This window comes from Zingiber officinale, chromosome 10A (assembly GCF_018446385.1).
Source record: "Zingiber officinale cultivar Zhangliang chromosome 10A, Zo_v1.1, whole genome shotgun sequence".
NCBI classification, from domain to species: domain Eukaryota; kingdom Viridiplantae; phylum Streptophyta; class Magnoliopsida; order Zingiberales; family Zingiberaceae; genus Zingiber; species Zingiber officinale.
Genome location: NC_056004.1, coordinates 87783714 through 87855802, shown reverse-complemented (window position 1 = coordinate 87855802; position 72089 = coordinate 87783714). Strand labels below are relative to the sequence as shown.

The 72089-nt window shown below is 38.2% G+C and overlaps 3 protein-coding genes across 4 annotated transcripts in view; 1 reads left to right on the top strand and 2 right to left on the bottom strand.

Annotated features, from left to right (window-relative positions):
• Nucleotides 1-86, bottom strand: part of LOC122027504 (V-type proton ATPase 16 kDa proteolipid subunit-like) — a 585-nt gene extending 499 nt beyond the window's left edge. Inside the window, exon 1 of the mRNA XM_042586496.1 lies at nt 1-86. This exon is cut by the window's left edge and continues 64 nt beyond it. Coding sequence (XP_042442430.1) covers nt 1-12 — 12 coding nt within the window. The 5' untranslated portion in view covers nt 13-86.
• Nucleotides 87-29642: 29556 nt separating this feature from the next.
• On the top strand, nt 29643-30984 carry LOC122027527 (GDSL esterase/lipase At2g42990-like). Its single transcript, XM_042586516.1, has 3 exons — nt 29643-30045; nt 30126-30618; nt 30693-30984. Exons 1-3 carry the CDS (start codon nt 29680-29682, stop codon nt 30884-30886), a joined length of 1053 nt encoding a protein of 350 aa, XP_042442450.1. The 5' UTR covers nt 29643-29679; the 3' UTR covers nt 30887-30984.
• A 1149-nt stretch (nt 30985-32133) lies between these two features.
• LOC122027447 (zinc finger CCCH domain-containing protein ZFN-like) lies at nt 32134-37327 on the bottom strand. 2 transcript variants are annotated; one of them, XM_042586414.1, is made up of 7 exons: nt 37007-37327; nt 36610-36879; nt 36472-36525; nt 33602-33718; nt 33241-33522; nt 32935-33150; nt 32134-32848 (listed from the first exon to the last, which is right to left on the bottom strand). In XM_042586414.1, exons 2-7 carry the CDS (start codon nt 36769-36771, stop codon nt 32510-32512), a joined length of 1170 nt encoding a protein of 389 aa, XP_042442348.1. In that variant the 5' UTR covers nt 36772-36879; nt 37007-37327; the 3' UTR covers nt 32134-32509. The 2 variants fall into 2 exon arrangements, with proteins under 2 accessions (XP_042442348.1, XP_042442347.1); XM_042586413.1 differs by having other exon boundaries at nt 36610-36776.
• Nucleotides 37328-72089: the final 34762 nt, after the last annotated feature.

Here is a 72089-nt window from a genome sequence, read left to right as displayed (position 1 = left end):
GAAGCTAGACATCGTGGCGGAGGAGTCTCGACGAAACCCTAGATCCTGCGAAGGAGGAAGAAGAGGCAGGCGTGCAAAGGTCAGATCCGAAGAAAAAATGTGATCGAGATTTTGTTCCGTTGCCACAAACAAAGATAATAGCCCTAAAATCCAGCCAAAAAAGCTCGAAAAAATGTTCCCTTTGATGAGGAACAGCGCGAAGGGGAGTGGAGAAAAGCGAAGACGCGAGGAATTGGACATAAAGCAAACTATACAGTTGCACAAGCCTATGATGGATTCCTCGGTGTTGATGCTGTAGAGGATGCCCTCGTATCTGATCTCGCTCTTGGATGGAGAAGGCTGCGCGAGATGAGGAGTACTTGGGAGAAGGGTTCGGGACTTGAAAATGATCGGAAGATAGAAGTTGGGAGAAGGGTTTGTGTAACGCCCAAAAATTCTCAAAACTATTTTAGAATTATTCTATGATTTTTCTGGAATTTTTAGATATTTTTCCGGAAAAATCGGAGTATCGGAAGTAGCAAAAATAATTAGAACCGTAAAATAGCTTAGGCGGGAATCGAACCCGAGACCTATGGTTTACGGATAAGATTAGTAACCGGTGAACCCAGCAGGGCCGTGCTGAAAGAAAGGAGAACCAAATATATTTATATTAGAGTTGGGTTCATTAAACCACTTAATATAAATAATAAACTTAAGTTGGAGTTGGGTTATTTTTATTTCTGGTTCGGCACCTTCTCTTCTCAAACCCTCACGCCGGCGCCCCTCTTCTTCTCCTCTTCCTCACGCACGGCACACCAAGCCCAAGGTCCATCGGTTCACCTTCCGACGACGACTCCAACACGAAAGAGGTTCTTCTCCGGGAGAGGAACGCGAAGACGTGATCGGATCGTCGAGAGGATCACCTCCACCAGAACTCTAGCGAATAGAATCGTAAGAAATTACGATCAAGAGGTAAGAAACCCCTCACCTGCAGTATAATAGCTCCGTTTGGATTTTCTATGCATTAGATTAGTAATATGCAGATTTTGTTGACCTATAGGGTGTTTTAACCCTCCTCTTAGATTTAGGGATTCTAGTTGAGCACCTTTAGATGGGCCGGACACGCTTACCCTCTTCAGTTGGGGTTGTAGACGTTGTCGGGTGCCTAAAGGTGATCTCCCTAATAAAGAGGAGAGTTGGGGCACACTAAGTGCTCGACAAAATAACTAGATCAGTAAAAATGCAACTTAGGCATTTTAATAGTACAGTTAAATGCATTAGAAGCGTTTAAAACAGTAAATCAGTTTATTTTAGCTATATGGGACTACGGTCCAATGGGTGGGCTCCCACAGTCGCCTCTAGGTTTAGATAACCTAGCTCTAGGTTCAGATAACCTAGAAACAGCATGTTATATCAGTTAGCTATAGATATCAGTATTTTATTTTCAGTGGCACTGTACTGGATTAGATATCCATTAGGTTGGACTCCCACAGTCGTCCCTAGGTTCAGATAGCCTAGACAACCCTGCTAAATTCGGGACTTGCAACCCCGGGTCTAGTAGGGATGCGCGCCCAAACAGCATGATTATGTATTTTCACTTATTATGTATTAGATTTCAAAACTCAAATCCATTATGCTAGTTGAGTTTGTTTCCAGTTACAGATTTAGTTTCAGTTAGTTTAGCCTATATTCAGTTCAGTGTTTATTTGGTTGCTTTGCCATGATTCAGTGCTTATGCCATGCTTATATGTTATGCCTTACGATTTCAGTATGCCATGTCTTAGCAAGTTCAGCGCATATTTTCAAATAGCATGATTTAAAAACATATTGCATCGAATGCATGATTTTGTGAGGTAGATGGTTTCTTACTAAGCTTGTTAGCTTACAGATACTACTTTTCTTATACTGCAGATAAAGGTAAAGGAAAAGTGGACTAGCAGTGGAGGTTGGAGGTCAATGCAGATGAGGAAGTGTGTGTATGGAACTGGAATCAAAGGTCCTTAGGGGACGTAGCAAATTGAGCATTAGACTCTTTAGCATTTACTTTAGCATTTTATTTATTGGGGTTGGTTTTTCATGTTCTAAGCACTTTTAGTTGTGTGTTGCCATGAATTCCTAAACTATGCCTATATTAAGTCAGATTACTAGTTTATGTCGTTGGAATGTTATTATATGTTGTTAGAATAGTTGTGATGCATTAGTTAGGTGTTAAGTGGGGTTTTGGCACGCCAAAGTGCTGAAATCCGAGTCCCCGGGTGAAATCAGGCTCTGATCGGTCTCCCGACCGATCAGGGCCTGGCCGTGTCACTGGATCGGTCAGCCGACCGATCCAGCGCGATACAGTAGCGATCCCAACGTCTCCAGGTGCCTGGATCGGTCTGCAGACCGATCCAGACCCACCTGGATCGGTCTTGCCGACCGATCCAGCCTCTGCTGGATCGGTCAGTCGACCGATCCAGTTGGGAGCAGGAGCTTCCCCAGCTTTGATCGATCCGTAGATCGATCAGCAGGCCGGCAGGTAGTTGGGAAGTTAGTTTCTAGCCCCTAGCTCAGTTGGGGCATTCAGGTTCCCCTCCGTAGCATATGTGCACCAGCAGAGAAGGTCTTTGGACCTTTCTTATTAGTTGTATCGGTCATTAGTAGAGTAAAGTTTTAATTAGCCCAGCTTTCCGCACAGTATAGTTTAGCATTATTGTGACGATTCGCCTTACAGCCTAGTAGTAGAAGGTGGATCGTTACAGTTTGGGTTTTCTACTCCTTACCTAGATCCAACGGTTTGTATTAATCAAGATTTAGATCCAACGGTTTGTATTAATCAAGAATTAGATGAGATTTTAAACATAGACAACACTTTTTAAAAAGCGTTGTCGTAGACACTAAAAATCAGTCTAATAGACAACGCTTTTTACAAAGCGTTGTCTTTGACCCGTAAAAATCACTAATAGACAACGGTTTTTAGAAAAGCGTTGTCTATTAATAAGAAAATAATGAAATAGACAACGCTTTTCACTTGTTTTAACAACGCTTTTTATAAAAAGCGTTGTCGTTTAAGTGTTGTAGAATCCCAATTTTCTTGTAGTGCGCCAACTGAAGCACTACGATCAAGACGATGGCCGGAGCGAACATCCATCCCCCGAAGTTCGACGGAGACTTCGCCACCTGGAAGCGCAAAATGGAGGTATTTTTTAAAACCGATTTTGATATTCTTATTACAATGAAATATGGTTTTGCAGCGCCGAAAGACAAAGAAGAAAACACATGGAGCAAGAAGGAGCAAGCCGATTTCGTCGCCAACGGAAAGGCAGAGTTTCACCTGCTCAGTGTGTTGCCGCCGCAGGAGGTAAATCGGATCGGAAGCTACGACTCAGCGAAAGATCTCTGGGAGAAATTCCTGGAGCTTCACGAAGATACTTCCGAAGCGAAGCTAGCGAAGCGCGACATCCTCCGGAACCAGTTAACGAACCTCCGGATGAACCAAGGCGAGAAGGTAGCGCAACTCCAAGCGAGAATCAAGGAGCTGATAACGCAACTAACCAACCGGGATTCTATTCGATACGCGCTCAATGCCTTCCCGAGAACTCCAGAGTGGGCCTCCTTAGTAGATGCATACTACATCTCTAAGGACCTCGAGGTAAGAACGTTAGAACAATTATTTTCGACTTTTGAACTTCACGAATCTCGAGTTTCAGAACCCAACGGAGCAGAGAAGACAAGTCAGAACATTGCCTTAAAGTCAAAGATGAACAATTCTGACTCCGAAGCCTCAGTCGACGAATCCGAAGCGGCACTACTGGTAAGACGCTTCAATAAGTTTTTCAGTTCTAATAAATTTAAATCGCAGAGGCATCATCGAAAGAAGAGGACGGTTCGTTGCTACAACTGCAACGAAGAAGGACACATCAAGGAGGACTGCCCAAAATTGAAGAAAAAGGAGAAAGAAAAGGAAAAGCCAAAATACAAGAAACCAGAACCCTCCAAGTACAAGAATCTGAAGGCTACTTGGTCAGATTCGTCAACCTCTGAGTCGGACATAGAAGAATTCTCAGGGTTAGCGCTATTGGCGAACCATCAACCGGAAGAAGACTCAAGCTCAGAGATGAGCATCGATGAAGGGGGAGGAACATCAGAAGAAGAAAGCAGCAGTGAAGGGGGAGCGTCACCAGACCAGGTAAGTAAGGTACGCAATCTAACCCCAACTCAATCTTTTAAATTTATCAAGTCTCTTTCTAAAGAGTTAGATCAATTAGAAAAAGAGAATGTTGAACTAAAGTTGAACCTAGCAAGAGCATGCCCGTTAGAAATGTATGATCATCTAAAATCAGAAAATGAAAATTTGAAATTAGAAATTGAAAAACTGAAATCTGATGCATGCTTAAATCAATTTCCAAATTCAAAATTAAGAATTTATGGTAAATTAAATTGGTATATAAGGAAGCATCAAGGTCAACTTAGGAAAATACCAAGAAACTATGTACCCCCTAGATTTTTGAATAATCCTGTAGGAAGGAACCTCTATTGGGTTTCAAAATCTGTGCTTAATTAATTTTTCAAAAATTAAAAAAGGCTTACAGTGAGAAAATTAAACATTGAAATTTTTTATGAAAGCTTTATCTAAGGAAGTGTTTGTTGCTCCAATAACCAAGAAGGCCTTGTGCCTCGCCACGACCTGGAAGCTAAAATATTGAAAGAAAATGTTTAATTAACTTTCTGAAAAAGTATTAAACAAGAATTAAATAATGCTTTGAAAGTTTATCAAATATTTGTTAAAATAAAAATTTTTCAAAAACTTCAATCTTACTTGAAATTTTTTAAGACCCCATTTTTTGCTGTGATCAAAGGGGGAGAGAAAAGTACAAGTTTAGGGGGAGTTAGAAAAACTTAAAAAAAAATTTGTGTTGCAATTTTACTAATTGCACAAATTATTCTTAACTTGTTAGTTTAGTAATTTTTCTTTAAAATTACTATTTATGTCTATTTTTAACCCTAACTTGAACTTGCGTTGATGCACATCAAAAAGGGGGAGATTGTTGGACCCCGTGGTAGTTTTGATGTGATCTACCAAGTTGGTTAGGTACTGCTGTATTTGATCCCTGTGTCTGAGTGTGCAGGAGCTTAGGAACACAGGAAGTCGAGCGGAAGACGCAGCTAGCGAGAAGGACGGCACGGGAAGGGAGCCGACGGGCTCGGTGTGTCCGAAGGACGAGAGAGCTGCGGAAGAGTACTCCGGTGGGCGTGAAGAGCGTGCGCGGCGTTCGAGGGACGTGAAGCCGGGACGGAAGGCTACTCGAGGAGAAGGCCGAAAATTGGGTTCGGGTGAGCCCTATTTCGGTTGGCCAAAATCACCCAAACAAACGGAGCTTCGGAAGACAAAGTGAAGAAGAAAAGGAGTCAAAAGAGGCTGGAAATTACTGTAGCAGGAACCTTGAAGGCGCCTTAAACACATTGAAGGCGCCTTAAACACATTGAAGGCGCCTTGAATGGATTATTTAAGGCGCCTTGAGCAGGCCAGTTTGACCGTTTGCGTTGCGGATAAAGTTTTATCCGCAGATTGAGTTGGAGCGCCTTAAATCCTGTTGGAGGCGCCTTGGACTCTCGTGATAAGATTTCCAGGGCCTATATAAAGGCCCCTGGAGCTAGGAATTCAACAACAACTCAAGCAATCAATCTGTAAGCAATTCCTAAGCAACTAGTGAGCTTCAAAAGTGTAAAAGGCTTCTCCGCCTTCAGAGAAGGAGATTTTTCTTACTGCGCTCTTTTCTACTGTCCTGGATTAACAACCTCCTTGGTTGTAACCAGGTTAAATCCCTGAGTCTTTTCTGTTCCTATTTCTTTTTCTGTTTCATTAATTTAGTTGTTTTTATTTTTATTGCTGATTTAATTCTGAGTTGAAATCCGAGGAGGGTAGTTTTTATTTTCTTTTTTTCAGCAATTCACCCCCCTCTTGCCGGTCTTCGCTGCACCAACACATGTCACTTTTGCATCCGCCTCGATTTGCCTCTTTGTTGGCGTGTCCCACTTGTCGGAGGGGATGAGTATTCCATCTTCGGTGGAAAATGTGAATTTGGTTTAGATTATGATCTATATTTCCACTTGCATCTTCAAGTGGTACTCTATCCATCCTTTCCAATATCTGAAGTCCTTGCCAGAGAAAAGGTTTCTTGATGGGACAGTTTAGTGAAGATCTTGCAATAACAAAAACAATGAAACTTATTCCAAGACTTAGTCTTGGATTAGTAGTGTCATATAAAAGAGAAAAGATGAAAAAAAAGTGGCTCGACTAGTGTTACACCAATTTTGAGAAAAAATTTAATGAATCAACAAATTTGTCAGGAGAGATTATTAAACCAATTCTGACTTATGGAAAAAATTAGAAAAATGAAAAAAAGGCATAAGAATTTATTTTTACCAAAAATGAACGAAAAAGCAACGATAAAGAATGCTCGAATGGCAGTTGTATTGATTCAGGGTGGCCCCATTCTGATACCAATTGTAGGATCATTGCGCTAGAGGGGGTGATTAGTGTTCGTGACTTTCACATTCGTTTAAAACACGATCGAGTAAAACACAATAGAATATAAGTTAAGTGAAAACAAGCAATTGCTAACACTTTGATTTACTTGATTTGAAACCTATGACGACTCCTACTCCAAGGCCCGCACTCGTTGAGTGCTTTCGATGGGTAATCTACTAGTAGTTCGAAGAAAGGATACAAGTATTATGTATAAGAACTACAATGATAAAACTATAGACAAAACTATACCAACAACTTGTAGAGATCTGAATTTGCGAGCCTTTGGTTGTTGGAGCGGCGTTTGCGTGTCGTGAAAGCGTTTTCTGAGCAACGTGCAAGAGAGAAACTTTTTTGAATTATCGTGTTGAAGATGCTAGTCAAAATCTCCTTTTATAGCCCCATTTGGGTGCCTTGATCCCCTCTCGGGCGCTTAGACAGTGCTGACATGGCAAGCTCTCGTCGAAACTTCATCCCTGAAGTTTATCCACATCCAGGCGCCCAGACTCTCTTTGGGAGCCTAGATCACTGACGTGGACCGGCCACTCGTCGCGCTCCAGCTCAGCAAGAAGATGAAGTTTTGGTCGTCCAGGCGCCTGGAGAAACTCTGAGCACTCGGACCGTAAGGGTGCCTGGCCAGGCACCCTCCCGGGGGCGTCTCTTCGTTGAAGCCTTCCCAGGCGCCCGGAGGGCGCCCGAACTAGCTTTTTGCTGAAACCTCCTTTTTGTAAAATAAAGTTAGTCCAGACAATAAATAATATATAAAGTATAATTTTGATAGCTTTCAGACTATCCAGTCTTAACTTTAAGTTTCACTGAAATTCTAGGTCAGACCGATGCCTACTGTTCCCTCTTCGAGGAACACATCCTCACCTACTCCTCTTAGGAGAGTTTACCTTTTTTCAGACCGGTCCTCTAGACCTTCTGAACTTTTGCTCAGTATTTGAGACTTCAAGACTTCATGCTGGATTTCTAATCCATGACCCGTCCAGTCTTCCACCTGGTGTTCGCAACCATAGGATTTTCACTTAACATCTTTGACCCTAGGATTTTGTCCAAAGTGCTCGACCTACCAAGACTTTGCCTAGCCCCCTAGACCAGGACTTCGTTGCCTAACAATAGCTAAGACTTTCTATCTGCCTAGCCTCAATTAGGACTTTTCTTTTTTCTAAGATCACTTAGGACTTTCCTGCACACTTAGTTCAACTTGTTAGACAATATGAAACATTAACTTTGAATCATTTATCATAATCAAAACTTAGATTTTATCATCTAGTACTTCCTACACCAACAAATCTTGTGAGTACCATGTGTATTTTATTTTTTTTTATTTTTTTATTGCTTCAAGTTTAGTCTTTAGGGTTTGGGTTATAGTATTAAAGCTATTTTAAAAAAAAATACACATGGTGCTCACAAGGTATGCACCATTGGGTGTGTATGCTAACATTCCCCTCTCTCTCTTACCCTGCACACTTTGTGCACACCTAAAAAAATTCAATTTAATTTTTTTTGTACTTAATACTATAATACAACCCCTAAAAGCAAAACCCTAAATTGCTTCATCACAAGATAAAAAAAAAAAAAAAAAAAAATTGGTGTTGTGAGAGTCACCCACCACCGATGGTCGCTCACCATGGGTGTAGGCCAGACCCCCGAATAGGTCCGAACCGGACGAAGCCTGGACCCAGAACTAGGTTAACGGGTCGACTACCCATTGACTCAGTTCCGGTTAAAAAACTATAACTGTTATGGTTCAACCCCCTCAAAAACCCGCCATTCGATGGTTCAGTTGGTTTTTTTTATGTGGGACATTGGAACCAGCAGTTCTGACCGTTGAAACCGTTGATTCTAGCTGTTGGGATGAAGTTTATATATTTTTTTCAACATTTGAGATCATTTGACCATTTTTTTTATCAAAGATTATGATTTAGTGTTAGTTACTCTCCAAACTCTATAAATAAATAGCTCATTTCATTATTTTTACTCACATCTTCTCTACACTCATAATCTCATTTCAATTCTGCAATCTCTACATACGTTCGACTCTAATTCTACATACTTTCGACTTCCTCTTCTGATTTCTAACTACAATAGAAGGAGACCGAGGGCAAGAAGGAGGTTCATCATCATCTCAATCATGGAAGAGCAACTTTTGAATCTGATTGTGACACCCGAAACACAAGAAAGTACTGATGCAATTATTTCTAAGGTTTGGAAAGTTCCTCCTTCAAAATCTTCTATTTTTACTTAATATTTTGATAAAGTCACTCTTATGTCAAGAGAATTGCATGCCAAATATAAGCACTACAATGCTTCCTACAAATTCCAAGCTGACGGTGGTTATGGGTCATTGAAACGACACATAGAAGTGAAGCACCTAACATAATTTGAAATTGACCATGCTCAAGCATAATTATCTAAATTTTCCACTAACAGAAGTAATGATTCTAGTTTATTTTTTATATTCTGATAATAAATTAAGAGAATTATTAGCTAGATTTGTTTCCATAAAATATATTTCATTTAGTTTTGAATCTAAATGTACTTTTGAATATTTTTTAAAGAATCTCTTAATCCATCTGCTAAACTTGTTCCTACAAATACACTTATTCATATAATTACAAAATTAGTAAAACAAGGGGAAACAATTTAATCGAAGAATTTAGTAAATTAAATAATAAAATTTCTTTATGTTATGATATTTAGAGCGATTATTGGCAAACACATTCATATATGAGTGTGACTTATCATTGGATTGATAACTTTTGGAATATCTAAAAAAGATTGTTAGCTTATAAAGTTTTTGATAAATCACATAATGCTCACAACATGTCACAATTATTATGTCTAATTTAGGTCCATTTCGAAAACTTAAAATGAGACCTTGACTAGATTCTGGTCTTAGGTAGACAGAATCTAATTACTACTCCTTATTATTACTGTACTAACACTATCTTATAGGTTATTATTTAGTTTATTGGACTAATACATTTTGCAGGGAAAGAGGAGTACAAAAGGCCTCTAGTAAACAGTACTCGAGGCGCCTTCCATGCTATGGAAGGCGCCTTTCGCACTATTCATAGAAGGCGCCTTTAGTGCCATGGAAGGCGCCTTCCAATGGATAAAATTTAGATCTCATCGTAGATAAGGAGCAGTGAGTTCGGGATAGGATTTCTCCTATAGAAGGCGCTTTCAAGGCTATGGAAGATGTCTTCCATAGCCTTTATAAGGGTGTCTCAACCAAGCTTTTACATCAACTTCTACACGAACTCCTACACGCCTGATTTGGCTTTCCGACTGCTCCAACTTCCTGTTACTGCCCTGCTGTGACTCTACTATGACTGACTGCTACTGAGAAGCCATCCAAATACCGAGCTCAATTAGACCGTCTACGAAAGTATTTGATCACATAATTTAATTTCTACCAACGGAAAGTGTAGTCTGTTACACTTTTTCGATTCTTTTATACTTGATCCCCTCTTTCAGCGGTTCCGGAAGAGGCTTTTAGTGAATTACCCATAGATAAATCCGCGGGACTTGAGTTTTGGAGTAGGAGTCAACGAAGCCTTCAAACCAAGTAAAACCGCTTGTGTTCGTGTCTATTACTTTCTATTTCTTGTCTGTTTTTGTTTCCCTTGCGCACTTTGTTTTTCAAAATTGATAAAAGTCAAAAGTTTGAAAACCACGTGATTCACCCCCCCCTTCTCACGTGCGTCTTGATCCAACAAATAGTATCAAAGCTAAGTTCTACTTTAAATTGGCGTAACCACCAATCAAGTCAAGGGAACCATTTTTTTTATTTTTTTATTTTTCATATCTTATTTGAATTAGTAGAACTTACTCTCTCATATAACTATTTCTCATTTAGTTCTTACTCAAAATCAGTGCAACACCACTCGAGTCATAGATATTTTTTTCCTTAAACACTACTAATCCAAGATCAAGTCTTGGTACCTCCTTATAGCTTTCTTTTTAGCAATCAAATGGCTCAACTAGAGAGATTCAGCACCACTCATCCTCCTCTCTTCAACAAAAATGTCTTTCCATACTGGAAGAAGAGAATGGAAGTTTACTTGAAAACGAACATCAAGTAATGGTTCATCATCTGACGAGGGTACCGGGCAACTGTAGACGAAGCAAAAAAAGTACCACTCGATCCAGAAAGATGGAGTCTAGAAGATAAAAAAGAAAGCCCAAATCGACTCCAAAACATTGAACACGATCCAGTACGGACTAACAAAAGAAGAACTCAACCGAGTCGGCATGCACGAGAACGCAAAGGAGGTTTTTAAGGAATAGTTCCCCCTCAAAACATGCTCTAATTTTCTATCATTGCACCAAAAATGATTTGAAGCTCCTATACATTTAGGAAACCCAAAATTTAAAGTTTCGAGGTTCAAAATTTAACTTTGAAACTAAACCTCATCCTAAACTCCAACTTAGTCTTCTTTTAACCAATCCTTTCTTGTTTCAACAAGAAAACTTCTCTTAAATGCTCATAAGTGAATTTCTTAGGATTAAGGATGGTTAACATGACTAAACATGGTTTAATCAACTTAAATAAACTTATTTAAGCTGAAATTAGAGTCTTAAACGCTTAAACAAGGCTCATAATTGTTTAAGACCAACCTTAATCGATTAAAGTAGGGATTTAATCGATTACCATGTGTTAATTGATTGTTGAAATCGATTAAGACATTTAATTAACTACATTAATTGATTTTGTGAGCCACTGTGCTCATGGGAATCACCTTAATTGATTGACCTAATCGATTAAGATGGGTTAATAGATTTCCCTAATCAATTAACATTTCTAAAATTCTGAAATCAATTTTGTCTAAATTTCAGAAATGCCCCTAATAATTCTATAAAATTTTAAAAATCATGAAAATTCATGTAAAGATTATTTAAGGCATATTCTATCTTGAAAAAAAAATTCTAAGAAAATACATCTCATTTTCAAAGATTGACACAAATTTAGAAACTTTTGAAAACTTCAATGTTTTTTCCAAGTTTATGTTTGACTATACAATGGTGATTCCTATCAAAAGATAGTCTTCACCAAGGTTTTCCAAAGTATATTTAAAATCATTTTCAAAATCAAATTTCCAACCATGATCTTTGGGCTAAATGAACATGACTTGTATATTTACTTTCCCCATGATTGGATGACATATAAACTATGTATTTTGATGAAACTAAAACTCAAATAGATATACCAAATTAACATTTTTGAGTTTTGTTCATCATCCTAACATCTCACTTGTATCTAATGTGTACTAAACCATATATAAGCTATGTATCTAATGTGCACTAAACCATATATAAGCTAACTTATAGTCCTTGTGAGATATAGATATTAGTTTGCCCTAAACTAAGGGATCATGCATTTCTATCTAGACATTTTAAAATTAATCATCCACTTAGGATGTCACTTGTTGATTAATGCCATTGTCCTTGACAAGATTAAAATAATGCATGATGATTTATGACATACATCAATAAGAGTATTTCTAAAAATAAAATATATTATACATATATGATGTATGTATGACATGACATAGTATTCTTTATTTTTCATAACAAATATGAATGTAAAATATGATGTCATAGCATATGATGGATAAATAATCATGGAAATTTAGCATAAAAATATACCTAAATTATCTATCTAAGTATATTTAATTAATTTCTAAGCCAAAACATAATCCTAAGTTGCCCCCTTTTTTACTCTTCCTATTTGTACCAATTTTAATTAAGTTCAATTCCTCAAATTTTTGGCACATTTTACTCTTCTTGTAACGACCCAATTTTCCCTATTTTGAATTCTGAATATCTTTAAAGAATATTTGAAAATGCTTTTAAAATATTCTAGAGATTTTTAGAAATTTTTAGAGTATTTTTATGCAATTTTTGGAGTCCGTTTGGTATTATTACCGAGTGGAGAAAGTTTAAAAAAAAAAAAAGTGCAAGAGCTAGGATTCGAACCCAGCTTCTCGGGCCCAAGTTGTAATCGGCCCAACCAACCAACTGAGCTACACGATTTTTGTTAACCTTATATGGAGCGAATAATATCTAAGCAGTAGTAAATGAATAGAGAATAAATAGGAAGAAAAATAGTTGCAGCTGAGACTCGAACCCGCGAGCCGCGTATTAAGCAGAACGCAGCCAACCAATTGTGCCAGCGGCTATTGTTAATTAAGGAGAGAACGGACAATATTTAAGGGTTAACAGAGAACAAATTACCTAGGTTATAAAGAGAGGACTTTAGTGATTTTCGGACAAAAAAAACCTAAACTCCTCTTCTCTCTCGCGACGGCGCCGACTCTTTCGGGCGATTTTCTTTCTCGGGCGAAAAAGGGGCGACGGCGCTAGGGCTCGTCTCCGGCGGCCGGCGAGGACTTCTTTCCGGGAGTTGTTCGCGGATTCGTGGTCTCCTCGTCAAGGAGAACACGCGGATAGGAAGGGATCGCCGAGACCTCCACTTCATCCAAACCGTAGAGCACTTCCCCTTCGGTTGTAAGTTCAAGAACACAAGGTGAGTTGCTTCTCACCTGCAGTAGGAGTAGTTCCGATTTGTTTTTGTTTTCTGGTTGTTTGAGTTTCCTGTGAAGCATGCTAGGGTTGCTGTTTTACTGCCGTGTACTCTAAGAAGTTAGACAAAATCCTTTTGTGAAGTTTGATCTGTAAAGAATTCTTCGATTAGACTTAACAAAGGCTTAATACAAGATTTTTGATCTCTAATCTATGAAGAACCAACTATAGTTTCTGTGGTTTCGGGTTGGTTTATAATGGTTGCTGCCATAATTGTTAAATCCGAATATGCTAGGTGGATTATGGGATCATTTTATGGTTGAGTAAGTCAGATTTGAGTTTGTGCCATGCAATGGGTGTAGATCAACCCTATTTGAGAGAGTCCTGTTGGTTTCTTTTAATGGCTTAATTTATTTCCTTAAGTTTAGAACCATGTTAGAACAGTTTGAAGTTAGAAGAGTAGTTAAGGAAATATTTTGCAATGAGCTAGGTTTTGGTTCCTTATATGCTTAATGTGCATGATTAAAAGTATGATAACAGCAGCATTCTTTTAGTTGATAACTACATTAAAGTCTTAATCAGAATGCTCATATTCCTTTACAAGTTTTATTAGTTTTGGCTTGATTTTAATAAGCAATGAATATGAGATAGATTGATTAAATTTTGAGTTTGTAGTTAGTTTTCCGTATTGCTGTTAGAAGGTTAAAAAAAAGAAAAGAGACCAAAGTTTTTTAATAGAATCCCTAATCTTTTAAGAATTGGGATTAGTAGCATATCAAGTGCTCAAAGATATGCCAAGGCATTTTATCAGAAGAAGTATTTAAAGTAAGATATAAAGAAAAGTATTTTATTTTTAAAAAGGGCATGTACCGGACACAAGGTCCAAGGGATGGGCTCCAAGTTGCCCCTAGACATAAAGTCTAGAAGTGTCTTAATGGTTTTGGGATTAGCTACCTCAATTCTCATTAAGAAAGGCGCGCAAAGTGGTACAATGCCGGGCCCAAGTAAAGTTGAGTATTATTTTAAAGTATAAAAGTATTAAATTTTGGAAACAAATAGAACAAGTTTCTTTTATCTAAATTGAAAGATTCTAACAAGATAAATTGTTGTTTCCTTTAGAGATGCATGATGTAGTTTCACTTCTATTTCATGTTGAGCATGTACCTCCTGTTTTCTTTTACGTATATGCATTTCTTATCGGATTTTGTGAGTAGAAAGCACTCACTAAGCTTTTAGCTTATAGATGCTACTTTTCCTCCTACTGCAGATATGGATAAAAATAAAGGAAAGGCTAAAATGGCATAGAAGAAGGCGACAAGGAGACACTGGTGATGTGTGTGTGGATGGCGGTGATGGAAGATTTGGGGACCTTGTTTTTAAATTTCTGCAAGTTAAATTATTTAGGTTTCTTCTTAAATAACTAGGAGAATTAATAAAAATTAGATTCTTTATGCTCTCCCTGTTTTTCTGTTTTGAAGTTGATTAATTACGTTGGTTCTGTTGAGTACAATATGAATTGTTTGAGTTATATGAAATTCGGTTTTGGTGCATTGCTTAAATCTGGAAATTTCCTAGTGTTGCCGTGGGAGTTAAAACCATAGAGTTCTTTTCTTTTTCGCTTGATTGCATTGCCTTTTTGATACTGCTGGAGGATTTAACCTGTTGTGAAATGCTCAAAATTTTCCTGCTTGGTATCTATATTGCTGTCAGTTTTCGTGAGGCCGTGGGAATTACATAGTTTAGTTTCCCTTTTACTACATTGCTGAGTATTCATGTGTTAAACTGGAAATGCAATATATGAGTTGAAAGAAATGCATGTATTCTTTCTGCTGGAATTACTTTGCTTGGTATAATTTGCTGGTATCACTGGTCGGCAGATGTCTTCTGCTGGTAGGTTCGGGAACCATTCGGAAGGTTAAATGCATAGATGATGCTTGATAAAATGCTTGGTTTTAAAATGCTCAGAAGTTCTCCTTATGCACACTGTAGAGTATTAACATTTAAAGGTTGAGCTGGTAATAAATTGTTATGCATGCAGTTTTTTTTTGTAGGTACAGCCATGACCGAAATATGCACAAGTATATACATGCATACAAGTTTTAAATGCTATTATGGAAACATGCTAATACATTTTAGTATGATTGATAGACTTGGTTGTTGGCAGTACTGAAATAATTAGTAGTAATATAGCATGCTAAAAAAAAAACAAACAACAACAACAGATATCATGACAAGTTTATTTTCTTTAAGTTAAGGGAAATCCAGTTTAGTAGTATAAGTAGTATAGTAACGGTCGCCTTCATAGTAGTAGTAAGGAGAGTGGCTGTTACACTTCTAAAGAGTAAACATTTAAACCTACATTTTCAAAGGTTGACAAAACTTTGAAAATGCCTCCAAGTGTCAACTTCACCAAGGTTGGGTTAACTACCCTTCCAATTAGAGTTGATACTCTTTAAACTCATCTAGGGTGTAGAAAACAGACTCTTAGGAACTTAAAATCTATTAGTGCTCTTTGGGTGTGCCAGGTATTCATAGGGATATCTTCCCTTAACACCTTCCTAATGACCTTCCTAGGATTCTTAGAAGCCTTAGTCATGCTAGACTCCTCTAGGTCCACTCTAGAGATAACTTCCCTTGTGACCTTTTTAGTTACTTTTTTAGGCTTCTTAGAAGCCTTCGTCATGCTGGTCTTTTCAAGGTTACTTCTAGGGATAACTTCCCTTGTTATCTTAACTTGACCACTAGACCTATGTGTTGGTGCAACCTTAGGTCAAGGTTGACCTGGTTGACCCGACTCGAGTTGACTTGACTCGAGTTGTATTTTGATGTTTGACTTGGGAAGATTCTTGATGCAACTTTAGGTCAAGGTTGACCTAGTTGAGTTGCATGTTGATGTTTGACACTCGTGAGAGAATTCTATTCTTGATATGGGACAAGAATAGATGTTTGGGAGATTATTGGTGCAACCGTAGGTCAAGGTTGACCTGGTTGACCTGATTCGGGAAAAAGTCCAAGTATGGAGACTTGGCACTGGAAAAGTCCAAGCAGGGAGCTTGGCACGCGAAAAGTCCAAGTATGGAGACTTGGCACGGGAAAAGTCCAAGTATGGAGACTTGGCACTGGAAAAGTCCAAGTATGGAGACTTGACGGAGAAGTCCAAGCAGGAGCTTGGCACGAGGAAAAGTCCTAAGCGGGATGTTAGGCGGTGTGGAAAGTCCGTGAGTAAAGCCAGGCGGTGGAAAAGTCCTAACTGGATGTTAGGCAATGAGAAAGTCCTAACGGGATGTTAGGCGGTGTGGAAAGTCCCGGTGAGTGAAGCTGGGAAAGTCCTAACTGGGATGTTAGGCAGTTGGAAAGTCCTGGTGAGTGAAACCAGGCAAGGGAAAATCCAGATGGATCAGGGATGATCGGACTTCTGGTGTTGGAAAATCCAGATGGATCAGGGATGATCGGACTTCTGGTGTTGGAAAATCCAGATGGATCAGGGATGATCGGACTTCTGGTGTTGGAAAATCCAGATGGATCAGGGATGATCGGACTTCTGGTGTTGGAAAATCCAGATGGATCAGGAATGATCGGACTTCTGGTGTTGAAAAGTCCAAGTAGGTCAAAGGGATTGACCGGACACTTGGTAGGGAGTCTTAGCAGGTCAAGGAAGTGACCAGATGCTAAGCATGATGAACCAATAGGTCAAGGTTGACCGGATATTGGTTTGGACTTGGTTTGGGCAAAAACCAAGCTCTGGATCGGTCTCCAGACCGATCCAGTTCTCCTCGTTTCCGACCACAGCTGATGGGCAGCCATCGTCTTCCACCCGAATGACCCGAAATCTTCCTCCACGTCATTGCGCTCTGAACCTCAGAAGCCAGTTGTGAGGTGCCGATGGGACCCCCCTCCTGCCGGCGAAGTTGCAATCGACTGCGACGCATCGGTCCGCACCGATCGGATAGGCCTCGGATGCATCGGTCGTAGCCACACCGGTGCAGGGCTGTTCGCTGTCGCCGCCGCAGCTCGCAGAAACTGAGACCAACTAAATTCTGTGCTTTTCCGGTATAAAGGGGTCGAGGGCTGCTGCTGCGCGTGAACTTCTTCCTCTTCTCTTCTGCTAAAGAGCTGCTGTTCTTGTGCTTGAGCTTTGTTGAGCTCTTCTTCGCAAGCTTCGCGTGAGCTTCTCGACTGGGATATCCTGCTGTTGTAGGTGTTCTGAGGAGCTGCTGCTTCAACGAAATCCAGTCGGCAAGGAGGCAAGAAAACCTGTGTTTTTACATTCATTGTTCTTGTCTTCTTGTATTTCTTGTTGTATTCCTTTCTTGCTGTTGCAAGAATATTGTGGCGAGGTTTCTCCACCCACAAGGAGTATATTGTATTAGCCGGTTTTCCGGGGACTCATCCACCGACGGATTGATAGGCTTCGTCCACCTTACGGACACGCCGAGGAGTAGGAGTTTCATCTCCGAACCTCGTTACATCCTTGTGTTAAGGTTTGGTATTCTTCCTTTCGTTTCTATTTGTATTTTCCGCTGCGCTAACAAATTGTAGGAAGAAACGAGCGATTTGGGGCGGCTATTCACACCCCCCCTCTCTAGCCGAGTACGAAGGATCCTAACAAGTGGTATCAGAGCGAAGGTTCGCTCTTCATCGGATCAACACCCGTGGGAGCAAAGCTAGAGATGGATCAATTCGGAGAAGACATCACGATTCCACCCTTCTACAACGACAACTTCACATATTGGAAGGTAAGGATGATGTATTTTCTTAGGACTAATATGTTGAACTGGTTTTGTGTACAAGAAGGGTTTTCTCCTCCAATGGATAAAGAAGGAGAGCCTCTAGAGAAGAACAAGTGGACGAAGGAACAAGTCCACCAATCCACGATCAACAATGAGGTAACTAAAACAATTGAATTTTCATTACCTACTAATATTTTGTGTAAGATAGGTAAATACAACAATGCCAAGGAATTGTGGGATAACTTGGCCAAGTACCATGAGGAGAGCTTCACTTCAAGCCATGAAGAGGAGCCTAGTGAGCCAAGTAGCTCACATCATGGAGGGAGCAAATTGGGAGTTGAGGGCTACTCAACATCCAAGGAAGAAGAGGAGGAGAGTTCCTCTTGCTCAAGTTCGGAGCAAGAAGAAGAAGTTTCCACCTCCGGAAGGGTTGAAGAGGAAAGCTCATCTCCATCCACAACCCTAGGTAACTCAAACACTGTGATTTCAAGCAAATTACACATAATGTGTTTTGAGTGTAGGAAACATGGGCACTACAAGAGTAAGTGTCCAAGGAGGGTTAGGAAGACTCCACCGGCACCAAAAGTCAAGGGAGCCGGAGTCCCGACACGCAAAGGCAAGGAGCACGTGGTATGCTTCCAATGCAAGCGAAGGGGACATTATCGGAGTCATTGTCCGAGGGGGAGGCAACCTCACAAGGGCAAGAGACCAAGCACTTCTATAGGGGGAGCTAAGGCAAACCCTAAGGTATCATTTAAGTCTCATTCGTGCAATACTAGTAAGATGCATGCTAGAAATTTTATTGCACTAGTCAATAATGATAAGCATGATAACATTAGAAATCGATACACATGCTTAGGTGCCAAACATGTGAGCCTAGATAAGAATATCACTAGAAATACCAACCCTAGGATTAACGCTTCTAAAGTTAAGGAAAACATAGGTAGAAATCCCAAGAAGACTAGACACATGCCTAGGAATATCTCAAGAGAAAATGACAAATTAAAACTTGAGGTATTGGAGAGGGAAAATCAAGTCTTGAGGTCAAGACTTGATAATTTAGAAAAGGCTCTTAAAAACATGGAGAAGTCATCTCTAGGGTTTAAGAGTCAAAAACCCAAGTCCAAGGACAAGAAAGGTTTGGGTCACAAACCTAAGTCCCAAATGGTCAAGCCCACTTACCACAATGTTCCATTTGATTATGGAACAAAACCTAGGGCTAGGAAGACCATTACCAAGGTTACAAGGGGAGTCACCCCTATAGTTGACCTTGATGAGACCCAAATGACCAAGGCTTCAAAGCCTAAGAGGGTCATTAGGAGGGTTGCTAGGGAAGTTATCCCTAGTGAATATTTAGTGAACCCAATGAGCTCTAATAAGTATTGGGTTCCTAGGAGCATCTTCTCTACCCCATAGATGGGTTAGAGAGTGTCAACTCCAATAAGAAGGGTAGTTAACCCAACTTTGAGGAAATTGACACTCAAGGAGCATTTTCAAGGTGTTTGGGAACCTTTGAAAATGAAATGGAATAATCTTTGTCATTCACTCCTTGGAAGAGTAAGTTGTGCCAAAGTGAGAATATATTAATCTTACTTTAAATTGACACAATTTTGAAAAACCTAGAGAAATATCAAATTGGGATTTTGATATTCTCTTAGGTAATCAAGGCAATCCGGGCCTTAACTTAGAAGTGCTACTCTTGTAGAATTTTAAATGGTATAAATCAAACAAGAGATCAAGAAATGCCAACTTGGGTTTTGACATTTTCTTGGAGCACTTTGGGCAATCTAGGATTAGAATTTAAGTTAGCTAAGTGATTAAGGATACTTAGATAGGTAATCTAGGTATTTTATTTGTGTTAACTTACCATGGTTGTTTGCCATTTGCCATGTCATGACACCATATTTAATTTATGATCATTTGAAATGTCATGATAATGCTTAGGTTATTATATGTCATGCTTTATTTAAGTTTTCAAGCTTTATGCCATGACATCATGACATTGGCACATGTTTTCCATTTATGATATCATTTATGCCATGTCATCATCTCTTGCATTAATAATCAATTGAATTGATTTAAGGATGAAAAACACATTTTGATATTGAGATCAAATTTGTGTCTAGAAAATGCATGAGACCTTAGTCTAAGATACCTAAACCCATATCTCACATCAAAATTGTCATGGATGTGATTGATACACCTTAGATGTGTGTGAGATATTAGGATCATGAATTAGGATCAAGGTGCATAGTTCTTGTACCTAGATGAACCTAACTCAAGAAATGAAGGATCATAGGGAAAGCTTGTGTACAAGTCATGTACATCTAGCCCTAAGATTATGGTCCTAAATTCAAATGGTTTTAAAAGTATTTTAAAATTGATTTGAAAAACCTTGATGAAGCTTTCCTAGTGATAGCATTCATCATTGACCGAAGTGATACAAAGTTGAGCTAAACTTGAACTATTTCAAAGTTTTTGAACTTTGTATCAAGATTGAAAAATGGAAGTTATTTTCATAGAAAACTATTTTTCCATGATAGTGTATGATATGAGGAATGTATCCTCAAAGTTTCGTAATTTTTGGAATTTTCTTGAATTTATTAGGAGTTTCTGAATTTCCGGAAGGGGAAATCAGAAACTCTGATTTCAGAGTATGGATCGGTCACCGGACCGATCCAGGGAAGTTCTGATCGGTCTGGTGACCGATCAGTGAGGATCCAGTGCGATCAGTGAAGGGTGGATCGGTCTGGGGACCGATCCAGGGGGATTCTGATCGGTCTGGGGACCGATCAGTGCATGACTTTCAGCTGTTGGTCTGAAATTTCAGCTGGAAGTTGGGTTTTGTGGATTTCTAAAGGTTTGAAACTCGCCAAGACATTGTTGGTGCAATGGTCAAGGGGGAGTTGACCTTTAGGGGAAGTTTTACCTAATTGTCAAGGGGGAGTTGACTTTTAGGGGGAGTTTTTACTCCAAAAGACTTTTAAGGATTAGTGATATGGGATTATCACTAAGTTGATTGTTGAGTTTAGTATCAAGGGGGAAATTAAGAGTTTCAAATGAAAGGTATGAGACTTTCATTAGGAAGAAACTCTTGACCTTGATACCCTCCTTTTTCTTTTTGATGTGTGTCAAAAAGGAGAGAGTGTTCATTGGAGAATTATTGAAGAATCCAAGCTAGGTTATCGGGTTAACCTAAGCTAGGGGAAGAATGTCAAGGAATGTTCGAGGAAGAACATTGGAATACTTTTTGATGTGTGTCAAAAAGGGGGAGAACTATTGGAGAACCCAAGTTAGGTTATCGGGTTAACCTAAGGGGAGAATGTCCAGAGAATGTTCAAGGAAAGAACATTGGACGTTGGAAGATGGTTGGAAAACCTAAGTTAGGTTATCGGGTTAACCTAACTTGATTATGATTTTGTCAAACATCAAAAAGGGGGAGATTGTTGGTGCAACCTTAGGTCAAGGTTGACCTGGTTGACCCGACTCGAGTTGACTTGACTCGAGTTGTATTTTGATGTTTGACTTGGGAAGATTCTTGATGCAACTTTAGGTCAAGGTTGACCTAGTTGAGTTGCATGTTGATGTTTGACACTCGTGAGAGAATTCTATTCTTGATATGGGACAAGAATAGATGTTTGGGAGATTATTGGTGCAACCGTAGGTCAAGGTTGACCTGGTTGACCTGATTCGGGAAAAAGTCCAAGTATGGAGACTTGGCACTGGAAAAGTCCAAGCAGGGAGCTTGGCACGCGAAAAGTCCAAGTATGGAGACTTGGCACTGGAAAAGTCCAAGTATGGAGACTTGGCACGGAGAAGTCCAAGCAGGGAGCTTGGCACGAGGAAAAGTCCTAACTGGGATGTTAGGCAGTGTGGAAAGTCCTGGTGAGTAAAGCCAGGCAGTGGAAAAGTCCTAACTGGGATGTTAGGCAATGAGAAAGTCCTAACTGGGATGTTAGGCAGTGTGGAAAGTCCTGGTGAGTGAAGCCAGGCAGTGGGAAAGTCCTAACTGGGATGTTAGGCAGTTGGAAAGTCCTGGTGAGTGAAACCAGGCAAGGGAAAATCCAGATGGATCAGGGATGATCGGACTTCTGGTGTTGGAAAATCCAGATGGATCAGGGATGATCGGACTTCTGGTGTTGGAAAATCCAGATGGATCAGGAATGATCGGACTTCTGGTGTTGAAAAGTCCAAGTAGGTCAAAGGGATTGACCGGACACTTGGTAGGGAGTCTTAGCAGGTCAAGGAAGTGACCAGATGCTAAGCATGATGAACCAATAGGTCAAGGTTGACCGGATATTGGTTTGGACTTGGTTTGGGCAAAAACCAAGCTCTGGATCGGTCTCGGACCGATCGGTGATATCGATGTTTCTGATCGATGGTGACCGATCAGATTCCACTCAGTAGCATCTGTGGAGTTCTTGATCGGTCCGACCGATCGTGTCGAGCGGAGAAAAGAAGCTCTGATCGGTCGAGGACCGATCGGTGTATCTGATCGGTCCCCACGGCCGATCGTGAGGCAATCGATTCTCTCGTGAGAGCGGGATCGTGCAGGGACCGATCGGGATTGATCGGTCCGCCGATCGGATCGATCGCGACACCGATCGGTGCAGGGGACCGATCGGTGTCGACTCTTGCGCCTGGGCGATCGGTGCGGGGCCGTCGAGTTCTAGACGCGGCTAGTTTCTTTCTTCTTCGGTATAAAAGGATCGGGCATCTTACGTAGAACTTCTTCCTCTTCTCTTCTGCTAAAGAGCTGCTGTTCTTGTGCTTGAGCTTTGTTGAGCTCTTCTTCGCAAGCTTCGCGTGAGCTTCTCGATTGGATATCTCCTGCTGTTGTAGGTGTGAGGCTGCTGCTTCATCAATCGAGGCAAGAAAACCTGTGTTTTTACATTCATTGTTCTTGTCTTCTTGTATTTCTTGTTGTATTCCTTTCTTGCTGTTGCAAGAACATTGTGGCGAGGTTTCTCCACCCACAAGGAGTATATTGTATTAGCCGGTTTTCCGGGGACTCATCCACCGACGGATTGATAGGCTTCGTCCACCTTACGGACACGCCGAGGAGTAGGAGTTTCATCTCCGAACCTCGTTACATCCTTGTGTTAAGGTTTGGTATTCTTCCTTTCGTTTCTATTTGTATTTTCCGCTGCGCTAACAAATTGTAGGAAGAAACGAGCGATTTGGGGCGGCTATTCACACCCCCCCTCTCTAGCCGAGTACGAAGGATCCTAACACTATGGTTAGTTCCATAACTATATGGAACTCTATGATGAGAAGGCACATCCTTCTTGGCTTTAGGTTTGTAACCCAAACCTCTCCTACCATTTGATGATTCTTGCCTATTTTAATCTAGGTTTTGCTCATTTGGTCCTTTAAAAATACTTTCCATTTTTTAGGAGTTTTTTTTTCCAATTTATTAAGTCTTGACCTCGAGACTTGGTTTTCAATCATTAAATCCTTAGATTTAAAGTTTTCTTGATTTCTTTGAGCATTTCTAGTTTTAGGCTTATATCTAAAATTCTTAAAGTTCTTGTCTAAATTATTTTCTACCTTCCTAATCTTAGGTGAGGTAGTGTTAGCATGATGTGCTATATATTTTTATTTAATCCTATCATACTTCCTATTTTCATGATAAATATTATTAAAATAATAAAGATTAAACTTAGCATGTTTTTTTTATCATAACTTAAAGGAATTGACTCAATAAATGATACATTGGATTTGCTCTTGAGAGCTTCCCCTTAAGTTGAGCTTCCTCCTTTGACCTTGGTTGATCTCCTTCTCTTAGAACATTGACTTCGATAATATCCTTTTTTTATTGTACAAGAACCACACAATGTGTTCTTTGCCTTTGCGTACAACGGGGTCAACCGTCTTAGGTTTCTCCTTAACCTTTGGTGTCACTTGACCCTTCTTCTTGGTCAACTTAGATCACTTACTCTTGTAATGCCCTTTCTCCCTTCACTTAAAATAAATAATATGATTTTTTATTATTTACAATTGAAATTGTTATACCTTATTTGTAGAAGTGGCACTTTCTTCATTTGATCCCGATGTGGAGGCTTCCTTTTAATCCGGCATTGATGATCCACGCTCCCCCTCAATCCTTGAGGTGAATGATTCTTCCTCTTCACCCTCATATATTGAGCATCTCTCAACCTCCAAATCCTCATGTACTTAAAATAAAGAGTAGGCTCCTTTGTTTTTTTCATTGCACTCTCTTGAGGATGGATCTTCTTCTTCTTAATTCAATGAATCTTCCTCTTTCGATTCATCTTGATTTGGTACAGTGGAGGAGACTACATGAATCTTTGCCAATTTATTCCAAAGCTCCTTGACATCTTGATATTCTTCTATCTTGCTCAAGATGTTGTTAGGCAATAAATTAACCAAAATTTTGGCTACCTTATCATTTGCCTTGGACATTTTGATTTGTTCTTCGCTCCATTTGCTTTCTTAAGGATTTTGCCCTTGCTATCTGTTGGAGTCTCAAATTCCTCCATTAGAGCAAACCATTGCTCTATCTCCATCATCAAAAAGTTTTTGATCCTTTATTTCCAAGAATCTAAGCTTGATGCTATGAATGGTGGGCGTGCCCATGTGTCATATCCAAATACATCTCGAAAATTCGTCTTGAAGTTGAGCTCTTTTGATGAAGTATTTGACTTGATGAAATTGGGGCTTCAACTTCTTCTCCATCCTCTATCTCTTTGCCCTTTCGACGATGAGTCTGATGAAGAACGGCCTCTATCTAATACCATTTGTTAGGACACTTCGGAGCTAGAAGGGAGGTGAATAGTATGTCTCATTCGCTTCGTCAAAGATGATCTTTTGTAGCGGAAATACTTGAAGCAAAGCTCTCCAATGCTAATACGATGGATTCACCTGGTATCCACCTCAAATGAGGTGACTAATCTAAGGCTTCGGCCCTCTCTCACACATCCACTTTGTAAACCCTCATTCTCAAAAATAATTCAGAGACGGAGAAGCCTCATACAAGCTCACACACAAAGAAGATACAAGAAGAAAAAAAATACAAGCTAATACAAATAAAATCTTACAATATTTATAATGATGAAATCCTAACGTGTTCTCTTCTTACTTGTAAACACCTCTTGATCAACTTGGAAGTGCAACAACACTTCTCTCTAAGTTTCCAAGAATCTGGTGCGAAGCTATGTGAGCTTGGTGAAGAGAGTGAAAGAGGAGATTTGAGGAAAAGTGCACGCCTCCACTATTTCCTATGGCTCTTCAGGCACCTTAATTGATTATGAATCTCCTTAATCAACTACCATGTCAGCAACCTGTATAATGGTTACTTTTCTGAATTTTAATCAACTAACACAATCGATTATGCATGCATAATCGACTAGCCTGATCGATTATGCATGTTTTTGTTTGCACGAGAACGACCCGTAAGTGATTGCTCTAATCACTTAAGATGCGCCTAATCGATTAGGCACCTCTCTGTGCACTCGCGTCAAATGGCTTAATTAATTAAGCAAGTCGTAATCGATTGCCCTAATGGATTACGACCCTTTCTATTTCAAATAGAGAGTTTCTTAAGCAATTAAGCAAAATGCTTAATCGCTTAACACATGGTGTAATTGATTAACTTAATCAATTACCAAACCCTAATTTCCAAACCTAAGTCTAGGGTTCCTTGCCCAATATCCAGTCAATCGTGATCTGTTGGAACTCCTCATTGTCTAACATCTGGTCAACTTTGACCTGCTAGGACTTCTCCACCAAGTGTCTGGTCAATCCTTTGACCCACTTGGACTTTTATCCTCGTGCCAAGTGTCTGGTCAATCCTTTACCCACTTGGACTTATCGTCTTGTGCCAAGTGTCCGGTCCTCCATGACCCACTTAGACTTCCAAACACCAGGTGTCCGGTCAACCTTGACCCACCTGGATTTCCAACTGTCTGGCTTCACTTATCAAGACTTTCTCACTGCTCAGCTTCACTTACTAGGGCTTTTCACTTGGCTTCACTTAGTAGGACTTTTCCTTTGCCTAGCTTCACTCACTAAGATTTTCACCTGGCTTCACTCACTAGGATTTTTCACACCAAGTGTCCCGTCAACACTGATCCACTTGGATTTTCTTCTTCCACCAACCTTCTCGTTGGACTTGCCCTTGTCTAAACTCCAGTTAGGACTTTCCAGTCAAGTATCTGGTCAACCTTGACCTATTTAATTCTTCTTCACATTAAACTGGTCAAAATTTGATCAGAGGAGAATTACACCAACAATCTCCCCAAATGGACAATTGCACCACATATTGTCAAACATCAAGACTCAAGCTTAGTCAAGTTGGTTAACCTTGACCTAGGAAAATTACACCAACAAGGAAAAGATGAAGAAACATGATGCAGTGAAAAGAAAAACAAAGGCTTTAAAAACCCTTATCGTTGGCTGTCCATGGTCGTCCTATCAAGGGTTTAGAAAAATGGAATTCGATCTGGGCCATTAAAGTTCAAAAAGATGGCTATCACATCGAATCCTATCAGTCGCCTATCACATCGATCATTCGCAACATGAGGGTGTGACATGTGGCGGTCAATCACAGGATACATTTGTGAAAAATGGAAATAATTAGTAGGCTCATGATGAAAAAACATGGCAAGCATGCTTTGCATTAATGAGGGGCGATTTGAGTGATTTCCAAGACATCATGATTATGCCAATGGTATTAAAGGAGCACTGTGAAGGATTGGCTATCGTTCGGGAAAAGAGAAGAGGTCGAAGATAACAAACAAGTGTCGTTGATATTCAGGCCAAGCAGCGTCATTCCACAAAGCTACCATCAGGAAATAAAAAGATTTATCGAACACTTATAGATGAAGATAGCGATCGTTCAGGCCAGGCGGCAGCTAAGCAAGCAATACACTAGCTAGAAATGGATACTAAGTGTCCAATTAGTCAAACTTGCAGCCTCCTTCGACTAATCTTAAGGGAGAGACTTGTGATACGGTGATAAAGATAGGGCCCCCTAAAAAGTGGGTCAAAGTAAGGAGTGTTGATGTAGGGTGCATTAGAATCGAACATGAGTTTTGCTATTGTCAAAGGTTCAAGTTAAGTCTTATTGTGATCTAACAAGTTAACAAAATGTGAAGGATATTTACTCGACCAGGAAAGTCTTAGTAGATTATGAAAGCCAGATAGAAGCCCAAGTGGGTCGAGAGGACCTAACACTTGTCAGGGAAGCTCAATAGATTTGGAAAACCAAAGATCGAGAGGAAGTCCTGGTGAGCCAATCTGATGCTAAGCGGCAAAGTCCAAACAGGTTTAAAGAACCAATGTTTGGCAGATAGGTTGAGGTAAGTAACTGGAGAGGAACAACAGTGATGTCGTATTCCAGAAAGGAACAAACTCTAGGTCGTTGATCCAATTGAAGAAATCGAGAAGGTTTCTGATCGGTCGACCGAACCCAGGGATCAGTCGACTGAACAAGGTTGATAAAAAGCATAGATCAACTCGAAAGTAAAGTTGGTAAGTTGACTGATCGATCGACCGAACCAAGTCAACATGGCACAGATCATATCGATCAGAAGCAAAGTTGGAAGCAAGCCTAATCAGTCGACCAAATCCAAGGATCAGTTGACCGAACACTAAATGCAATTAAAGGCTCATTGATGGAGTATCTCGGTGAATAGGGAAACTACATTGATCCATCAACCGATCAAGGGGATCAGTTAACCAAACATTAATTGCTCATAATTGCATGAAGACCAGATCTTGGGGAAGAAGAAAATAAAGCAGTTCAGTCGACCAAATATATCATTCGACTAAACGGTTTATCAGTTAACCGATAAAGGCTTATATAAGCAGAGCTCGAGGTCTGGGGCAAGGCAACTCTGTAATCAATTTTCAAGTCAACAGTGTGCAAAGCTCCTATTCGTTCAACTTCTTTGTGCTTCATCTTTACAAGCATATTGCTCCATCCAAAAGTGCTAACCGAGCTTCATTTTCTATCTAGTATCGGTATAACTTTAGTTAAAGCTTGCATTGTTTTTATTTTTAAAAGATAATAGTGTGTTACTATCTTACATTCTTCATATTATACAAATTACTTCTCACCGAAGGATTTTGGAAATAAGAGTTATAGCGAATTATCCATTAGTACGATCAAGAATCACGAGTTTTAAAGTAGCAGTCGACATAGGCTCTAAACCAAGTAACTAAAATGAGTTCTTTTATTTTCCGCTGCACTACTCTTGTTTCAACTATTCGAAAGAAAAAGTTTTAACGAGCGACCCCCCCTCCCATTACTTCTTCTCTATCCTTCAGGGAGGACCAACTGACATGGAAGTCATAGTCAAGTGGTCAAAGTCACATGATTGGACGTTCCCGGAGTTGCTGACCAGGCTGGTTCAACCGAGTGAGGCTCGAGTCGTCGGCCGAACGTGAAGGGTCGACCGGACCTCCCTAGCGACCACCCTTCACAACTTGCAGATGAGCTTTGAGGCCAAGTACTAATTCACCCGACCCATCGCCCCTTCTGATCATGTCTAATGGTCGATCAGATATATGACGCGTCCTTGGTGAAATAAAGGGTCGAGTAAAGAACGAGGTTGATTGCAGTCCGTGAGATTGAGCTGGCAGCCCCCTGGTCAAGTGGAGGCTGACTAGCCCACAGCAGAACCCGTACATTTATCATATCATACTTTTTTAGAAATTTATGCTATAAAGGACCGAGAACATCTAGCAAGCAAATCATGCTTTAGAACCTTTTAGCCTATCAAATCATAGAGATTTGCACACTCGCTTAAAGAAAGATGTCAGAAGACTTTATGACTTGTCTTTTCTTAGGAATGCTATCTAAAACATGCCCATACTTTAAAACGCATGCATAATGCAACAGTAACACTATAAAATGGGTCTCCATCTACACATATAGGTATGTAATGCTCTATATTTTTTACACGCTAGTTGTTACAGTGTTTTTCTACTATTTTCTTCTCTCAAATCGAGCACTGACGCTCCTTGTATTACAGGACAGCACATAGTCTTCATCTAATCAATAGCAGAGCCACTGCGGAGTCTTCATTTGATCAACAACAAAATTACCTTTCTAACTAACCGTCTTCTTTAGTGTTCAAATAGGATCATCTAAGTTACTAAAACAGTAATTAACACATAATTTTCAGACAAAATCTTTAAATTAATGCTTGTGAACATCCATAAACTTGCTGATTAAACAGAGCAGTCTTACTAAAACCAGTAAAATATGCCATCTTATTTAGATAGATCTGAATCTGTCATGCACATTGTCCATTTAAGTTAAGATAGATAGAGGGGACGCAGGCCATTAATGCCTGCTAATTGATTTAAGTCCAGCAGTTCGTAGTTGTTGCATTAAGTCATGCAGCCTCCTTTTCTGGTTATCTGTCTTTCTCTATACCTTCATTTTCGACATATATAAATCTCAGCAAATTATGATTATATTTCAGGCTGACCATTTCGGTCAAAATTAAATCCAACCAATTGAATAAATCAAAAAAAAAAAATTAAATTTTTTTAACCAATCCAACTAATTAGATTTTTCTATAAAAACTAAGCTGATCGAATCGATAATATCGATTAATTTGTTTTCAATTGAATAAACTGAAATTTTAAAACATTTTTTTTAAAAAAAAAAGATTTTATTTATTTAATTATATTTTTAAATACAGAAATTAAATTAATACTTTTATTCAATTTAACTAAATCACAAAATTTAAAATTCGATTAACTAAAATTCAAACTTAATTTTAAAAAATAATAATAAAAACAAAATTCGGTTTAATTTAGTTAATTCAGTTTTACTAAATTTTTCCTGACACCTAATTATAACTAAGGAAGATGTTCCATTTAATATGTTCATTTATTGGCTCGCCAATGCTCGTTCTCCAATCTGTTTCAGTTCACGTTGAAGGAGGAACAATGGGAGGCCTTCATTGTCTCCTCCTCTTGTCCTTCCATTTGATCGCGCCGCTTCCCTCCCTCGCCGGCCGGATTCCGGCCGTAATAGTCTTCGGGGACTCCACCGTAGACGCCGGGAACAACAACTACGTCGCCACCATCGCCAAGGCCGACTTCCCCCCTTACGGCCGCGACTTCCCCGGAGGGCGTGCCACCGGCCGCTTCTGCAACGGCCGTCTCGCCACCGACTTCATCTCCGAAGCGCTCGGCCTGCCGCCCTCCATCCCGGCCTACCTCGACCCCGCTTACACCATCGAGGACTTTGCCAGAGGGGTCTGCTTCGCGTCTGCAGCCACCGGCTTCGACACCGCCACCTCCGACTTTCTCGTGAGCCACTATCTAAATATATACATGTGTATATATGTTACAGCTTTCCATAATTAGTATATATATATATATACACGCAGTCGGTGATTCCTTTGTGGAAAGAGGTGGAATTCTTCAAGGAGTACCGACAGAGGCTGACGGCCTACGTCGGGAAGAAGAAGGCCGCCTACATCGTCCGCGAAGCCGTCTACATCGTCAGCATCGGCACCAACGACTTCATCGAAAACTATTACTCGCCGTTGGGCCGGCGGCGGTGGGAGTTCACGGTGGAGGAGTACGTGGACTTCATCGTGGGGCTCGCCCGCGACTTCTTCAGGGACATCTACCGGTTGGGGGCCCGCAAGATCTCCTTCACCGGCCTCAGCCCGTTCGGGTGCCTGCCGTCGGAGCGGGCCACGAACCAGGAGACGAAGGGGGCGTGCGTGGAGGAGTACAACCGCGTGGCGAAGGAATTCAACGGGAAGCTGGAGGCGGCGATGCAGCGGCTCTGCGAGGAGCTGCCGGGGATCAAGCTCAGATTCGCGCCGCTCTATGATCTCTTTCTCGACGCGACGCAGAATCCATCGAGATACGGTACGTGACTGAAAGGAGTAATGCGATGAATGAATAAATGAATGAATGAATGATTGATTGACTGCGCGCGGCAGGATTCGAGAGCTCGAGCAGAGGATGCTGCGGCACGGGGAAGTTCGAAACATCGATCACCTGCAACGAGTGGACGCCTTTCACGTGCGAAGATGCAGACAAGTTCGCGTTTTGGGATTCCATCCATCCATCCGAAAGGTTCTACCGATTCTTCGCCAACCAGACGCTGAGCACGAGCCTCGCCGAGTTCATATAGTTTTCCTCTGTTTCTATTTCCTCAAAATTCTTTTAAGATATATATCTACATTTATATATATATATATATTACAAAGACAAAAGGAGTATTAACAAATGTTTGGCTGTGAAACTGTGGATTTTTTATTCCTCATCGACGCACGACATGGCTGAATAGCGATTTGGGGAGAGTAGAAAAAAGAGAAAACAAAGAAAAACAAATCCACCGTGGTTTTATCCAAAAACAATAATAATAGATTATTTAATAATACTAACGAAGAATCTCTCATTTATATAGACAAACCCGGTCTTATAATATATAAAATTATAAAAAATATTCTAAATATATAAAAATAAAAATATCAAAAATAGTAAAATAGGTATTCAGAATTTTTGAAAAGGCTTGAGATGATATTTTTAAGATATAAAATTTAATGGTGGTTATGGATTACACTCCATAACAAATTGATGTGGAAACTTTATTCGATATCAAGGTTAAATCCTCACCCAGTTAAAAAAGTTATTTATATATATTTTAAATCCTAAGACTCAAATAAGGGAACAAACTCTAATATATAAATCTCAATTCTTGTTTTAATAAAGAAAAAGTTCCGATTAGAAAAAAGAAAAATTGTAATAAAAATCCTTATAGAAAAAATTTACCAAAACAGGATGCTTAATTAGTCTAATCCTAATCCATAAATGTCAAACATATCAAAAATGACCTAAATATCATAAAAATAAAATAAAAATTACTAAAAATAGTTAAAATATATTAGAGTCTCCCTTTAAAATTCAAAAAATTATATTAGATTGGATTGATCCTATATTATAAATCTAGATCTATGAACTGGCTTAGTTTCAAGTCAAACAACCTCTCATTTTAATATCCAAATGAAAAATTATAACTCTGTGAAGTTCAGAAGAATCATGCATCATTCATACAGTGTTTGCAGTAAAGATTCACCTACTTGTGAGAAGGAAAGGTATAATGAGAATCCATCTTCCTCAACTACACTCAACCACCGAATGTATTATTGTTGTGGACCATTGCATTCACTTTAAACCTCACCAAAAAGTACCTTCATAGGAACAACAAACTACTACTGGTTTTAGGATACCGTTAAGTAGATGTTGCTTCTGTAAAAATGAAAAGAGATTCAATCCTGAAATCTTGATATAATTGATGTGGGAATCAGTTTCTCTTTGCTCATCACTTCTCAGCAGAACTTTCCTCATCACCTATCAGTCACAGGATCAAACGCCAAAGGCAGTAAATATACAAAATGATGTATTACAAATCAAGGCACTGTTTGAGTTAGAGGTCATTCAATTACTTACAAAGGCCATGAAGCACATACTTCTATTGCTAGAGCAACACAAGGTTCCTAGTACAAGTCTCACGGATAGTACTCAAACATCTTAGTTCATATGATAAATGTTTCATAGTTTACTCCGAGACTAATTTGTTTTTCTTTTCAAGGAACATACTCAGATCCATGAAACAGAGGGGAGGACCTCTGCATGATCACCAGCTATTCTTCCATGCACGGTATCTATCTACTCGCCACCTTCCGGAAAAAAAACAAAATTTGAGACTGAATGCAGAGAAGCCACAATATGCATCCTTCAGTCATCCTATGGGCTAGCCCTCGTCCGATTGATTTCCTGACGACTCTGAATTCGGAGCAGGATGGTTTGGAGAAAGTGTCGAAGATTGACTCTCGTGTTCATTGTTGTTCGCATACTGTGCCGGAATGGCTCTCGGAGGAGTCTTGAGCTGACCGAGTTCTGTAGGGGTCCTAAGGGATGGGCTGCTGTTTGATGCCCTCCATGTAAGCTCTCTATCATTTTGGTAAGGATATGCTGATGTTGAAGCTGCTTCCGGCCAAGGGTAAACAGCAATAACCGGGTGATCGAATTTGCAAGTTGCACCATACTTACAATTTCCATTAGCAGCATAGTATTTGCATGTAGGCAAACCCTTTTGAATCATGAAAGCAGAAAAACATTTAGTTAATGAAAGGAAAAAAAAAAGAAGAGTAAGATGATGATTCTGAAGAGAATTACTGGTCTGAGAGGAAGGCCGTAGGGTCCAATGGCACAGTCAGCTTCTTGGTTTCTCCCTTTAGGGTGATTATACTTGCAAGAACTACCATACTTGCAGCTCCCTGTCTTCATGTAGTATTCACAATCTGGTTCGTCAGGTCTCTCTGGGAAAATACCAGACGTGCTCGAACTTGACCGAAGATCATTCATAGAGGGAACATTTGTACTTGCAGGTGGCTGTTTGACATTGTAAGCATAGTTAAATGTGTAATAAGAAATTCAACAACCAAAAGATGATCCCACAACAAAAGAGAAGCAGATGCTAACCATGTATGTCCTCCAACTCTGCTGGATATGAGGACTGTAAGCAGGAGGTCCTTGCACATAAGGATTATTCGGATAAAGGGTCCATGAGGAAGGCCATGAAGGATATCCTCCTGAAGAGTGTGATCCTCCTGTGGTTGTAGAGTATCCAGTAAAGCCATAGACTGAAGGTCCAGACGGAAAAAACATGGCTCCAACATTGGCAGGATCCGGATGATTAAACTTGCATGTGACTCCAAATTTACAAGATCCAGTTTTCATAAAGTAGGAACATGACTGCACATCCTGTAAAAAAAAACAAAAGAATTTAATTTGTAAAGTTTAGTATTGCAGGGAGGGGGCCAAAACAAGAAGATTTTGATACCTTTCGCAATGGTAGACCGAAGACATTCAGCGAAGGTAATTGGACAGCAGGCTTGTCTTGTGGATGATGATACTTGCAAGTTGTGCCAAACTTACAAAATCCAGTTTTGAGAAAAAACTACAAGAGAAAATTAAGCAAACTAAGTAATGGTGTCTTATATGAACTAAACAGGGTTCTATCACATTGAGATGCTAAGGAAATTCACTTTGAAGAAATACTCATGTTAAAACTGAAATTCAGAATTTTGGCTAAAAATTCAATCAAGTACTTGTTCATTTCTCCTTTTATATTTCTTTGTACTTGATTTTGGTTTCTGTAATCAGTCATGGGTGGAAGAATTTAAACTATTAGTTCATTTATCCTTTTACAAGTAGTGATGCAGCATTAAAATCAAATAACCTCGCTGAAAACAAAATTTAATATAGCTAGACTGAAAGATACCTTATAATGAAAAATGGCACATTCTTCTAACACATCCTCTTAGTAGGGATGGCAATTTTCCCCGCGGGTTTGGGGCCCCACGGGGAAAACCCGAAATGGGGATGGGGATCCCCGATTTTTCGGGGATGGGGCGGGTTTGGGGCGGGTATGGGAATGCTATCCCCATCCCCGAATCCGCCCCGAATATTATTATTATTAATATTAATAAATAATAATATGATTTTTTTAAAAAATATTAATAATAGTGTTGATATTAATATTAAAATTTTGAAAATATTATTAATAATAATATTATTGATATTGATATTAATATTAATATTATGATTAATAATTATTATTAAATAATAATAATAATAATATAAATTAAATTTAGAAATGGGGCGGGGATGGGGAATCTCCGAACCCGTGGGTTCGGGTTCGGGGAATCCCCGAACCCGAAAAAATAAGAACGGGGCGGGGATGAGAATGGCAAACCCGCCCCCGCCCCGCCCCATTGCCATCCCTACCTCTTAGGCATAATTACTTGATAAATAGATGATCAGTTCCCAAAAATAACTTACTCTAACAAAATATAAATTTCCTACTTTAATTTGATTAGTTCAAAAACAAAAACAATTTTTTAAAAACCTATAAAAGATAGAACTTCCTAACCTATGTTACCCAAAGGAATATTATATTATTTTGCTTTTGCATATCAAAACTATTCTAAATAGAGCCAAATTATTTTTAGCATATTTTATTTTCATATATGATACAATTCTTGATTCATTATGTTTCACAATGTGATAGTTAATCAAAATGATTCATGAAACAAACCTCTATTTGACAACCCTACACCTAATATAACCTTTTGTTTATTTAATTTACTTGATTCTTTCATACCCTTAAATAGACAAGTGAAGGAGGAACACTTGGTGTTGATAACTAAAAAAGGTAAAGAGAGCAGACTTGCAAAAGAGATGGAATGGAAGGCAATCAAAGGGCAAAGGGAGAGTTATCAGTCATGGGGTAGCAGCAGGCTATTGGGAGTTGTTGTTGGTAGCATAGTTTGGGTGGAAGGTGCCAATGATGCAGTTGAATACATGAGAGAGTAATGGATATGGGTTGATGGAGATGACATCAAGGAAGGCAAAGGGAAATGATGGATAGGGCTCATGAAGAACAAGAGAACACTGAAAGAACAAACAAGAAATTAAAGATCTAGCTTTAATCCCACTTAATGTAGCATCGAAAATGAACAATCTCTCAAAGAGAATGAAACTAACAAAGAGGAATAGTATTACATTGAAAGATACCTAACATTTAAAGATACCTAACAAAACTTGAGGCCCTTTTATAAAATGAAAGACGAGACATACTCCTAACCTATTCTCCTAAAAGTAATTTATGCCCTAATTATTGGGTAAATAGATAAGCAATTCTTAAAATAACTTGTCCAATTAAATTATTGTTTTGACTAATCCAAAAAACCCCTATAATTTTTCAATTTTTTAAAATATAATTTCCTAGCCTAAAACTCCCAATCAAGTAGCATATTATCTCATACTTCTGGATTAGAGAAGTAAAAAATGTTGTATTTGCAATGGTCACATAAAACATCATTCTATTACTATAATTGCAACTTAGTATAGAAAGCGGTACTGCATACAATGAATTGAATTGATGAAGTTGTAGAGATAGATAATATGCAAGAAACAACGCAAACATCTAAGAGATGACTTGCCTATTCCTTATTAACCAATCTAAGACTGTCGCACTAACAGAACAAGGGTTGTTATAGTCATCTCTTTTAAGATTGGTTCAGTACGGTATACCAAATTTTTCATATGAAATAGTATACCATACTGAAAATTTCGATATAAGGAAAATATATATCGACTCCGTACCTAACTTTCGGTATACCAGATTTTCGATAAGGTATAAATCTCATATCGTTCATACCAAAAATTTTGGTATATCAAAATTTTTAGTATGATATTGGTAAAATATTGTTCATACCAAAATTATATAAGAATTTTTTTTGCCAAATTGTTCACTATTCAGAATGAAGATGATTTTCCTGTTAGGTTAGGTTAGTTGGCTTAATTGTTTAAACGCTCAAGCCAAATACAAGACTTCAGGCCCTAATTAGAAAAATGAGTGATTTATAAGAAATTTATTCGTTATTTAGGTATCTACTGAAATATTGAAAAATATTAAATTTCATAACGATACTAATACCGTACTAAAATTTTTGGTATACCGTTAATATCGGTATATTCGATACATGTCAGTATGGTATGCGCAGTATACCAAAATTTCAATATTTACTCCACCCCTAATCTCTTTATACTAAATTTTATGCTATACAAAAGAAACAGATGTCTCAGATTTCAACATACTAAAACTAGAGAGAAAAATTTATTTAGAATCACAAAAAGCTAACACACCTGGCAATCTGGTTTGTCTTCCCTCCGAGGCAGTTCATCTCTATGCATAGTCTCCTGTACCAAAAAGAATTTACATAGATTTGAAATAAAGTCCTCAAGATAAAAGAGTAAAAATACACCGGTCACTATTATAACCACCTGTTCGATGGTAGGATGGTTATATTTGCACTTGCTTCCATATCTGCAGCAACCCATTTTCAAATAGTACTTGCAATCAGGTTCTCCTGGGCGTCGAGGATAGGAATCGGGACTGGCATCTGCGCTCTCCTGTCCATCCTTCTCAATCTTCAGGTTCTCCATAAGCTCTGCTTCCAAAAACAATAACCATCAAAATTTAATCTCTCGCGATGTTCCCTATTCAAAAGAAGAAAACTGTCTTTGTCTTCCCTGCCCTTCGGAAAAATTCATCTGAATAAGTAAATAACAAAGGAATCTGTTTATAAAAAAAAGAAAAACTTCCTTAATTTTACCAAAGACCGATCAATAGCGGGAAAACCGCAATAAAAACGGGAACGCAGAAAAGAAAATAACTAACTCCCAAGTTCCTGCGACGATGCGTTGTACGAAGAGCCGGCTGCCATTGCGGAGGTGATCGGCGATATTCCGATGTTCTACTACCGCACCAAGGCCGACCAATCCACACCGGCGACGGACGAGAGCAATACAAGTCCGTGTCCTTCGAAACCAGGGCCCGATCGCCGTCGGCCCCGACTCCGACGAACGATTTCCGCCGCCCCAAGCCGTGAAATCGGAAGCAATAGCGATCGCAGGGGGGATTCCGCAGATCTGTTTGAAACTTCTCGCTCGTGAATTCCTCTCTCAGAGTACAAACGGAGTCGAAGGTATTTATCGATCAATTAATTATTTAATTGTTACACGCGCTTAATTCCATGAAAATCGGGTGCGCAGTGACAACTTTCGAATGATTTCCGTTATTTAATTTTAATCAAAAACGGAGTCCCCACACGCGTAGGGTTTGACTTAATAAATCAAAAAAAAATTAAGTTAATCGAAAATCTTTTAAATAATTTTTTTTAAAAAAAACTGAACTGATCAAATATAAATTAATTTTATAAAAATTAAATTAATTAATTTTTTAATTTTTTTTAATTTTTATTTATCCGATTTAATCGACTTTTATCACCCGCCAAGCAACCGGTGCCCACACCCATTGGATCCGCTATCCACGTATTAGAAATATTAGAAACAAAACCTGGGGCGGAACCGTCGGGCGCCTCTCAATTTGCCAACGTGTCTACGTCTACTCGCTCGGCCTCGTCCGTTCCGCCCTTCCCGAAACAAGGGAACTTCCAACGGGCAGCATTAGTGATCCGGTGTTCCTGCCATGACACATTCTGACTGCGGGGCCAGAGAGAGAGAGAGAGAGAGAGAGAGGAGGGTGGGGAAGATGAACAGGGGAAGGCGACGACTCGCTCGCAAGCCTGCGAGAAAATAGAAACCGGAGCAGTTTTTAGTTTTAGAATAATCTGCCCTTCCCCGCCTGAAGTGGTGGGTTAAAGCTGAAGCTGGAGCAGTGAGTATGGCAGCGAGGTCGTCGGCAGGTGGGCGAATGGTCCAAAGGAAAGGGTACACGACCATGCGAGATTCTTTAAGGAATTGGGTTTGGGAGTCAAAAAGGGTAGGCGGCTTTGAATCCGGTGGCAGCAATCAATAATCTGGAGTTGACAAGGACTCATCGGGAGCAGCAGCAGAAGCTGAACGCTCCAAATCCAATATGCCCTTCATCGTAGAGCACTGGCTGATGCATGCCCTCATCAAAGTGGGTGAGGTCATTTATTTCGTGTAATGAAATGTTATGGCAACAGGAAAGCTCTTTTATTGCTCTATTTAGTGAGGGGAAGAAATTCGGTCTAACTAAAAGTACGGAGACAATTAAAGAGCTTCGTGATTGTAACTCAGATTATTTTATCGTCAACGTAGATTTCTTGGATTTCCAAATTGATCAGAGGCCGTATGTTGTATTTATCACAGAGCATACTTAATTACGTGTTCTTTTCGTTCAGCCCTGTAGAAAACTATTTTGCTCTTTTCTCTTTCCTCTCTCTTATTTATGTAAATTCTATTCTCTTTTCTCTCACATAAATATTTATATCAGATTCACATTAAATATATCATATTCATATAAAACACATGTTAAGATTTATAATCAATTCTTCTAATAATATTTTAATACTTTCGAAAAAATCAAAATAAACAATGGAGGATATCGTTAGAATTTTTGTAATCTTAAAAATTCATATAACCTAAAATGGATCAAATCGAAGATATCTAGATCCATTAGTGGATTTTGGTCTCATGAATTTTTGATATTGTAAGGAGTCTAACGATATCATCCATTATTTATTTCAACTTTTCATGAGGTGTTAAATATAATAATAAAAAAATCAACTCTAAACATTATTAACGTAGACTCATGTTGGGGTTGGTATGAATTCATATCAGGCTCACATTAGGTCTAATATGATTCATATCATGCCCACATTAGGGTTTAGAGACGATTTTTTTATTACATTTTAATATTTTCAGAGAAGCTGAAACAAGCAATGGAAGACACCGTTAGACTCCTTGTAATCTCAAAAAAAAAATCCAAAGGACCTTAATGAGTCCAATTAGACATGTCTAAGTGTTAGAACTTTCAAGCCGCAAAAACCGCTTTTTGCGTTACAAAAACCCCGAAGTTCTTAGCCATTGGATCCGTGCGAAGATAAAATTTTTCATATATTTAGTTTTCTACTCTAGATCTACTTTAGATCTACATGTCAAGGGATATACCTTTGAAGCGAAGCCCTTTACAAATCTCTCTCATCCAAGGTTCTTCGGATCTCAAGTGTGTTCAAGCGGACACACCTCTAGAAGTATCCACACGAACAAGAGATGGAGAGAACAAACTAAGAGTGTGCTAGCACCCTTAGAAGTCACGGCAAGGATGAGAGGGAGAGGGAAGAAGAGAGGAGGAGGAAGATCACTTGAATGAGCACACCAAAAAAAGATTATTCACACACTTGTAACTCCTCTCCTCTTTAAGTGGTCGGCCACTCATGGAAGACCAAGAGTCATGTCTCTTGGTTTTCCTCATGAGGTGGCACACACTTGAGCTAGCTTTGATGATGTGGAACACCATCATTGGTCGGCCCCATGCCATGTCACAAATGAGGTGACAAATGGTCAAGTCAAACTTAACCCTTCATCTTCCCTCTCAAGTCAAGTCAAACTTTGACCTCTTATCTCCCATGGTTGAACAAATCCAACCTTTGATTCAAGTCAATTTTGATTTAATGAATCTCTATTCATTGAATTAAATTGACTCAATGAATCATAATCTAAATTAGACTCATTGGACACATGAATCAAATTGAGTCTAACTCAATTAGTTTAATTTGGATTACTCTTAATCCAATTTGGTTCATCACATGAACCTAATCCTCTAGGTTCATCAAATGAACCTAATCTCCATCTAATTGCCCTTTGTGTGTGGCCCTATAGATTCTTGTAACGTTGGCAATATTCCTAAACCCATTTAGAAACATAAGTAATGAGCGGTATCTAGCAACACATCATTACTACCCAAGTTACAAGAATGTTGAGATCCAACATCACCTTGTGACTACTAATTGTGACTCTCACAATATATGACAATGTCCTTCTATCCTTGACATCTAGATTGATCAATTGAGGTATAGACCGTGTCATCCTCTAATCAATCTATATCTTGAACTCCAAGTAAACTCACTCTAATCAAATGAGCTCAATATCTCATATTGACTCACTTGGGCATGGTCATGCACTTAGTGATCTCACTCTATCAAGAATCATGATATCTCTCTCGTCATATAGGAGGGATAGATCCCATCTACATCACTCACATCCCTCCGCATAATTTGTTACATACCCAGTAATCGCTTTTATAGTCCACCCAGTTACGGATGGCCAAAGTATGCAACTCCTTATGTAGGGAACTATGGTGACTTCAGGTCCAAGGACTAATTGTTATACTAATAGTCACATGAGAAAGTATATGACACTCATATAACGATCCATGATACTTTCTCATGGCGGGTCATTCAGTATACATTCTCCAATGCATACCCATGTGTCAACTTAATATCTCTATATCCATGACTTGTGAGATCAAGTCATCGAGTTGACCTACATGCTAGTCTCAGCGCATTAACATTGTCCCTGAATGTTAATACTTGACTAGGAATAATTAAGAGTAGTGTTCTCTATATCATCTCACTATCGATTCAACCAATCGATTGATATAGATAAGAACCTTCTACTCAAGGACGATATTATACTTAGTTATTTGACACCAATACAAGTAAGTATAATAACTATAAAGAAATGTCTTTATAAACATATAGGAATATGATACATCAAGTCCATATAACAATCATCACATGATTGGCTCTAGGGCTCTAACTAACACTAAGTCCATAAGTGAATTTTGATCAAAATCCACTGATGAACATAAACAGATCCAATTGAACCCATTTTCTTGTCCTTTGAATTTTTAAGGCTATAAGGAGTCCAACGATGTCCTCCATTGATTGTTTCGGCTTCTATAGAGGTATTAAAATCTTATTAAAAAAATCAGCTATAAACTCTAATGTGGACCTAATATGAATTATATCAGGCCCACATTAAGCCTGATATGAAATTATATCAAGTCAACCATGAGCCTGATATGAATTCATATTAAGCCCAACGTGGGCCCACATTAGGGTTTAGAGTTGATTCTTACTTATTACATTTTAACATCTCTTGAGAAGTTAAAATAAGCAATGGAGAGCACCGTTAGACTCCTTGAAGTCTTAGAATCCACAGAATTTAAAATGGGTCCAATCGGACCTATTTAGGTCTATCAATAAATTTTGGCCAAAACTCACTTTTCTAGACAGGTATAATTGAACATATTTTAGGTCCTTCGGATTTTTAAGACCGTAAGGAATCTAACGGTGGTCTCTATTGGATCGAGAATTCACTAGAGGGGGGTGAATAGCGATTTAAAAATTATCGTAAAGTACGCAGCGAAAAAAGTAAAAGCACAACAACGCTAACACAAGCAATCTTTTACTTGGTTTGGAGCCTATGTCGACTCCTACTCCAAGGTCCGCACTCGTTGAGTGCTTTCGTTGGACAATCTACTAGCAATTTGTAAAATATTACAAATTTGATTACAAATGCTATTAAGGAAATAATACGACAATAATTAGAAAAAGAGGAAACAGTAGGACTTTGTCGGAGAAGCATCGCAGGAGCACAGAAGCGTAGATCGTGAGTTCTGTCTTTGCTTCAACTTTCACCCTCCTTATATAGTTCGGGGTGCCCGGATCCCTTCAGGGCGCCCTGAATGTGACGTAGCCTGAGCGCCCGGACCTATTCCGAGCGCCCGGATCCCTTCCGGGCGCCCGGACCCCTTCCGGGCGCCCGGACCCTTGTTTTCCATAATCTCCTTTCTATAAGAAAACGTTAGTCTGAGACAAGTATAAATCATATCCTGCAAAACAGAATGTTAGCACAACTTATAGATAAGCAGAATAGTATTTAGATTCCGTCTCCTCGAGACCGGAATCTAGTCACGATCTCGACTTAGATATCCGAAATAGATCTAAGTCGGATCGACGCCTAATGTTCCCTTCCCGGGAACATGCCCTCACAGCCACTCCCCTCCAGTGACTTACCTTCACTTACCTGCCAGACGTCCGGTCAGCCCGTTGACCCGTCTGGACTTCGTGCCAGCTATCAGGTCAACCCGTTGACCTAGCTGGACTTCGTGTCAAATGTCCAGTCATCCCATCGACCCATTTGGAGTTCGTGCCAGCTATCCAGTCGGTCCGTCGACCTAGCTGGGCTTCGTGCCAAACATCAGATCAGCCCGTCGACCTGTCTGGGCTTCTCCTGCACACTCGATCAGAGTGTTAAATAACAACGAAACTAACTTAACTTATTTTGTCATTCATCAAAACTTGAGTTAGACCGTTAGTGCTAACCGCACTAACAATCTCCCCCTTTTTGATGCAATGACAACCTGCTTAAGTTAGTGAAACAAATATGCAAGTAAAACAAGCATTTATAAGGTTGTTAGATTAGCTTTGTTTTTAAATTTTGTTGTTTAACTAACTTAAACCACTTAACCCTCCCCCTTTGGCATTCATCAAAAATAACGCAGAGCAAATTATAACTTAAAATGCAAGCTTATTTGTGTTGTTTGTATTCCGCTGTGCAAGCTAACAAGTGTAGGAAGAAGCGAGTATTTGGGGTTGTCGTCTATCCAACCCACTTTAAGTCGACCACCGATCCCTTACAACAGCTTCAACGATCCTTCTTCTAATCCGAGTATGTGCAATCTACTATACTGCTACCATGCTACTGCTCTGCTACATCTGACCACTGTTGGTAGATTGACACCAACACCCGAGCTCTCAACTTTAACAATCCCGTGTTGGTAATAATTTAATTTAAGTTGTTTACGTTATTGCTCATGTATAGGTTGTTACACTGTTCTTTATGTTAGTTGATTCTAGGAATATCGTACCGGTTTCACTGTACAAAAATTTTGTACAAGTGTCGAACCTTTCCTAACAACCTATTGTGTTCTTTAGAAATTAAATTCGAAATCGCAAACGGAACTTAACATTATTGATTCCAAATTTAACTTATCTGTTCTTTTAGGTTTAGACTTGGATCGCAAATGGAACTTAACATTATTGATCCAAATCCACTCATGTTACAAATTCAATTAAATATTAATTTCAGAGATTGGCTTCCAGGTTAAACATGGCAAGACACTAGGCCTTCTTGGATATGGGAGCAACCACCACTTCCTAGATAAAGTCTTTCAATGAAATCTAATATTTAATTTCCTTATATAACCCTAGGTTTAACCAAAAAGAACAATCGAATCACAAATTTGAAAAATAAAAAAAACACAAACTCGAATCACAAATTCGAAACCTAGAATTATATGCCTCTTGTGTTTGGAATTCATATAAAGAAAACTAGTATGATGCGGAAGATAATTACTAGTTATACCTTTCTTTGTAAGCAACAACCTCTTGATCTTCTACCTATTCCTTTTCTTATCTCGGACGTTGTGTGGGCAATGATCTACCGAGATGAGAACCACCCAAACCCTTTTTCTTCCTCCTTGCAAGTTTCGACCAAACACCTCTCCTTGAGATGATGAGTTTCGGCCACCACCACCAAGCTCCAAGGGATGCTAGAAACAAAGCCTTCTTTCTCTCCTTCTCCTCCAAGCAAGATCCGGCCACCACCACCAAGCTCCAAGGGATGATGCCGCCGGCTACCAAAGAAGAAGAGAAGAGGAGAAGCAAAGGAGCAAGGGCCGGCCACCACCAAGGAAAAAGGGAGAAACTATAGAAGATAGGTTGTGAGGTGAGGCACATCTACCCTCTCTTTTATATTCCTTGATCTTGGTAAATAAGGAAATTTAATTATAGTTAAAATTCCCTTATTCTCCTTGCTATTTGTTAATTAGGAAAATTTAATTAAACTTTCCTTTTAACCCTTATCATGGCCGACCACATCACAAGCTCCAAATAAGGCAAGTTTAAACACAATATTAAAACTTCCTTATTTGTTTCCGGAAATTTTTAAAATAAAAATTTCTCTATTAATTTTCCCTTCATGGTTGATTATAAAAGGAAATTTTATAAATTAAAATCTCTCTATTAAAACATGTGGATGATTTCCAAAAGGGAAAGTTATCTTTAAAATTAAAATCTTCCTCTCAATCTACAAATAAAAAAAGATATCAAATCTTTTCTTAATTTTTTGTAGAAACTATAATAGGAAAGATTTAATTTTAAAACTCTCTTTTAAATCATGATCATGATCATCTTTTAAATCATGATCATGATCTAGTTCTTTTATTAAGTCAATATAAAAAGAACTTACCTTAAATGATCTTACTCAATATACTCAGAGTGTACTAGTGTAATTTTATAGTTAAGATAAACTAATACCAAATTACACTACGACTATTCCAATAGTTTGTTCCTATCCATCTTAGTCGTGAGCTACTGTTTATAATTTATAAAGAACCGATAACATGATCTTCTATGTGTGACACCACACACCATTTATCTACAATATAAATTAATTGAACAACTACACTTAGCATATAAATGTAGACATTTTTGACCAATGTGATTCTTTATTTCAAAATAAATATTTACAAAAACTAGGCTTTCAGTATACACTCTAATACTTTATTCTTGTACTGTTCGATCATTAGTAAATTACCAATCGATAGGTCTGAGGGACCTGGGTCTTGGAGTAGGAGTCGCCGAAAGTTCCGAACCAAATAACTAATTGTGTTCTTGTGTTTGCTTTTCGTTTCTATTTTTTTATTTTTGCTGCACACTCACTTTTATAAAATCGAAAAATAAAATATTTTTAAAATCATGTGATTCACCCCTCCCCCGCCCCTCTCACATGCTCATCGATCCTACACAATGCATTGTGAAGAGCATCCGTATCAAGTATTAAGTTTATGTCGACTAATTCTAAGGGTGAGCAGTCCCGCTCCATGGAAGTTTTTTATCACCCACTAGACTAAATCAGGAAGCGCTTGTAGCAAAGAGACCCATTAACCTAACATTCTTAGGTCAACTGACCATTAATAAAAATTTATTCATTAATTTGTCAAAACTGAGATACGATCCTTAAATTCCTAAGAAATTGAAAAGATGCCCTACTGGTGCACCATTACCCCATGGGCACGAAGAGCATTCTAATCAATTTTATGGAGGATGACCTCATTTTTTGCTCATGCACCATTACCCCATGAGCGTGACCATTACCCCATGGGCGCGAAGGGCATTCTAATTAATTTTATGGAGAATGACCTCAATTTTTGCAAATGAACAATCCCCAACTATCCATGAGATGTGGATTCCCTTAGGTTGATATTCTTATGGGTGTAAGCAAACCAAATTAATAACTATATATCAACTTTTTTTTATATAATCTAGGTGTCCATCTCTTTAAATCGATTAATTTTAGAGGTGACGAGTTTTACCCACACGAAAATTTCTTACTGGCCACTAGGATAAATCCGGAAGTGCGAACAACTCATCGCTCTGCAGTCAGCATGTTGGACCCCGTGGTAGTTTTGATGTGATCAACCAAGTTGGTTAGGTCCTGCTTTGTTTGATCCCTGTGTCTGAGTGTGCAGGAGCTTAGGAACACAAGAAGTCGAGCGGAAGACGCAACTTGCGAGAAGGACGGCACGGGAAGGGAGTCGACGGGCTCGGTGCGTCCGAAGGACGAGAGAACTGCGGAAGAGTACTCCGGTGGGCGTGAAGAGCGTGCGCGACGTTCGAGGGACGTTAAGTCGGGACGGAAGGCTACTCGAGGAGAAGGCCGGGAATTGGGTTCGGGTGAGCCCTATCCCGGTTGGCCGCAATCACCCAAATGAACGGAGCGTCGGAAGCTGAAGAAACCAAGCTGGAAATTAGGCTACCAGCTTGGAGGCGCCTCCAGCAGGATTGGAGGTGCCCTGGAAGGCACCTTCAACCCTATTGAAGGCGCCCTCAACAGGTCAGTTTTGACCGTTTGCGTGCGGATAAAGTTTTATCCGCTGATCGAGCTGGAGGCGTCTTGAACCTTGTTGGAGACGCCTTGGACCCTCGGGATAGACTTTCCAGGAGCTATAAAAAGGCCCCTGGAGCTAGGAATTCAACAACAACTCAAGCAATCAATCCATAAGCAATTCCTAGCAGTAGTTCTGAGCAATTAGAGTGTAAAAGGCTTCTCCGCCTTCAGAGAAGGAGAATTTTCTTAGTGCACTTTTCACTGCCCTAGATTAACAACCCTCTTGGTTGTAACCAGGTTAAACTTCTGTTTCTGCTTTTATTTTCTGTCTTTATTATTTTACTACTGCATTTATTCTGAGTTGAAATCCGAGGAGGGTAGTTTCATTTTTATTTACAGCAATTCACCCCCCTCTTGTCGGTCTCCGCTGTACCAACAAGTGGTATCAGAGCCTGATCGCCTCAGAAGGACTAACCGCCAACTGAAGCACTACGATCAAGAAGATGGTCGGAGCGAACATCCATCCCCCGAAGTTTGACGGAGACTTCGCCACATGGAAGCGCAAAATGGAGGTATTTTTTAAAACCAAATTTGACATTCTGTTAATAATGAAATATGGCTATGCAGTTCCGAAAGATAAGGAGGAAAATATCTAGACAAAAAAGGAGCAAGCAGATTTCGTCGCCAACGGAAAGGCTGAGTTCCACCTACTCAGCGTTCTACCGCCGCAGGAGGTAAATCGGATCGGAAGCTACGACTCAGCGAAAGATCTCTGGGAAAAATTCCTGGAGCTTCATGAAGGTACTTCCGAAGCGAAACTAGCGAAGCGCGACATCCTCCGGAACCAGTTAATGAACCTCCGAATGAACCAAGGCGAGAAGGTAGCGCAACTCCAAGCGAGAATCAAGGAGCTGATAACGCAACTAACGAACCTTGGAGAAGAGGTAACCAACCGGGATTCTATCCGATACGCGCTCAATGCCTTCCCGAGAACTCCAGAGTGGGCCTCCTTAGTAGATGCGTACTACATCTCTAAGGACCTCGAGGTAAGTACGTTAGAATAATTATTTTCGACTTTTGAACTTCACGAATCTCGAGTTTCAGAGCCAAATGGAGTAGAGAAGACCAGTCAGAACATAGCTCTAAAGGCAAGAGTAAACGGTTCTGACTCCGAAGCCTCAGTCGACGAATCCGAAGCGGCACTACTGGTAAGACACTTTAATAAGTTTTTCAGTTCTAATAAATTTAAATCGCAAAGGCATCATCGAAAGAAGAGGACGGTTCATTGCTACAACTGCAACGAAGAAGGGCACATCAAGGAGGACTGCCCAAAATTGAAGAGAAAGGAGAAAGAAAAGGAAAAGTCAAAATACAAGAAACCAGAACCCTCCAAGCACAAGAATCTGAAGGCTACTTGGTCAGATTCATCAACCTCTGAGTCGGACATCGAAGAATTCTCAGGGTTAGCACTATTGGCGAACCATCAACCGGAAGAAGACTCAAGCTCAGAGATGAGCATCAATGAAGGGGGAGAAACATCAGAAGAAGAAAGCAGCAGTGAAGGGGGAGCGTCACCAGATTAGGTAAGTAAGGTACGCAATCTAACCCCGTCTCAGTCATTTCGATTTATTAAATCGCTGTCTAAAGACTTATTCGAAGTAGAAAAAGAAAATAAAGAATTAAAAATGAAATTAGCAAAAGCATGTCCACTTGAAATGTATGATAGTGTAAAATCAGAAAATGATAAATTAAAATTAGAAATTGAAAAACTGAAATCTGCTGCATGCTTAAATCAATTTCCAAATTCAAAATTAAGAATTTATGGTAAATTAAATTGGTATATAAGGAAGCATCAAGGTCAACTTAGGAAAATACCAAGAAACTATGTACCCCCTAGATTTTTGAATAATCCTGTAGAAAGGAACATCTATTGGGTTCCAAAATCTGTACTTAATTAATTTTTTCAAAAATTAAAAGCTTACAGTGAGAAAATTAAACATTGAAATTCTTTATGGAAGCTTTGTCTAAAGAATTGGTTGTTGCTCCAATAACCAAGAAGGCCTAGTGCCTCGCCACGACCTGGAAGCTAAAATATTGAAAGAAAATGTTTAATTAACTTTCTAAAAAAGCATTAAACAAGAATTAAATAATGCTTTAAAAGTTTATCAAATATTTGTTAAAATAAACAAAAATTCCTTAAAATTTTTCTTGAAAATTCGAACTTAGAAATTATTTTTTATTTTTAGAAATTTTTTCCTAGAAAAATTCTAAATAACTTCATTTGACTTAGAAATTTTTCAGCTTAGACTTAGAAATTTGTTTTATAATATTCTAAAAAGTTCATTCTTGCTTAGAATTTTTTTTTCAATTTAACTTAAAATTTTTTTTTCAAAAATTCATTTTTTCTTAGGAAACTTTTTTTTTCAAAGATTTCATCTTACTTGAAAATATTTTACTTAAAACCCCATTTTTGCTGTGATCAAAGGGGGAGAAAAAAGTACAAGTTTAAGGGGAGTTAGAAAGAGTCAAAAATTATTCTTAACTTGTTAGTTTAGTAATTTTTCTTTAAAATTACTATTTATGTCTATTTTTACCCTAACTTGAACTTGGGTTGATGCATATCAAAAAGGGGGAGATTGTTGGACCCCGTGGTAGTTTTGATGTGATCAACCAAGTTGGTTAGGTCCTGCTGTGTTTGATCCCTGTGTCTGAATGTGCAGGAGCTTAGGAACACAGGAAGTCAAGCGGAAGACGCAGCTAGCGAGAAGGACGGCACGGGAAGGGAGCCGACGGGCTCGGTGCGTCCGAAGGACGAGAGAGCTGCGGAAGACTACTCCGGTGGGCGTGAAGAGCGTGCGCGGCGTTCGAGGGACGTTAAGCCAGGATGGAAGGCTGCTCGAGGAGAAGGCCGGGAATTGGGTTCGGGTAAGCCCTATTCCGGTTGGCCGCAATCACCCAAAAGAACGAAGCGTCGGAAGCTGAAGAAACCAAGCTGGAAATTAGGCTACCAGCTTGGAGGCGCCTCCAGCAGGATTCGAGGCGCCCTTGAAGGCGCCTTCAACCCTGTTGAAGGCGCCCTCAACAGGTCAGTTTTGACCGTTTGCGTGCGGATAAAGTTTTATCCGCTGACCGAGCTGGAGGCGCCTTGAACCTTGTTGGAGGCGCCTTAGACCCTCGGGATAGACTTTCCATGAGCTATAAAAAGGCCCCTGGAGTTAGGAATTCAACAACAACTCAAGCAATCAATACATAAGCAATTCCTAGCAGTAGTTCTGAGCAATTAGAGTGTAAAAGGCTTCTCCGCCTTCATAGAAGAAGAATTTTCTTAGTGCGCTTTTCACTACCCTGGATTAACAACCCTCTTGGTTGTAACCAGGTTAAACTTCTGTTTCTGCTTTTATTTTCTGTCTTTATTATTTTACTACTGCATTTATTCTGAGTTGAAATCCGAGGAGGGTAGTTTCATTTTTATTTACAGCAATCCACCCCCCTCTTGCAGGTCTCCGCTGCACCAACACAGCATTCCAGGGTTGTTTTCCTACTTAAGGAAATTAATCCTGCAATACGTCATAGTTAGGAATTGGCCTATGGATGCTTGATTAATTGTGAAAGTGTTTTATCATTGCATCGTAGCATGGGAACCACTATATATAATTTTTTTAGTTGGCATCATATATTCAATTTATGTCGATTAATCCTGGCGGTGAGCAACCTGAGTTCATATAAATTTTTCATCGGCTATCAAGATAAATCAAGAAGCACTTGTAGCAGGAGACTTATAAACTCAGCGTTATTAGGTCAACCGCCCATTAAGAAAAAATATTTATTAATTTATTGAGACTAAGACTCAATTCTTAAATATCTAAAAAATTGAGAATGCGTCCTTCGCACCATTACCCCAAGGACAATTATATATCAACTTTGATAGTTATGAGAAGAGACCTGATCATTTAATAATTGTACATCTTTTAAGAGATGTCAAGCATGATTGAAGAACCGAAGATAGTTGATCCCACTCTCTTCGATGAAAAGTAAGTTCTATCTATGATTCAATTCTTGGTTGAAAGTTGAGAAATCACAAAAAAAAAAACGACTAATAATAAAGATATTACGATTTTTGGTACTTACCATGTTGAGTCTTACGAGAACATGATGAGTTAATAAAGAGTGTTAGACAAAACCTTTGGAATCCAAATTTTTAAATTTTGGGCAAAAATTAAAAGGGTGCTTCTTTTTAATGGAATCGGCAAAAACTAACCATTTTTTTATTTATTATCTCAATCTATTTTTATTTTCAAAAATATTATTATTTCTGATGATGTTATAGTAATTACATAGTTGTAATATTTATGATCCGTAACTACTCATCAGTTCTAGTAGCTAATATTCATAGCCGTCAGAACTATACAATTGCAGCTGACATAATATTATTAATGTTGATAAAAATTAAAGTGTCCATTTTATACTAAAGTCACAACGAATTTTTTTTAAAATTCGTCCTAAAATTTATCCCCAAAAATATTATTTTTTACAGTTACGTAACTGTCACAACAACTCTAAAATAAATATATTTTTAAAAATAAAAATGTGCGGAGGTTAGGTGAAGCCTGGTTTTGATAATGAATAAAAGATGTTTTTGTTTTTGACTATTTCAATAAAAATAGATTTTTTTTTTTATTTTTGTTCGTAAATTTTCTAATGGTTTCCAAATAATAATAAAAAGCGAACATAAAAAAAAAAAAAAAAGGAAAAAAATATTCTCGTTGGAAAGATAAATGGAAATAAACTAAAGAACCAACTAAGCGTATGCTTCATTCGTTTAATCATGAACTCTAGCTGGTCGGACCGATAATCCCAAGTTCAATGTTAGCTAACTTAATTAATCATTATTTTTCATTGAATCATGAACTAATAGATTACTTGAACCTGACCATAGTTCGGAGAGACAAAATCAAGGAATTGTAAATCAAGGGCAAGTCTATGAACAATAGATTGAGGAATTGTAAATCATATAGTAACAAAGGTAATTGGCTTGTTACTAGTGTCCCTGTTAATTCATTAATTCATCCCTAAGTCAACATAGAGAATATAAATCATGAATAACTACTAGCCATTAGTATAAATGGTCAAGACATAAAAGAAAGCATGTTCGAACGTATCGAATTTTAACTCCAAGATTACATATGATAGTACTTCATGCCTCAATTATTATAATATCTAAGGGGATGAGGAATTGTAAATCATGTAGCCTGTAGGAGAGACACATTTTTATAGTAATGGAGATCAACTAAACAAATAAGTCCATGTAGGAACAAAATTTACACATATAGAAGTTAAAAATTGTATGGTGTCAAAATTCTATTCCTACACCGCGTTCTTTATTACCCATCATTATGAAACTTAGTGTTTGATTGATGGGAATGAAATCAAAATTTTGAAATGAAATTCAAAAACTTGGGTATGGATGAAATCCACCTCCTCCCTTGGGTTTTGATGGAATGGGAATGAAAATTAAGTTTTGGACAAAAATATTCTTAGTATATTTGTTAAATTTTTCTTTCATTTCACTCTCTTTTGTTATCTCTCATAATATTTTCTCTCTTCTCATTCTATCATCACACTTTCTCTCTCAATACACTTTCTCTCTCCTCATTCTCTCTTATTATACATTTTCTATCATTTTCTCTCTGTATTCTCCCTCATCACACACTCTCCACATCATTCTCTCTCTCTCTTCATTATCTCTTCATTTTTTCATCAAACTTTCTCTCTCCTCAATCTTTCTTATCATACTCTCTCTATATTTTCTCTCATCACACTTTCTCTCTCTTCATTCTCTTCCATCACACTTTTTCTTCTCATTTGTTCTCATCACACTTTCCATCTATTCATTTTTTCCCATTACACTTTCTCTCTCATCATATTTTCTCATTATACTTTCTCTTCTCAATCTCTCATTTTCTCTCATCACATTTTTTCTCTTTTTATTTCTCTCCCATCACTCTTTTTTTCTCAGCACACTTTCTCTCTCATCATACTTTTTCTCTTCTCAATCTCTCCTATCACACTCTCTCTCTTCATTTTTCTCTCATCACACTTTCTCTCTCTTCATTTTTTTCTCATCACACTTTCTCTCTCATCATTTTCTTTCATCATATGTTTCTCTCACATTCAACTTTTTCTTCCATCTAATTTTTTTATTTTCCCTCTAAAGATAAAAAAAGAAAATTTAAGTTCATTCTGATTAAAAATATTCGACTAACCAAATATTATTTTTAAGAATGATACCCAAGTTCATATCTATTCTCATTCCATAATACTATGATATTTATTCCTATTTGGATTTGTAGGAGAGAACTAAATACCACCTTAATATTCATTATAGCGGAGCGGATATGGTTAGATGATTTATAGAGTTTATATATAGTGGATTAATTGATCGACTGGCGAAATAATAAAATAACAAATGAAGTTAAAGAAAATAGAGGTTAATTTTTTATTGTAAATCTTTTAAGTAATCATTGTAGTCCAATCCTGTAAAGTCTAATCCTCTAAAGAAAAATATAAAAGTTTTTATTATAATTTTTTTTTCTGCCTCTAGAATTCTAGAGCGAGCGAGACACCGCAGAAAATCCCGCATTTAGCGACGGATTTATTCCTTCGCTAATGCATCGCTATATGCAATGTAATTAAAGACGGATCAAATGATAGAAATACATTCCGTCGATTAAATTTTTGTTACTGATATTTTTTACAATAAAATATATAATGTCATTACTGATTAACGATGAAACATATATTCTATTACTGATTAGCCATAAAATAAATATATTCCGTCGATTAAATTTTTGTTACTGATATTTTTTTACAATAAAATATATAATGTCATTGTTAATTAGCGATGAACTATATATTCTATTTGATTAGCTATAAAATATATATTCTATTGCTAAAATATTGATGGATTTATATATTCCATCATTATATTTCGTAAAGTAATTAGTAATAGATTTAAATAAAATCGTCATTAATAAGTGACGGTAAGTTATTATCAACTGTTAATATCCTAAATAGAATTTAGATTCTATAAATAAATTAACAATGACAAGTTAATATCTCTCGTTAATTAGTGATAGAAATGTAATATCTGTCGTTAATTTGATAAACTAAACTTGACAATGTATTAGCGACGGATATTAAAATCTATCTTCATTAAAATAAATTTAAAAAAAACCTCATTTTCATTCATTTTCCTTGTTTGCATCCAAATAAAATCAAATACAATCAACGATGATTTTCACAGCAAACTTATAATACAATCCATATCAATAAGCTTACGACACAAAATCACATTAACAAACATCCCTACACAAAAAAAAAATAACATCCAAAACTAATAGAATATATTGCATAGTACATCCAAAATTTGGGCACAAAATTTATCTCATCCATACAAGACATCCCGATAAAAATCTAATACAAAATTTGGGCACAAAGTTTATTCAGGCAGAATGACGAAGCAACAAAATATCCAATTTGGTCAAATGCATACAGTTCTCTATAACAATACAAGTTATAATAATTTAGAACAAACTCATATATACATATATGTATTTTCACTATATCCTCATCACGGAAAGTTGTATTTCAACATTTGTGTCGATTACATGGATACTTTAACTTGACATCATTCAAACATTCTGTATGAGACTTAGCGAAGTTCATAAACGTAATTCTTTAACCCCAGCAAAAAAATTCTTAACTAATAAATTCATTGTTTAACTATTATACATCCAAGTCTTGTTCATATACGTTGTATCCTAATAAGAATAAAATTTCTAACATTGCTAATCATGTCAAACTAAGCATACTGATATTTAAATCATTTTGATCATCTTTGGTTAGGCGTTGTCGATGGTAAGTAGCTTGGTGATGGCGAAAGTCTCAGCGGTCGAGCACTGCTCAGTGATAGCTCATCACTGATAGGTGTGTCTCAGCACTCCAGTCGTGGCAATTCTCGACATTGACTGAGCACTTCCAGGTGCGGCGATGCTCGGTGTCGGCAACCACAGCAAATTGAGAAAAGGGAAGAGGAAGAGGGAAATACTTGCACGCCGGAGGGATATGATAGCTAATCGTCGGAGGGGAAATCGCTAGTGTTGGTGCAATATTCCCTGGGTCAAGGTTGATCAGGTTGACTAAGCTTGAGTTTGCTCAAGTTTAAGTCTTGATATTTAGGTTTCGATGTTTGACAATATATGGAGATTGTAGAAGCAATCGTCCATTTGGGAAGATTGTTGGTGTAATTCCCCTCTAGTTAAGGTTTGACTAGTTAGATGAGAAGAAGAATCAAGTAGGTCAAAGGTTTGACCGGATACTTGATTGGGAAAGTCTTAACTGGAGGTTAGGCAGATGAAAGATCTAGTGAGTGAAGCTAAGCAAGTGAATGTCCCGATGAGAGAAGTTGGGTAGTGAGAAAATCTTGGTGAGTGAAGCTAGGTGAAAGTCCTAGTGAGTGAAGCCAGACAGTAGGAAAGTCCTAGTGAGTAAAGTCAGGCAGATGGAAAGTCCTAGTGAGTGAAGCTAGACAAATGCAAAGACCTGGTGAGTGAAGCCAGACACGTGGAAATCCAGGTGGGTCAAGGTTGACCGGACACTTGGTGTTGGGATGTCCAAGTAGGTCAAAGGAGTGACCGAATACTTGGCATAAGGAAATCCAGACAGGGTTAAGGGTGACTGGACATCTGGTGGAAGGAAGTCCAAGTGGGTCATGGAGAACCGAACACTTGGCGTGAGACGGTAGGACCAAGTGGATCAAGGTTGACCGGACACTTGGCATGAGGAGAAAAGTCCAAGTCGGTCAAGGTTGATCGAACACTTGGCACGAGAAGAAAAGTCCAAGTGGGTCAAAGGATTGACCAGTGAAGAAGTCCCGACAGGTCAAGGTTGACCGGATGCTAGGCATGAGGAGTCCCAATAGGTCACGGTTGACCGGATGTTGGGTTTGGGAGCCATAGACTTGACTCGAGCAAGATAGGGTTGGTTAATTTAATCAAGTACCAAGCCCAATCGATCAACTGATCGATTGGGCATAGTGTTGCTATAAATAATAACCCAATCAATCGACCAATCGATTGGGAGCATATATCGTGCACACAGAAGTCTTCCAAATCGATTAGTCGATCGATTGGGCACCGCTAATCGATCGGTCGATCGATTGGCAGTTGGAAATCACACGCAACGTGATGAAGGCTAAATCGATCGGGTGATCGATTCATGCCTTCTCCAGCATAGCACAGAGGCGCTCTGAATCAATCGATTGATCGATTCAAGCCTCCCCAATCGATTGGTCAATCGATTTAGATGTGACCGTTGTGAAGGAAGCTTCGAGTTTAAAGTCGTCTTCCTTGCAGCGACTCCAATCTCTTCCTCTCCACTTCTTGTGATAATTTCTCACAAGTTCATGCCAGTTCTTAAAACTTCTTGGAGCAAAGTGTTGTTGTACTTCCAAGGTCAAGAGACATTCCGCACAAGAAGAAGAAGCAAATCTAGGGTTTCATGTTGTAAATCCTGTAAGAGATTATTTGTATTTTGCTTTTATTTTCTTCTTGTTGTATTGAGATGTTGTACAAGGCTTCTCTGTCTTCGGTAGTTACTGAAAAGGAGTTATTTCATAGTGGATGAGTGAGTGAGGGTCGGATCCTTGGATTAGTCACCTCTTCTTGATGTGGATACCAAGTAAATCCCTTGTGTTAGCGTTGTGAGAGTTTCTTGAGTGTTTTCCGTTGCAACAACATCATCAAAGCAAGCAACCGAAGCACGATGAGTTATTCATCCCCCCTCCTCTAGCATCAATCGACCCTAACAAGTGGTATCAGAGCAAGGTCGCTCTTCACCAGAATCACCGTCGGAAAGGGCAACAAGCTAGAGGGAGAAGAAGTTGAAGCAACAAATTCAATAAGTCAAAGATTTCATCAAGACTCAACTTCAAATGGAATTTCGAGATAGATTCGGATTCGACATGAGGGTGCCTCCACCGTACACATCAACAAGTTTCGATCTTTGGAAATCAAGGATCAAAAATTTCTTCATGATGGACATAGAGTAATGGTTTGCTCTAATGGAAGGTTTACAAGCTCTAACAAATTTAAAAGGTAAAATTCTCAAGAAAAGCAAGTGGAGCCAAGAGAAAATTCAAAGAAGCGAGGCCAATGATAAAGTGACCAAAGTATTGGTCAACATATTGCCGAGCAACATTTTGAAACAAATAGGAGAATTTGAAGATTCCAAGAAGCTATGGAGCAAATTGGCTAAACTCTATGAGATCCCCTCCATTGTACCAAACCAAGAAGAATCCAAAGAGGGCAACTTATTGGATCAAGATCAAAAGGAAGAGAACTTCAAAATTGAGAGATGCTCAACTTCCGAAGGAGAAGAACAAGAAGCTTCATCCTCAATAGAATGCAATAAAAAGGGCAAAGAGGGAGTATACTCTTTGTTCAATGAGAAAGAGGATGAAGATGAAGAAGCCTCCGCCTCTAGGATTGAGGGGGAGCATCATATATTGACACCGGAGCAAGAAGAGACTTCCACTTTCGGGTCAAATGAAGAAGAAGAAGAAGAAGATGGTGCCACCTCCACAAATCAAGAAAAATCAAATGGAGGATCATGTGTCACCCCTACAAGCAAAGGTATAACAATTTCAAGTTTAAAAAATAAAAATAACATTATTTGCTTTGAGTGTAGGGAAAGAGGACACTATAAAAGCAAGTGTCTAAAATTGGTCAAGAAGAAGAGTCAAGTGGCACCCAAGGGCAAGGAGAAGCCCAAGAGAGTCGGTCCCGTGGAATGCAAGGGCAAGAAGCACATTGTGTGCTTCTCTTGCAATCAAATAAGACATTATAGGAGTCAATGTCCTAAACGGAAGAAGTCGACTAAAGTCAAAGGAGGAAGTACAAGTCATGGGGGAGCTTCTAAGGTAAAATCCAATGTATCATTCATTGAACCTATTCTTTTGACCCATGATAAAAAGCATGCTAGAAATAATTTATATCATTTTAATTCTATTTATCATGAAAATAGGAAGCATGATAGAATTAAGGAAAATCATGTGGCCTATCATGCTAAGACTACCACACCTAAGGCTAGGAAGGTAAACAAATTAGGCAATAACTCTAAGGATTATAGTTATAGGCCTAAAAATAGAAAAACTCATAGAAATCAAAAAAATTAAAATCTAAGGATTTAAGGTTGGAAAACCAAGCCTTGAGGTCGAGACTTGATAAATTAGAAAAGACCCTAAATAAAATGGAAAATATTATTAAGGGTAAAAATGAGCATAACCTAGGGATAATTAAACAAGAATCATCCAATGGTATGAGGGGTTTGGGATACAAACCTAAAACCAAGAAGGATAAAGCTTCTTATCATAGGTTTCTATATAGTTATGGAACTAACCCTAGGTCTAGCGGTCAAGTCAAAAATACAAGGGAAGTTATCCCTAGGAGTATCTTTGCCAAGACCAACGTGACTAAGACTTCTAAGAAGTCAAAGAAAGTCACCAAGAATGTCACAAGGGAAGCTATCCCTAGAGTTGACCTAGAGGAAGTGACCAAGGTTTCTAAGAAGCCTAAGAAGGTTATTAGGAAGGTATCTAGGGAAGTCATCCCTAATGAGTACCTAGATCATCCAAAGAGCACCAATAGATTTTAGATTCTAAGGAGAATATTCTCTACGCCCTAGATGAGTTTAGAGAGTGTCAACTCTAAATGGGTAAGGTGGTTAACTCAACCTTGATAAAGTTGACACTTGGCTGCATTTTCAGGGTTTTTGTTAACCTTTGAAAATGAAAAGGATTAATTGATTACTCTTTAAAGAGTAAAACGTGCCAAAATTTGAGAAATTGGACTTAATTTTAATTGGCACAACAAATCAAGAGTAAAAGAAATGTCAAGTTAGGTTTTGGTACTTTCTTGAGGAAATGAGGGCAAATCTAGGATCAATTTTAGGTTTAGCTAAGGATTAAGGATACTTAGGTAGAATATATAGGTATATTTTATTTATGCTAAATTGCCATGATTGTTTGCCCATCATTTGCCATGACATCATATTTTGCATTCATGCTTATTATGAAAAATAAATACAAATATCATGTCATGTCATATATACATCATGTAGTAATAGTATATTTTCTTTTAAAAATTAATTCCTTTTGATGTATGCCAAACTCATCATGCATTATTTTAATTTCCTTGTAATTAAGGACAATGACATTTACTAACAAGTGACATCCTAGGTAGATGTTCTTAATTCCTCAAATGCCTAGATAGATATGCATGATCCCTAATTTAGGGCAAAACTAAAATCTACATCTCACAAAGACCATAAGGTGACTTGTATGTGTTTTAGTGCACATTAGATACAAGTGAGATGCTAGGATGATGAACAAGACTCAAGATGTTGATTTAGAGCATCTATTTGAGTTTTGATTTCATCTAAACACATAGTTATATGTACTCCAATCATTGGAAAAACTAATGTACAAGTCATATGCATTTAGCCCAAAGAACATGGTTGGAAATTGATTTTGAAAATTATTTTAAATATACTTTGGAAAATCTTGGTGAATGTTATCTCTTGAAAGCAATCATCATAGAAAAGTTAGACACTAACTTAGAAGAAACATTAAAGTTTTCAAGTTTGTCTCATTTTTTGAAAATAGGAAGTATTTTATTAGAAAACTATTTTTTCATGATAGTATATACCTTAAATAATGTCTACAAGAGTTTTCAAGATTTTTAGAATTTTGTATAATTTTTAGGGCATTTCTGAATTTTGACTGAAACTGGATTTCAGAAATTCAGAAACCCAATCGATCAACCGATTGATTGGGCAGACTCAATCGATCAGTCGATTGATTGGGAAGACTCAATTGATCAGCTGATCGATTGAGAAAGGGGATTTTTACGAGCTGAAGCCCGCTGAATCGATCAACTGATCGATTCAACCCTGGCTGGATCGATCAACTGATCGATTCAACCCTGGCTAGATCGATCAGTCGATCGATTCAAAGGTATTTTACATGAATAGAACGTCGCGGAATCGATTAGTGGATCGATTGAAATAGCTTCAATCGATCAGGCGGTCGATTAAAATAGTGTCAATCGATTGAGTCCCAGCCCAATCGATTGAAAAGGTTGATTTTGGTTTGGAAAGCCTGATTTCAGCACTTTAAGCCACTTTTTGTCCCTTTAACCACTCCTAACCCCTTGGAATATATTTATATACATTTATGAGTAGTTTTCATGATGAAAACAAGGAGAAATAGTTAAGGAACACTAGATTGAAGTTAGGTTGAGGTTTGAATTCAAATATTGATACTTAAACCTCAAAACTTTAAGTTCTTGGGTTTCATAAAAGTTTAGGAACTCCAAGTCATTGTTGGTGCAATGACAGAAGTTTGAAGCATATTTTTAGGAGGAGTGACTCTTTAAGGACATGAAAATTAATTTTTCAAACACCATGGAAGGTGGTTTAACCTTCGTTAAAGTAAATGCTCAAGGTTAAGTATTGAAAAATAATAGAGAGTAGATATCTTCATTGTTGAGTTGTGGATGTTCTAGGATGAGCATTATGAAGTGGATTAATGCTCAAGGGTGAGCATTGACTACAATGAAGGGAATGAGACCTTCATTGTTGGAATGATGAATGCTCTTAGATGAGCAGTGTGACATGGTTTAATGCTCAAGGGTGAGCATTAGATATAGTGAAGGGTATGAGACCTTCATTGTAGTGTTGTGAACAACATGTGAGGTTGTGAACAACATTGAGTAACTCTTCAGGGGGAGAGTTTTTGATGTGCACCAATAGGGGGAGAATGTAAGATTTAAGTTAGACCTTCATTGCCCTCTAGGAAAGTTTGGAGGAGAATCTAGGGTTTAAATTATGTCTTCATTATCCAAAGGGGGAGTTTGCTCTCTAGGAAGGGAGAGAATGAAGGAAACTCTCATTCATGCTTTGGTATGAAGAAGAAGTTGAGGCTATGGGATTAACCTAACTTAAAGTGATTGTCAAACATCAAAAAGGGAAAGATTATTGGTGCAATATCCCTTGAGTCAAGATTGACCAGGTTGACTAAGCTTTAGTTGGCTCAAGTTTAAGTCTCAATTTTTAGGTTTCGATATTTGACAATATATGGAGATTTCAAGAGCAATCGTTTATTTGGGGAGATTGTTGGTGCAATTCCCCTCTGGTCAAGGTTTGACTAGTTAGATGAGAAGAAGAGTCAAGTAGGCCAAAGGTTTAACCGGATACTTGACTGGGAAAGTCCTAACTGGAGGTTAGGTAGGTGAAAGACCTAGTGAGTGAAGCTAAGCAGTTGAGAAATCCTAGTGAGTGAAGCCAAGTGAAAGACCTAGTGAGTGAAGCTAGGTAGGTGAAAGTCCCGGTGACAGAAGTCGGGCAGTGGGAAAATCCTGGTGAGTGAAGCTAGGTGAAAGTCCTGGTTAGTGAAAGCTGGCAGTAGGAAAGCCTTGGTAAGTGAAGCAAGACAGATGGAAAGTCCTAGTGAGTGAAGTTAAGCAGATGCAAAGACCTATGAGTGAAGTCAGGCGTGTGAAAATCCAGGTGGGTCAAAGTTGACCGGACACCTGGTGTTGTGAAGTCCAAGTAGACTAAAGGATTGATCGGATACTTGGCACAATGAAATTTAGATGGGTCAAGGGTGACCAGACATCTGGTGGAAGGAAGTCCAAGTGGGTCATGGAGGACCGGGCACTTGGCGTGAGACAGTAAGTTCAAGTGGGTCAAGGTTGATAGGACACTTGGCACGAGGAGAAAAGTCCAAGTGGGTCAAGGTTGACCGAACACTGGGCACGAGAAGAAAAGTCCAAGTGGGTTAGAGGATTGACCGGACACTTGGTGAAGAAGTCACATCAGGTCAAGGTTGACCGGATGTTAGGCATGAGGAGTCTTAACAGGTCACGGTTGACCGGATGTTGGGTTTGGGAGCCCTAGACTTGAGTCGGGCAAGATAGGGTTGGTCAATTTGATCAAGTGATCAAATTAGACCATGCCCAACCAATAAGTTGATCGATTGGGCATAGTGCTGCGATAAACAACAATCCAATTGATCGGCCGATCGATTGGGAGCTTATATCGCGCACAGAAGCCTTCCCAATCGATCATCCGATCGATTGACAACTGGAAATTACGTGTGACGCGATGAAGGTTGAATCGATTGGGCGATCGATTTCGGCCTTCTCCAGCAGAGCACAAAAGCGCTCTAAATCGATCGATTCAACCCTCCCCAATCGATTTGAATATGATCTTTGTGAAGGAAGCGTCGAGTTTAAAGTCGTCTTCCTTACAGCGACTCCTATCTCTTCGTCTCCACTTCTTACGATCATTTCTCACAGGTTCAGACTAGTTCTTGAAGCTTCTTGGAGCAAAGTGTTGTTGGTTGATACTTGGAATATCGTACCAGTTTCCCTGTACAAAAATTTTGTACAAGTCCTGAACCATTCCTAACAACCTATTGTGTTCTTTAGTAATTAAATTAGGAATCGCAAACGGAACTTAACATTATTGATTCCAAATTTAATTTATCTGTTCTTAGAGGTTTAGACTTGGATCACAAACGATGCTTAACATTATTAATCCAAGTCCACCCATGTTACAAAGTTGATTACATATTTATTTCTAAAATTGGCTTCCAGGTTAAACATGGCGAGGCACTAGGCCTTCTTGGTTATGGGATCATCCACCACTTCCTTGACAAAGCCTTGTAAAGAAATTCAATATTCAATCTCCTTATAGTAACCCTAGGTTTAACCAATAAGAATAATCGAATCACAAGATTGAAAAAGAAAAGAAAAGAACACAAACTCGAATCACAAATTCGAAACATATAATCATATGCCTCTTGTGTTTGGTATTTCAAAATCTATACAAAGAAAACTAGTATGATGCGGAATAGAATTACTAGTTATACATTTCTTTGTAAGCAACAACCTCTTGATCTTCTATCATATTCCTCTTCTTATCTCGGACGTCGTGTGGGCGACGATCTACCGAGATGAGAACCACCTAATCTTCCTTCTTCTCCAACAAGTTTCGGCCACCACAAGATCTCCAAGAGAAGATGAGGTTCAGCAAGGGATGCTAGAAACAATGCCTCCTATCTCTCCTTCTTCCTTTAGCAAGATCCGGCCACCAACCAAGCTCCTTGAGATGAAGATGATGTCGGCCAAGGAAGAAGAATAGGAGAGGGAGAGGAAGAGAGGAGGCGGTCACCAACCAAGGAAGAGAGGAACTAATAGAAGAGATATTGTTATGAGGTGAGGCACCTCTACCCTCTCTTTTATATTCCTTGGTCTTGGCAAATAAGGAAAGTTTTATTAAAACTTCCTTATTCTCTTTGCCAATGAAAGGAAAGTTTAATAAAATTTCCCTTTCAAACTTTATATAGCCGGTCACCTTAATCTCTTTAAACAAGGAAAGTTTTAAACACAAAATTAAAACTTCCTAATTTGTTTTCGGAAATTTTTAAATTAAAATTTCTCTTTAAAAAATTCCCTTCATGGTTGGTCATAAAAGGAAACTTTTATAAATTAAAATCTCTCTATTAAAACATGTGGATGATTTACAAAAAGAAAGTTTTCTCTAAAATTAAAATCCTTCTTTCAATCTACAAATAAGGAAAGATATCAAATCTTTTCTTAATCTTTTGTAGAAACTATAAAATAAAAGATTTAATTTTAAAACACTCTTTTAAATCATGAGGATGGTTACAAAAAAGGAAAGTTTTATCAAAAATTAAAATCTTCCTTTTAACTACAAATAAGGAAAGATATCAAACCTTTCACTTAATCTTTTGTAGAAAGCTATAAAAGGAAAGATTTAAATTTTAAACTCTCTTTTAAAATCATGGCTTCCACATAAGAAAAGATTTTAAAAAATAAAATCCTTATTATTAATGTGGTCGGCCACACCAAGCTTGGGTTCAAGCTAGGGCCAGCCACCTAATGAAACCAACTCACCTTGGTTTGGCCGACCCTAGCTTGGGCTCCAAGCTTGGCTTGGCCGGCCACCTTAAGGTGGGTAAGAAGGTGGGTATGGGTGGGTATAATACTTTATAAATAAGAGGCTACGATAGGAACCGAGAGGAGGAATTGGTTTTGGTCTCCCGATGAAATTAAGCTTACCGTGCTCGCCCTGAACACCCAACTTAATTTCATCAATAATAATTCATACCACTAAAGAATTATTATTGAACTACCGCACCAATCCCAAATTACATTTTGGGCTCCTTCTTATCATGAGTGTGTTAATCTCCCTGTATTTAAGATATCGAATGTCCACTAATTAAATGAGTTACTGACAACTCACTTAATTAATATCTAGCTCCAAGAGTAGTACCACTCAACCTTATCGTCATGTCGGACTAAGTCCACTTGCAGAGTTTACATGACAATCATTATGAGCTCCTCTTGGGGACATTATCAACCTAGATTACTAGGACACGGTTTCCTTCTATAATCAACAACACACACTATAAATAATATCATTTTCCAATTTATCGGGCCTCTTGATTTATCGAGCTAAATCTCACCCTTTGATAAGTCAAAGAAATAAATACTAAGTACACGTGTTTGTTACTATATCGAAATTTAGAGCACACACTTCCATAATAACAAAGGTCTAGTTCTTTTATTAAGTCAGTATAAAAGAACTTACATTAAATGGTCCAGCTCAATACACTATGAGTGTACTAGTGTAATTTTATAGTTAAGATAAACTAATACCAAATTACACTACGACTATTCTAATGGTTTGTTCCTTTCCATCTTAGTCATGAGCTACTGTTTATAATTTATAAGGAATTGATAACATGATCTTCTGTATGTGATACCACATATCATGTTATCTACAATATAAATTAATTGAACAACTACACTTAACATATAAATGTAGATATTTGACCAAGGTGATTCTTTATTTCAAAATAAATGTTTACAAAAAGCTAGGCTTTTAGTATACACTCTAACAAGTGTTGCTACACTTTCAAGGTCAAGAGACGTTCCACACAAGAAGAAGAAGCAAATATAAGGTTTCATGTTGTAAATCCTATAAAAGATTATTTGTATTTTGCCTTTATTTTTTTCTTATTATATTGAGAGGTTATATAAGGTTTCTCCATCTTCGGTAGTTACCAAGAATGAGTTACTTCATAGTGGATGAGTGAGTGAGGGTCAAATCCTTGAATTAGTCACCTCTTTTTGAGGTGGATATCAAGTAAATCCCTTGTATTAGCATTGTGAGGGTTTCTTGAGTGTTTTTCGCTGCAACAACATCATCAAAGCAAGCAACCGAAGCGCGAAAAGCTATTCACCCCTCCTCCCTAGCGTCAATCAACCCTAACAGCTAGTCGCTAGGGAATTGAGCATGCAAGGGGAAGATTAGGTCACAAATCTTAATTACTTTCCAAATTTAGTGATGACACTACAACAAAAATATTAAATGACAACACCACAAAGACAACGGTTTTAGATGAAACTGTTGTAAATTTGGTAAAAGACAACGGTTTTAGATAAAACCGTTATTTTTTAGATCCCATAAAATATAAAAGACAACAGTTTTGTGAAAACCGTTGTCGTTGAGCAATTTTTTTTTTAAATCAACAAGGCATTTTACAATGGTTATCTAAAACCATTATCTTTAAGCACTTTTTTAGGGGATATGACAACGGTTTTGATAAAACCGTTATCTTTGACTTTATTCATTTCGTCATTTCCCCCTCGCAGTTTTGCTTTCCCTCTCTCCGTAAATTTTTTCGGCGCCTTGTTTTCCCCTTCGCGCTCCCAAACCTAAGTCATTTTTCTTTCCCTCTCCTCATACAATCTCTTCACGCCATCCTGTCGACCGCTGGATCTTCCTCCACGACGAAGCGAGCACCTCCCATGGCTCGCATTCTTCTTCCTGTCGGAATCAAATGGTTGCATCCGACCAAACAAACCACATCCATCGCAAGGTTAAGGTACAGGTTTTTTCCCCTCTCTCTTGAAGCAAAAGTCCATTTACGACCAACTTCACCAATTTCTTTTCATTTAATTACCTCCTCTTTAGTTGTTGCTCAGCTTCCAGGTCCCCAATTCTAGGCCTCCGGGCACCAACCATCCCCTGCCCTTTCCCACCCTCTGCCCAGAGGATCTTCCCTTCTCGTCGTGTAAAGGTTGCTCCTTTCTTCGATCTTGTTTCCCTTCTCTCTGCAAAAGTAGATTTGAGGGGGTTATGGCTGGCGACTTTCGAGTTCTGCCACTACTTATCCTTTGCTCTCTCTTCCAGGGGATTCTTGGAGAGGAGCACCAACCCAATCACCCCACGGAGAGGATTTTAAGTGATCTTTGAATTAAATTTTTTGTCTTTTTTTGTTTCTGTTTATTTTGGGGATAATAGCTCTTGTTTGAGATTAGATCTGAACTTGGAGGCATTCGATTCTGTTGGATCGAGACCGCGCTAGAGGGGGGGGGTGAATAGCGCTCGCGGCTATTTCGTTTTTCAGAATCGTAAAATCGTTCGAGTAAATGTAGCGGAAATAAAAACAATCACACAAAGAGGCAAACTATTTACTTCGTTCGGAGCCTAGATCGACTCCTACTCGAAGGCCCGCGATCCTTGATCGCTTTTGGTGGGCAACAACTATAAGCACGATAATTTATACAATTATAGGAATTTATAGCTCATAAATTTATACCGACAACTAAAGATGGAGAAGCGTAGTTCCGGGTCGTTGGTGTCGCGTCGCAGGACTTCTGGGTCGTCAGGTTCGCAGCACGTAGCAAGAGATTATTCAGAGAGAGTTGTTGTGGAAGAGGTGCTCGAACACTGCTTATAAAGGGTGCTGGAGGCGCCTCCAAGGCTGTCCGAGGCGCCTCCAAGCCCCGGGTTGCATGCGTCGATAAGCGCTGATCAAGTCGCGCATTATCCCTCTGAAGGCGCCTCCATGCTGTGGTCCAAGGCGCCTTCACTGCCCTTTAAGGCGCCTCCAAAGCCAGCGCACAGCCAGCTCACCTTCGCACCCGAGGCGCCTCCAAGCTCCATGGAGGCGCCTCGGACACTGTTCATCTGAGGCTAATGTTGCTCTTTTGTCCCTGCACAATGTGTTAGTCTACAAACTACACACATATCCTACAAGACAAAGTTAGCACACATAATATCATAAATATGAATGAAAGTTCGACAGTCTCCGGATTGTCCGGGTCTGACTTCGGATTTCCGACCGGAAACCCTAGGTCGACCCGACGCCTACTGTTCCCTCTACGGGGAACGCGTCCTCACCTACTCCACTCAGGAGATTTACCTGTTGCCAGTCGATCCTCCAGATCGACTGGACTTTTGCGACATCCGCTTCCCGGCCAGTCCAGTCTTTCACCTGGTTCGCGACACCAGGACTTTCCACCTAGGGTTACCACCCCCTAGGACTTTTGCCTGAAGACATCGACCTACCAAGACTTTCCGCATAGGGTTACCACCCCCTATGACCTAGAGTTACCACCCCCTAGGGTTTTTCCCTTTGCCTAACCGCAGCTAGGACTTTCCTGAAATCCTCAAGTAGACTTGTTAGAAAACAAAACACCTTAACTTTGAATCCTTTGCCATTATCAAAACACAAGTTCGATCGTCGGATGCTTCCCGCACCAACAATCTTCCCCTTTTTTATTATGGCAACTCAAATTCAAAGTTAAGTAAACAAACGAATAGATAAATATTTTTAACACAGGCAAATCTGCTAAGTATAGATGAACAAAATTGACCAAAGCAAATTTGCTAAAGTAACCTATATGCTCCCCCTTAACCTTTGCTCCCCCTTAACTATTAATTTGAATTTTTAATTTTTAAATTTTAATTTGCTACTCTCCCCCTTTGCCATATATCAAAAATGGGCAATAATAGACACTTGAATAACATTATAAACCTGTTGGGGAGTGTATCGCTTTGATAGATTTAAAAAGTTAGTGATTATATCTTTCTTACTTAACAGAAAAATTGTTTGTTAGTCTTTGAAAAAATTGTACAGGAAATTACTAAGTTCAATAGGTTAGCTAAGTTCAACAGGGTTTGAAAGTTAAGATTGGAACTTAGCTTAAATAATATTTAAGTTTTAGGACAAGGCTATTCATTTAAATTCAGTTGGTCCTTGAGTCCAAGCATGAGTCGTGTTTACTAGAATGATTTACTAGGTATCAGAGCCCTAAAGATCAAAACATCTTTAACTAAAAAAATTGAGTATTCTCTACCAACTGTCTAACCTTTAGTTACTTGCTGATTGCCTATAGGACAATAGCTTTCACTTGGTTAGTCAAGTTAAGTTACTTTGGTCCAGATAGACTTAACTAGAGCTGGAGGACTTAACTTGATTAATGTATATTGCGTATTTAACGCCCAGACTCATATTGATGCACAGATATAAGCATTCTTGAGTCCAGGCTATATCCTATGCATCTCACGTCGTTCTATATTTTTCAATCACAATCAAGGTATACCTGGGTGCTTGTGAGATGTTCTGGCTTAATTCTAAGGGAACATGATTTCTAGGGGGAAAACCTAGGCTATTTCAAAAAAAAAAATTTTGAACAATCTAGGAAATTGGGAATTTGGCAAATTAATTTTTCTAGAATTTGAAAAATGATAAGTAAATCCAGAATTCTGAAAAATCTAAGAAATTGGAAATTTTGAAAATTATTTTTCCTAGAATTAAAAAAAACAAGACAACAAAATGAGACACCTACTCTACCCAACACATTCCTATTTGTCTTCTAAGTGCACTGAACTCAAGTTCAGGTAAGGGTTTTGTAAAGATGTCAGCTAGGTTTGATTTGGACTCAACGTGGTTGAGTGCAATTTCACCTTTAGCTACATGATCCCTTACAAAGTGGTGTTTTACCTCTATGTGTTTAGTCCTGGAGTGGTGAATAGGATTCTTGGTGAGATTAATTAAGCTGATATTATCAATAAAGATTTGTGTATGTTTATACTCTAGTTGATAGTCTTTTAACGTATGCATCATCCACAGCAGTTGAGATGCACATTCTCCTAGAGCTATGTATTCAGCTTCTGTGGTGGATAGAGCAACACAATGTTGCTTTCTGCTTGACCAACTTACCTACCACTTGTATTTTTTCTGTCTAACTTGCACCCGGCATAGTCTGAATCAGAATAGCCATAAAGGTCAAAGGTGCAAGTTCTTGGATACCAAAGTCCTACATTTAGAGTTCCTTTAATATACCTAAGTATTCTTTTAACGTATGATAGGTGTGACTCTTTTGCACAGGATTGGTATCTTGCGCACATACCTACTGCAAACAATATGTCGAGTCGACTTGCAGTTAGGTAGAGTAAGCTACCTATGGCACTCCTATAGTATTTTGGGTCAACTGGTTTTCCTTCAGGGTCAGAGTCAATGTTTATGTTGGTTGCCATTGGAGTATTTATAATTTTTAAATTTTCCATATAGAATTTTTTAATTAACTCTTTAGCATATTTAGTTTGATAAATGTAGATTCCATCTTTAGTTTGTTTAATTTGTAAGCCTAAGAAGAAATTAAGTTCTCCAACCATACTCATTTCAAATTCACTTTCCATTAATTTGACAAATTCTTTTAAGAATTTTGAATTAGTTGAGCCAAAGATTATGTCGTCAACATAGATTTGGGCTATAAAGATGTTTTTTCCTATAGTTTTCACGAACAAAGTCGGATCGATTTGTCCTTGGTTAAATTCTTTGGATATTAAGTAATTAGATAATCTTTCATACCATGCTCTAGGGGCTTGTTTTAGTCCATATAGTGCCTTTTTTAATTTAAATACGTGATTAGGGTAGTCTATGTCTTCAAACCCTGGAGGTTGGCTTACGTAGACTTCTTCCTTGATAAAACCATTTAAAAAGGCTGACTTAACGTTTATTTGGTACAATTTGAATCCTTTATTTGCTGCATAGGCTAATAACATCCTAATGGACTCGAGTCTAGCTACTGTAGCATATGTTTCATCATAGTCTAAGCCTTCGACTTGACTAAACCCTTTGGCTACTAACCTTGCTTTATTTCTTATTATATCACCGTGATCATCCAACTTGTTCCTAAAAACCCATTTGGTGTCTATTATTGATTTATCTATGGGTTTAGGTACAAGGTCCCAGACTTGGTTTCTCTCAAATTGGGCTAATTCTTCCTGTATTGCAATGATCCAGTCTGGATCAGGCAGGGCTTCTTCTATAGTTTTAGGTTCAATTTTAGAGATTAGGGCAATCTGACTAAGGTTTCTATAGGATGATCTAGTTCTAACTCCTAGGTTTGGGTCACCCAAAATTTGGTCAGGTGGGTGAGAGGTACTTACTCTAGTTGGTCTTATCTGTGAGTTAGAAACTGGTTCTTCTGACTCATTAAGATTAGGTTGGATTTCATCATCGTCTATAGCTCTTAGATTAATGTCAATATTTTCATTTATATAAGGTAAGATGTTTTCTTCATCAAATATTACATTAGTTGTTTCTTCAACTTTCGAGATATTTTGATTATATACTCTAAAGGCCCTACTGGTAGAGGAGTATCCTAAGAATATTCCTTGGTTAGATTTGGGTGTAAATTTTCCTAAATAATCTTCAGTATTTAAAATGTGAACTTTACACCCAAATACTTTTAGATAGTTTAGATTGAGAATTTTATTATAGTAGAGTTCATATGGTGTTTTATTGTGAAATTTATTAATTAAAATTCTGTTTTGAATATAATTTGCAGTATTTATCGCTTCAACCCAAAATTGATGATTTAAGTGATATTCGTTTAACATAGTCCTAGCTGCTTCTTGTAATGTTCTATTTTTACGTTCCACTAGTCCATTTTGTTGGGGGGTTCTAGGACATGAAAATTCATGTTGGTATCCATTTATTTTACAAAATTGGGTAAACCTATGATTTTCAAATTCCCCTCCGTGATCACTTCTTATTCTTTTAATTTTAGTATCTTTTTCATTTTCCGTTAAGTTGCAAAAATTACTAAATATTTCATAGGTTTCATCTTTTGTTTTTAGAAATTTTACCCAAGTGTACCTAGAGTAGTCATCAATTATTACTAAGCAATATTGGTTCTTGCTTAGTGATTTGGCTCCATGTGAATCAAATAGATCAAGGTGAAGGAGCTCAAGTATGGTGTTGGATCTTTCTAGGTTAGTTGACTTGTGGGTTGACTTGGTTTGTTTTCCTTTTTGACATGCATCACAGATTGAATTTTCAATAAATTTTAATTTGGGCGAACCTCTAACTAGACCATTTTGACTCATTTTTGAAATGAGTCTAGTGTGAGTGTGACCCAGCCTTCTGTGCCACAGTTGGGTTTCCTCTTGTTGTGTCAGGAGACACTTTATTGAGGATATTGATAAATCAATTGTGTAGATGTTATTTTTCCTAAGTCCTTTAAGTTTAATTTCTGGATTTTCAATATTTTTAACTAGACATCCAGATTTATCAAAATTAACTAGGTATCCGTTGTCACACAATTGACTTATACTTAGTAAATTAAAGTTAAAATTTTCAACCAATAAAACATTTCGAATAATGAAATCGGAACTAAGTTCAATATTACCTTTTCCGATTACTTTAAGTTTACCGTTGTTGCCGAATGCAACTGATCCTAGACTCTTGTACTTGAGTTTGGTAAACTTCAACTTATCTCCAGTCATATGTCTGGAGCATCCACTATCCAACATCCATTGATCTAATTCCTACACATGAAGTAGTTGAATTGGTTTCTTTTTAATGGATTTAAAGATAGCGTGATTGAAGCAGACTCCTTAGATTTTCTATTCTATTTGTATTTAGCAAACACTTATGTTTATTGAGTTTAAAAATAATTTTGAAATTTAAGTTTTTAAAATAATTTTGAAATTTAAGTTTTTAAAATAATTTTGAAATTTAAGTTTTTAAAACAATTTTGAAATTTAAGTTTTTAAAACAATTTTGAAATTTAAATTTTTTAAAATAATTTTGAAATTAAAATAATTTTGAAATTTAAGTTTTTAAAACGATTTTGAAATTTAAGTTTTTAAAACAATTTTGAAATTTAAGTTTTTAAAATAATTTTGAAATTAAAATAATTTTGAAATTTAAGTTTTTAAAACGATTTTGAAATTTAAGTTTTTAAAACAATTTTGAAATTTAAGTTTTTTAAACGATTTTGAAATTTAAGGTTTTTTTTTAAAACAATTTTGAAATTTAAGTTTTTAAAATAATTTTGAAATTTAAGTTTTTAAAACGATTTTGAAATTTAAGTTTTTAAAACGATTTTGAAATTTAAGTTTTTAAAACGATTTTGAAATTTAAGTTTTTAAAACAATTTTGAAATTTAAGATTTTAAAACAATTTTGAAATTAAAATAATTTTGAAATTTAAGTTTTTAAAATAATTAGTCATCTCACCCAATCTAGATTGTCAATCAGGGAATCCTATAATTGTTGTGAGATGAATTATTGTTGAATTTAAGAGTCTGGTTTAACTTTGTGTTAGATTCAGGTTTAGCTTTGGGTTCAACAAGTAAGCATTCTTTGGATAAACTTCTGGGCTATGGTGAGTCATACGGAGCTCATTAAAGTAACCATGCTTAGATGTGCCAGATATCAGGAATGGTATGATTTCAACATTTTTACTACAGCATATGATTTACTACATGCAACTTAATTTTTAATTATCTTATTTGAAGAAGAGTCACATAGATCATTATTTTTATCTACATGTTTTATAGGAATTTTCTCTAGATCCTGTGATTCATCCTCTAACTGCTCAGCCTGATCATGTTGAAAGAGCGCTTTCAACACGCTATCATGATGCAATGACCATACTCCAACCTCAGGGAAAGGAGCTTGATTTGCTCATTGTAATATTGCCTGATAATAATGGTTCTTTTTATGGTATGATGTCTTTCTTGCACTTGATCTTGTTCGACACAACTTGATATTTTTGCTTGTTGACAAATATCAATTGGTTA

Coding starts and splice junctions, on each gene's coding strand:
- LOC122027527 (XM_042586516.1), top strand. CDS start 29,680: ATGGGAGGCCTTCATTGTCTCCTCCTCTTGTCCTTCCATTTGATCGCG. Junction 30,046..30,125: donor CCGCCACCTCCGACTTTCTC/GTGAGCCACTAT, acceptor ATATACACGCAG/TCGGTGATTCCTTTGTGGAA. Junction 30,619..30,692: donor GCAGAATCCATCGAGATACG/GTACGTGACTGA, acceptor TGCGCGCGGCAG/GATTCGAGAGCTCGAGCAGA.
- LOC122027447 (XM_042586413.1), bottom strand. CDS start 37,052: ATGGCAGCCGGCTCTTCGTACAACGCATCGTCGCAGGAACTTGGGA. Junction 33,719..36,471: donor AAGACAAACCAGATTGCCAG/GTGTGTTAGCTT, acceptor TTTCTCTTGTAG/TTTTTTCTCAAAACTGGATT. Junction 32,849..32,934: donor ACGGCCTTCCTCTCAGACCA/GTAATTCTCTTC, acceptor ATGATTCAAAAG/GGTTTGCCTACATGCAAATA.